Source organism: Megalops cyprinoides, chromosome 19, assembly GCF_013368585.1.
Source record: "Megalops cyprinoides isolate fMegCyp1 chromosome 19, fMegCyp1.pri, whole genome shotgun sequence".
Lineage (NCBI taxonomy): Eukaryota > Metazoa > Chordata > Actinopteri > Elopiformes > Megalopidae > Megalops > Megalops cyprinoides.
This window is the reverse complement of record NC_050601.1, coordinates 6,268,703-6,340,338: the sequence shown is the minus strand read 5'-3', so window position 1 is coordinate 6,340,338 and position 71,636 is coordinate 6,268,703. Positions and strand designations below refer to the sequence as shown.

The window sequence follows — 71,636 nt, the reverse complement described above, 5'->3', positions numbered from 1 at the left end:
ATTGTGTCTGAGAGGAGCAGCCCTCTCGGGGTGGTACAGTCAGTTTCCCCATGGTTACAGAGCATGCTTGTAATCTTGGAACAGGGCTGCTTAGTCTTTGAGTAAATGTGTGTTTCATGAGGAGAAAGAGCCATGCTGTTCCCCCTGATGTGGAATTTATGAGGTTGCACTTCGTCGGCCCAGTGATCTGCAGCATCTTCCAGTGAAGTATGATGACATGCTTGTGCAGAATGTGTGCCGGCTTCTGCAGAGGAAGATTGAGTAACTGTGTTTCAACTTTCCACATCGGTGAGCTGTGGTGGTGAAGGGACAGGTGTAGTGACGGAGCCTCGTGTATAATTCTCCCAAGGGAAAAAAGTCTCTCAAACTGAGAATTTTTACATATACTGTCAAACAAATAAATTAAAGGACTTCTGGTAGGTAAAGTAGTGTAATTTAGGTAAGGTGTTCAATTAGGGAGGGAGGGGGGCATGAGACTTTCCCCTCCTACGGCACTTGTTAAAGGAAGAGGTTTCTGGCATCCCTCTTTACACAAACTCGCCATGATTAATTTGAAAAGGTACTGATACTGACAAATGTTTCTCAGGACAGAGGAGGTGAAATTGGAGGATGCATGCTTACTGAAACACCCTTTGCTCTTCAGCTTTAGAAATGCTTACTGAACATGCATGTTTAACTAAGGCTTTGTCCTTTCCAGACTAAAATGACCTAAAAACTTAAATGTTGATGGATTAATCCCTAACTGATTTGCCATCAGGGGCGTTTCTAGCTATTGGAAAGATCAGGGGCTAAGTCAAGTTTGCCTGGGGCTTGTCTTTTTTTTTGAAGGGAGATCTGCATCAGTAGGTTGGGGAGGATATATCTACCTTTATGATAATTAAATATTATTAAACGCTGCAAGTCAAGTTTTGCTCTGTTACACTGTCTGTTGTTTTGCTATAAGCACCTCCTTTTTCGGGGCCAAAATATTTGGGGCTAGGCTTAAAATATTCTGGGCTAGTGCCCCGAATGATCAGACCAAATGACACTGCTGTTTGCCACAAACAGATCAGCACAGCGTTCTCAAAAGCCATCACTGGGCATCATTGGAGTGTTTAAGCTTGTTGCTGTTTTTTACTTTTTTTTGGCGCTTCTTGGAAGTTTCCTCTGTGTGTGTGTGTGTGTGTGTGTGTGTCTCTCCCGTGTGTACGTGGTTTGACCTCTCTGTGCATTGACTTTTATGGTTAATATATATATGTGGGCGGGAATGTCCTTCTCACATCTGTTCAGCAGTGATGGAGGGCGCTTCTAGAAGCTACAGCATGGCAAAGGGAGGTGTGTGTGCATGTAAGTGAATGTGGCTTGTGTGTGCTTGCATGTTCCATTAGCGTGTGTCTGCGTGTGCATCTGTTTGACCGAGCAGCAGGGGCAGGCACTGAAGCACAGGCTCTTCAGCCTGGGGCTGACTGTCCTCTTAAATTTCTTCGCTCAGAAAAGCCTGCGGCCCAGGTCCTTCTGCTCTGTGAGCGTGACCCAATTTTAACCGCACCTCCGAGGCGCTCTCCAGTGCAACCCGACAACAGGTGCGGCCAGTATCCCGAAACACGCTGACTTCTGCGGAGGTGATCCGAACAGGCCGAGGGTCCATCTCTGCCTCTTCAGGACGGCTTGTCTGGGGGGGGTTTCGGTGCTTCTCCGGGGGAAGCTGAAAGGGATCCAGGGCCTCATCGATGGGAGACCTTGCGGCTTTGTCTGCATCAGCATGATAGAGGCCGGAGGTGACAGGAAAGTCAATAATTAATACAGCAGGCAGGGTAATTGTACAGTATAATCACAAGGGGCCCGACAAGGCTGGAGCACACTACAGAACAGAAGTGCTGAAGTTTATCAGAACCAGTTGTACTCAGTACTTTCAGTGCACTTTGTACATTCTCATGTTAAGAAATATCTCTAAAGTTTAAAAACTTTTTTTATACTTAACTGATAAGTTGATGCTGAAACAGCATGCAGGCGATTGGTTTTGTGGTTCCATTTTGACTGACGTAAATGATATGACTAATGTTTAAGCAGCTAATTTATGCCTTTTGTCTGACCCGGAATATTTGCCCAAAACTCTTGAGTGTAAGAAGTTTATGTGAAGAGGTTGTTCGGCTGATTGATTGATGTTGATTTTAGTTTCAGAAACAAAGAGCTGTTCAGAGCAGAAAAACTTGCAGCTTTTACTAGACGGTAACACTGAGCAATAGCTAAAAAACTTTTAATTCTGAAAAGTCTGTTCACACGTATTTCTAAATTAGCTGTTGGACATATACTGGGCTGTGTTTTCCAGTGGGTCTTTATCAAAGATTGTCAGACAGCTCTGACCAAAGAGTGTGAGTGTGAGAGTGTGTGTGTGTGTGTGTGTGTGCGTGTGTGTGTGCGTGTGTGTGTGCGTGTGTGTGTGTGTGTCCAGCTTTAGATTGAACTGTGAAGATCAACTGAGAAACTGGTGAGTGAATTCCAGTATGGATGTGTTTTACTGTCTGTACACTGATGTTCTAGTACACTAGCCTAGGACTGTAGTCTAGTCTAGTGCATATTCTAGGCTGACCTTTGTTCATCGTGCACATTGATCTACAGCTGCTGATCTCCTACTGCAGGGATCGAGCGTTCTGAAGAGATCAGATGAAAAATCAACAGTTTAATCAATCAGCCGTGTACCCGTGGTACACCTTCCAGCGAGTTTCCCATGAGTCCACTGACATTATCGTTATCCTCATCCGTAAATACCGTAAATGGGACTGTTTTTGTGCTATCGTAGCATCCATCACCAGAATTAATGTCAAGTGACGCTACGCTGTTTTCTCGGGACAGTCATTTATTTCGGAGTCAGAGTCACCTTACTGTCCAAAGGCGTTCATGCAGGTGATGGCTGGGAGGACCTTGCTTGACTGCAGTGCCCTGGACACAGGTCTGTTTCACGCAGCCAGGGAGGGTCACTGTTGAATTATGTGATTTGCACTGGGCCCTCCCCCTTCCACAGAACACCAGCCCACCTGAGATGGCTCTCCTGTCCTGAGGCCAGATTTCAGTTTCCCAGCAGCCTGTGGGAGGGTCAGCTTGGGGAGCGCGCCGGCTGCTCCCTGCTCTGCCCTGGAGATCATTGCTGTTCCAGATGTCCACAGATGGTCTCGGCCAGCATCTGGTCCCCTCCCCTGCCCCCCACCCCCTCAGCCTCATCTGCAGCAGGACTTGGGCATGTTCTTTAAACTGGGGGGGGGTCATACTGACATTGCCTGACCTGATTCTGCTGGACTCACACTGGAGAGGGCGAGGTGACAGAGAATCCAAGTGAAAGCTCAAGGGGGCCTTCCAAAGCCCCCTCGTAGAACTGGGTCTGCTTTTTTGTCTTTAAACAGACTGTTGTGTCCCTAGAGGATCCTTGATTTGCTAAAGAGAAGTCCATTCAAAAAGCCCACATCGAGAAAAGAGTGTTGGCTGTGCCCCTGTATCACTCATTTCACATTTCTGCAGAACTTTTCATAATTCATGCAACCACAAATGAAAAACAAAATCCCCACGTAGTAATGAAAATGATAAACATGTCAGTTGTCAGTATTTGTCACATGCCACTTAATAACTTCTTTGTCTTTACCCATATTTGTTGCCATTGTGGTACAAACACAGAGAGAATTCCGTGAAGATATTTTTCACTGCGACAGAGGAGGGTCACCTTGCCCTTGAAGAAAAGCCATGCACTTGCAGAAAACCTGTCCTAATTTTCCCAGAGTTGCTTTATTTATTTCGGAGGGGCAGTTGCACGTCGGCCCAAATGAGGAGGAGGGTTACTTTATGAATCCAGTGTGGCGTTTTGTTGTCGGACAGCACAAACTAATGACTAACTCCTAAGGAAAATTACCTAATTGGGGCCCATTTTTTCACCAGCTCATTGAGAACTTGCTCTCGCCATCATTTTTTTGCTAATAATGAGGGAATGAAAAAAAAACTTGATTAGCAACATTCAAATTTCTCTCTGTTTACACTATTTATGACATACCCTATCATCAAAATTCTGCTGGTTTTGGTATTTTTCCTCACTTGGCAAGAAATAAATATGAAGGTATTATCAAGAGACCATATTGTGACCATTTGACACCGAAGTCTGTTTTTGTCTTGCAGAATCAACAAAACCTCAGAAAAGTTCCTGTAAGACTGTTTATGTTGTTTTTTTCCCCAAAAAATTCTAAATGACATATTATTGCATACCTATCCAATTGCATAATCAGGCAAAAATATATACCCTATATAATACCCTATGGATTTTCCGAAACATGCAGCTGTTAAACCATTTTTGGGGTGTTGAGAGAAAATACAATCTTTAATTGTGCTTGGTCTGATGCAAAAATGTACATGTAAAACTAAATAACAAATACAATGGTTGTGTAGTTAAGGTCAGATAGTGTAAAATTTAAAAAAAGCATACAATTTCCTCAAGAACTGAGTTTGACACCCCTGTCCTAGAGGGTATGGATGGAAATACTAAGCATTATTTCAGGAAAAAAGTAATATGTCTTTCTGCCCCATAGGGGGAGACATAAAGATCACAGTGTTCTCTTATGTAATGTACTGACATTTTGCATTACGTTTTACTCACATTACATTCCATTACATACACATGCTCCAGCAGCGCCACTCAGACTGAAACACGGTATGTTCCAACAGTACTTTGCATAATTTCCCTTATTTCCAAATGTGGCGGTAACGACCGCCAACTGAGGTCCTAATTACTCTCTTGAATCAGACTGAGACTTTGTCCTTAACCACCTTTCATGGGGAAACATTCCACCTGCTTGAAAGCACCGTCAGGCGAAATCAACCTACTTAACATGTATTAAACGCATAATTGCCTTGGTTCAGGAACATTAGAGTATATATATTTTTTTTATTTAAGAAAAAAATTATTCCATTATCTGGTTGAAGGAAAAGCGGTTGCATTCATTGAGATATTTGGGCAGTGCTGAATGCACGGTCTTAGCGTGTTTGACCTGGCCCTGACTCTGTGGAGCAGCTGTTGGCTGCGGGTCAGGAGCCAAGGTGCATGCTGGGTCCCTGCGGTGAGGGGATGGCTGGGCCTGGTGCATGGGGAGGAGGTTGGGTTTATCCCAGCCCAGAGGACTACAGGCTGAGACAAGGCCAGGGCCCAAGACTCTCACAAACAGGATTAGTGTGTGGATAGCCCGAAGTCAGGGGCTTCCCTCTCTCCTAGCTCTCTCCCTCTCCCACTAGGCCTATTTAGATTAGTGGGGAAGTGTAGAGGTCTCGATGTATTATGGCAACCACAAGCCCAGGCTGCGGACAGAGGACCCGCGTCCACAGTTCACGCGTTATACGCGGCCTATTAAAGCAGTGTGCTCCAGTCAGTACGCTCAAGGAAGCGAACTGTACATTATGGCAACAAATTAAATTAAAAACGTTGCCATGAAGTTCCAAATCTATGGGGGCTGAACACTTCTACCTCTTCCGTCATTGTTCCAGTCCAATTTGACTTGAGCATTTACAAAAAGTGGAACATTGGGTCCACTCTGCACAGGCTACAATAAAGAGCCATTAGCATCGGAGCTTTTTAGCAAAACTTATGACATCACTAGACTAATATTCCTGGGGATATTTGGGGAGAGGAGGCAGGGGAAGTGACATATGATACGAGACAGAGCCAGCTCCTCAAATACCCTGGTATAAGTCTGCACTGACATCTAAACACAAGCCAGCAGTGACCTCTGAGCGCCTTGCTTTGACCAAGAGAAACTAATTAATTAATCCTCCCACCTGCGATGGCAATCTCAATGCATGGAGATCACATGGCAGCCAATCCTCATTTTCATAAGATAAAATGTTAGGCAGCGTTTGATGTTAAAGCAGCAGCAATTCATCAGTGAGCTCATGTCTGATACAAAGCCCACCGGACTGCAGCTCCAGTGCACCGCGGTGCTTGGACATTAGTATTCTGCACCTGGTCTCATTGCCACGGTCCTCCTTAGCGCCACTGAGTCAGTCGGAGAGGCTCTCCATGTAGGTCTGAGTGCTGCCACCAGAGGGCGCTGGAGTGGTACATTTCTATGACACGTGCAAAGGAGACTGCTAGGACCTTGCTTTTCCCTCAGTCCCGGCAGCATTTCCTGCCTCTCCTCTGTGGCCGCTGTCTCTTCCACGGCCTCACTTTCTCCAGCTCAGATCTGATTGGTTTTCTGAGGTGAATCCTCACAGCCTGACCTGTTATAGCAGCACAGTGGTGCGGGTAGATGCAAAATGCATTGTTTCAGCATAAATCTGATTGGTCACTCTTCTGCTACTTTTTTTGCTTTGCTTTGCTTTTTCCTGGTTTGCAATAAGTGGCACCTTCATTCACAACACCCCTGTAGAGTACATACATAGGGTAATGTTTTGACGTCACTGCAGCCATACTTGGCTTGACTCTTGTGCCACCCTCATAGCTAGCGGCCCTTGCTGTGACCTCACATTCTGCTGAGCTCCACTTGCATAGGACTGTTAATACAGCACCCAGCTAATAAGCTTTGGCTTCTGACTTCTGGAAAAAATCTTTGGTTTAGTTTGTCTCCATGTAACTAAAACCATCCCTGCATATCCTCTCCCTTTGAAGCCTGCAAGGTTGCTGACTTGATTGAGAGGGGAATTCAAGAATTCTTCCCTTCAATGAATTTCCCATTTAAGGTATGGGGTACCCTCAATATGGCAGATCCACCCATGCCTGCACAAAAGTAACAGTTGAATGTTGTTGTCTGTTGTATTGTGGCACATTACTGTGATCTTGGAGTGTTAGCCAATTAACTGGAAGACTAGTCAGTGGCGGAACTGTGCTGACTTAGAAAAAACAAAATAAAAAAACCACACTGTTCAATGATGATTTTTTAAAAAATATTCCTATTAGTTTGCAACCAGATGCAACCTTCTGAATCCCTTGGAATGTGTTTGCAAAAATTCCAGTAAACTGAAACATACTTTGAAATAGAATGTACTTTGAAATTAATGTATAGTTGACAGTTTAGTGCAACTCCTATGTATGGCCATACAAACAGGACAATATGTTGTAAAGAACAGGTCTACACAAGTGATATACCTTTGTTCAACTGTATTTTGCATTGGATCAAAACAGCTATGGACATGTGAGGTGTAATTAGTACTCCTAACCAGAAGGGTGCAGCATCTTACTCTGGTCCCTATCCACTGCCCCCCTCCCCTGCATCCCGCCCCCTCCTTTTTAGTGATCACACAGCACTGCAGAGAGACACGCTAGGCTTTGATCACTACACCAGGAGAGAGAGAGCGAGGGAGAGAGGGAGAGAGAGGGAGAGGGAGAAAGAATGAGAAAGACAAAAACGGCACACGCAAGAGAGAAGGAAGCAAAAGAGTTTGAGAGAGAGAGACAGAGGGAGGATAACTCTCTACATCCAGACACACACTGAAGTGCAGGTATTGACACGCAGGTTGAGACACTGTCACCCATACCCTTCAACAGTGAAACACACACATGCACACACATGCCCACGCGCACACTCACTCCAGTTGCCCTGGGAATCCCTGGGGTGTGTGCTTGCCTCATCTTCACAGTAAAATCTAAAAAAAATAAATAATAAAATGAATAAATAAATGAAACAAAAAAAACCATTTCAGGACAAGCTTTTTTTTTCTTCTCATACAGGGAGAAGATGGAGAGTCCCTGTGACTGTGCTTTGTGTTTATGCACTGTGGCATGGGACCGTCTGAAGTCACTCCCTGCTGTCTTTTGTGTGACACAACCGTGAAATCCTCAACTTTGTTATGCTGCAGCAGAAAGCGCTCGTCTCTTCAAGGGCATCGCTGGTCACTTCTGACTTAATTCCCTCGGCGCGACGCGGAGCGGAGAGGAGCTGATCGCAGGACCTCCTCTCCCGCTCCCACGGCCCTCCCAGCCTGGTGATTTAGGGGAGTCCATAAAAGACCCCCCCCCCCCCCCCATGGCTGCTCTCTGCGGTCAGGGCTCTGACTGTCACGTTGTCGTGCTGTCAATCAAGCTGTGGTGGAGCCTGCCCCCTAACTCATCCTATCTCCTGCACACCCTGATCATGCTGCATGAGAGAGGGTAAGAGCGAGAGAGACAGAGGGAGAAAGGGGGGGGTAAAGAGAGGGAGGGTGGGAGGGTGCAGAGAGAGAGAGAGAGGGAGTGAGGGAATGAGGGAGCAAGGGGAAAAGAAAGAAGAGGGATGAGGGAGAGGGTGAGAGATAGAAGAAGAGGGAGCAACATTGGGAGACAGAGAGAGGGGGAGAGACAGGGCAAGAGAGAGAGAAAGACAGAGAGCGGGAGCTCAAAACAAGAATGAGAAAGAGATGGAGAGAGAAAGAGAAAGAGGGGAACACGCAAAGAGAGGATGGGAATGAGGGAGTAAGAGAAGGAGAGAGGATAAAGAGATGGGAGGAGGGATGTGATACTATGTGTGTGAGTCACAGGGGGGTAGAGAATGGAAGAGTGCGCAGGGAAGGCAAATTAAGGACAAACGTATCACTCAGCCAAGATGGAGGCAGTGAGAGACACACATGGAGAAGAGCGAGAGCCAGCTACAGAAATAGGCCAACAGCGATGACAGACAGATAGATGATGGGCAGATCATCAGGTTCCTGCACATTGTTACTGACATATTGATGCCGGTACACTTGATATTTACCATGTTCCGATGACTGCTTTGAGACATTTTGAAAAAAGAGCCAGTACTTCTGTCACAAAAGTAATTTTAATCTCTTCTTCAGTGCTTATTCCAGATTGAGAGATACCCCTGTGAATGTTTTTCAAGCAAGCCCCACATTCCTCTAAATCGGGTCATTAGTGTCCAGCTTGATCCTTCAAGCTCTCTTGTGGAAGATATTATGACAATGTCCTCTCTTTCTGCTGTGAGCTTCATCTCCTTAAATGTGATGAAACGCCATGAAATATACTATCCTATTGAAAAGTGTCCTGTGAGAAAAAGAAAAAATATCTTTGCCAAAAATAAATATGATTTAAAACACAGCCTTTTTCTCTCACAATGAGGACGTGGGAGACCAAAAATCGTGTCACAACATTAACGCAGCAGCGTTAGCAACCTTTGACTCATCCCTATCCTTCAGATTTTAGCTTTACTTCTCCCTTCAGCTACTGTGTGTGTTTACACACCACTACTGGCATTGGTAAACACGCATGCACGGCGTAGGACGGTTTTGTTTGTGTTGCGTTTGACAAGATTTGTGGTGACAAATATCAGTTGGCTCCTCTGAATTCTTTCAGTTTTTTTTTTTATGTCATCTTCTCTCCATTCATTGCCAGAGTCCGCATTAGTATTGCAGTAATAACTGCCTGCAACATGCACTCGTTCCATCAACCTGAAGTCATGGAACGACGTTCTATCACCATTGAGATGAGTTGCTGAAACAACTGGAAAATAAATTACATTTTTACAATGGCATTTAGCGGATGCTCTTATCCACAGCGAGTTACATCAGTTACAGGTTTTTAACAATGTCATCCATTTATACAGCTGGATATTTACTGAGGTAATTTTGGGTTAAGTACCTTGCCCAAGGGTACAGCAGTGGTGCCCCAGCAGGGAATCAAACCAGCAACTTTTTGATTATGAGTCCTGCACCTTAACCGCTATGCTAAACTGCCTGCCTTGCATAGATATAGCATTAGAACATAAAGAGCTCCTGGTCAAATTAGCCTTGCACCCACGCTGCAGTGCCCATTGAGGTGAGGTCACGAGAGCTGTTGGAAATATCACATTTCCGGCACGTTGACAGGCACTTGACACAGCGTTTGTAAGAATATACCCTAAGCAGCATTCAGCAGGAGGGCCAGCCGAGCAGCTGCAGTCTCTCTGACCTACTCATCGTCACCGCTGACCGGAAACTGAGCGCTCCCCGAAACAGCGCAATGGCCGTGTGTGCCAAGCCCCATGTTTCTGTGCTCAAAAATCTGCTCAGCATATCTGGCCACAAAGAGCAGGCTGTTCAATGGGGGCATTAAAGGAAAACGTGGCTGGAAGGGTGGGCTTTCAGGCGGCTTTGTGAAGACGCTGTCAGACAGAGCCTCCTGGCTCACTCGGACAGCACAGGGAGAAAAGCTGTCTGTCTCTCTGAGTACAATGCACTATCAAATCATGACATGTTCCTGGGCTTTCTGCTTCCTCCTCAGAGACAGGACAAAGGATTCAGCTATGCTTTCAATGAGGAATGCACTCATGCAAACACACACACACACACACACACACACACACACGTGCGCACACACACGCACATACACACATACACACACACGCACGCACATACACACACGTGTGCGCACACACACAGCCATACTCTCTGTGATAGTGCAAAGTGCCATGATCTATTTCCAGGCGACATCATTTCCTGCGTGCTACATGGCAGCATGTCAAGGTTCAGATGGTGCCCGTTCCCTGGTTCCCCGAAGCATGCTTTACAAACCAAAGTGAACAGCAGCCGTGGTGGAGTTTCGAGATGGTCTAATGATGCAGAAGGTGTTTCTCTAATGCTCCTTCATTTCAGTCATTGATTAATCACTGATTCATTGACGGCTTCATGCCCATTGTTTCACAAAGATAAACTGTTAAATTAAAAAAGAAAACTTTTTTGATAACCTGCGGAACGTCCTCCCTATACTGCTTAATGGTGTCTCTCCCCCTCTTGACACCACGATCAGATGGTCACGAGGTCAGACCAAAGTTACGGTGTTGGGTTTAGTCTAGGTATCGGACGTCTTTGTCTTTGTCTCGGCCTGTGAGAAAGTGATCTTGCCCTGACGATACTACTGACTGCAGAAGCAATGAAAAGTCCATGAAAGACTGAATAAGAGCAGGTGCGGATATGCAACAGGGTCAACAGTGAGGCAACAGGTTCAGGGAGAATAAGAAGAACACAAGTACTTCTACAGCTGCGTTTTTTGTTCCCTCTGGGGTTCTAACTTTATTCGTCATCGGGACGTGATGCATCCAAGTGTAGATCATTCGATTTTGGCACCTTTAAAGATTTTCTTTTTCATTTGAACAACACGTTGAAATTCAGAAATGAATGAACTAAGGCTGTGTGAAATTGAAAAATAAATTACATAAATACATATACAAAGAAAGAAATTAAAATGTTTTAAAAAAGGTGTTTTTGTTTGTTGCAGTTTTGTTGGTTCGGATTGTTGTCACCCAAAGCGTGAAATAAAAGTCAAAAAAAAAAAAAGAAAAAAAGCCCAACAACAAAATAAATACATAAATAAAAAGATCAAGAAAAAAAAAAAACAAAACAAAATTACACACACAACAGTAACATTTTAAACTTTTTGTGTCATTGATTTTTCCCTTATAATTATCTTTTAAAACTTAAGTTTCTCAAGAGCAGATTTGCTGTTATTTTTTAGCATGCATGTAAATTTCTTTATTTGTGAGTCACTTAGCTTCGTTTCATGTATTATCTCAAACCTCTCATTGTCTTTGCTCCTCCTCTTTTTGCAAGTTTTTTTATTTCATGTTTGGCGTCCTCTTCTTTTTCTCCCCTCTCCTCTTTCTTTTTATCCTTGGCGTCGTTTTGGAAGTCGAGCGAACCTTTCCCTCCGTTTACTCCCTGCGTTTTCGCCGCCCTGTCTCTGGAAAGGGGTTCAGTGCCGGGTTCAAACTCCTGTGACGACGGAAAAAGAGAGCGAACAGGGGGGTCTCGGAAAAAGATGAGAAGGTTCTTTTAAAAGAATAGAATTTGTCTAATATTTACGGCTTCTGTTTTTTTTTCTGTTTGACAACAGCTTTGTTGTGGAATACCTATGTTTATGTCCTCAAAGAGGTTTGTCAGCATGAGTCTTTTCTCACAGCAACAACAGCATTTCTGTTTACTTGTTTTTTTGCGTCAAGAAAGTCTCTCAGTTATTATTATTATATATATATATATATTTATAAAATTAATACATATATATTAACTTGTAAGATTTTGCAGGCTGGGTTGCTTTTTGAATCCCAAGCTGCAATGGTTCACAGTTTCAATGCGAAAATAAATGAATAAATATGCCAATAACTAAAAGGGAGTAGTGGGGGGGGGAGTGGGGGGGGAGGTGGGAGGGAGGGATAGCTTGCAGCCCCGTCTAGACCGAGGAGAGAAGTGTAAATAAAAAAAAATAAAAAAAAACAAATCAAATCAAACTGACAAGCTGACCTTCCCCACCTCCTCACTGGCCCCACCCTCACTGCCCAACTCCGTCCCCCAAAAATAAACCCCCACCCCCTCTCTAGACCTCCTTCCCCATTTTTTTCCCCAGAATCGACCATGTGTAGTTCCAGTTCATATCTTTACAAACATTTTTAAAACTCTTTTAAATAACGGTAGATGGGAAAATCATGCATTTCCTTTTTTTTAACATTTTTCTTTTTTTCGGCATGGAAACTCATTATATATCATCATATTTGAACGATGCGGGGCCCCTCGTTTCCTTTCCCTCAGTCCCCCCCTCATCCCCTCCCCCCTCTCCTCTAAAGGGGGGGGGGCTCATACAGGGGTGGTGCGCCGGTTGGCTGTGTTGGTGTGGGCCGAGTCTTTCAGGTCCTTCTGAATGCAGTTGTGGACCTGCAGGAAGTTGTGGTCCCTCTCGGAGTTGTAGGTGGCGGTTGGGGTGCTGGAGGATTTGAGGGGGTCCCGGGTGAGGGTGTACATGGAGATCTCGGTGGAGGGGAGGGTGTTGAAGCCCTTGAGGCCCACGGGGGAGGCGTCGCGGGAGTGCGAGGGCTCGGTGGAGCGGGAGCTGGAGCGCGAGCGCCGGCGGTAGCGGTAGCGGTAGCCGGGGATGCGCGTGATAGCGGAGCTCTGCAGGTAGTCGGTGGCCCGGGCGCCCGCCCGCAGCTCCTTGTGCCGGTCGATGAACATGTGCACCGCCAGCACCCCCACCATCTCGGCGATGATGAAGGAGAGCGCCCCGAAGTAGAAGCTCCAGCCGTACGAGTAGCTGTTCTTCTTGGAGTCGCTCTTGGACGGGTCCCCCGCGTTGGCTGATATGTATACGATGATCCCGATGATGTTGCTCAGGCCTGGGGGGGGGGGGGGATTAGCAATTAAGACATGAGTGGCCATCCCTGCTGCTTCTTTTTACCACAGAAAGGGTGCATTCAGTGCAACTGCTGTAGCACATCCATAATTTTAAATAATTTTTAAAAAATCAAACCAGTAAACAATTACAAATAATTTTATGTAACATATTTCTTTATTTTAAATCATCTTCAGAGTCTGGTGGTACCTTAACTGAACCAAAGATGTCTTCCAAGAATTTAAGAATAAGCAGTTGGACTGAATATAGTATTTAGACTGAACTCCCACCTTATTAAGTAAATATATTTAAGAAATAACAAAGCCCCTCTTAATGAGCAGCACAAGCTCATGCAGTTACACCTCATTCTCCTTTCTCTGATGAGAAGCAAGTCGACATTGAGGTAAGCCGTTACTCTTGGATGAGAAACATTGTCCATTGTAGAGATATTACCTCTTAAACGCTGAGCATCATGGGTACTACTTCTTAAGTCCTTCATGGGCACTGACTGTGATGTCAGTAAAGGCGCCGAGCTGAATGGTCACTTAACCCGTAAGTGTACAAAATGCAACTGTTTGGAGAAAAGATGCCATATCGTGCTCTTTGACTAACCTTCAATAGCATCTTAATCAATATGCACCTAAGACGAAGGCTGCAGAGTCTGATCCCCTCTGGGACTCGCTCTGCTGTTTAGGAACAGCACGCGTTTCTCCAAGAACTGATTTGCATACACCAGTGCCGCAGTAACAGGCAATGAACAAGATGACATTTGACTGCTTATGAGAAGAATTCTAATAAACTAGCAAATACAAGTGTTGCATGTTGGGTTCTGGAAGTTAGCTTTTATTGAACCTAAGAATAACAGTTATTTAAAGGATGGCAGTGTGGCATGAAGATTAAGGAACTGGGCTTCTAGCCAGAAGGTTGTAGGTTGCCTTTCCAGGTGAATCTCTACTGTTGTAACCTTGACAAAAGTACTTTGTTTGCCTCAGAAAATATCAATTGGTACAAAATGCACAGGGGGAATGACACGAATAAGTGAATCAGTCACCCAGCATAAGGGTGCACCGTTTGAAAATAAATAATGTATCGCTCTCCGAAGCATAAATCAGAGACTTGCTCATTAGGCTTCCATGCAACTAGTGACTGTGCATTCTGCTCAGCTTGAATTAAAAAGACCCCAATCTAAATTCCGCAATGCAAATGAAGGCTGAAGCGGAGAAAAGACATTTCTCACATCTTTTACTTTCAACCGCTAACTTTCTTCCTCCCTTTTGCATTTTGTCACCGTTTCAGCTGGCAACAGGGACAAAAAAATCACACGGAGTCCTGTAGATATCTCTCTCTTCTTTTATAATGTCATATATATATATACTTTTTTTTCAGTCACACACACGCACACACACAAAATCTGTGATGGGGAGAGGCCATGGTGATGGATCGCCGCGAAAGTATGTCAGGGACACCATATTTTTAGAGTTTAATCCCAATGGGTTGTTCTTAGCCTAGCAACAGGATCAGGCAAAGGACCAGAATGAAGGCGCCCGCTGGTGAAAGCTGGGCTGAAGGATCCCATTTGCTAGGCAGCGTTACATGTCCAGGGGCTATGAGCTACGAGTTCACTTCCCCTCCGTGAATTCGCTGGGATTCTTTCTCCTTCTGCCGTGCGTTTTGGCTCCGAGTGACGGGAAGCCGTTCTAAACCGTTTACCGTTTGATCCGTTTGGCCTCTCGGTTTACAGCTGGGGGGGGTTTTCTGAAACCGGCGCCCACAGGTCACAGAGGTCAGCGTGTGTAAATAGCTTGGGTTTGGTTTGCTTGTGTCCCCTCTCATTCATCCCCCTGCTGCTGTCCCCCACCCTTTCCCCCCTCCGTCTTCATCTCTCTCTTTCCTTCTCTGCCCTTGTTGCCCGTCTGCCCTCCTGTCGCCAGTCCTCTCTCCCTCCCTCTCCCCTGTTCCAGCTCAACCCATCTCTTTCTCCTCCCCCTCCCTCTGTTTTCCTCTGCCCTTTCTTCTCCTGTCTCCCCCTGTCCTTCTCTCTGTCCCTCCTCCTTTTTTCTTCTCTCTTCCCTCTCCTTCTCTCACTCCCTCCCCTCCTTCTCTCTCCTCCTGTCTCCCCCTCTCCCTCTCTCCCTCTCTCTGTCTCTCCTCCTTTTTCTTCTCTTTTTCCTCTCCTTCTCTCTGTCTCTACTTCTGCTCTCTGTCTCTCTTGTCCTTCTCTCCCCCCTTCTCTCTGTCTCTCCTCCCCCCATCCTTCTCTACCCCTCTCCTCCCTCTCTCTCCCTCTCTCTCTCTTCCTTTACTCCCCCTCTCCTCACTCTCTCTCCTCCTCTCTCTCTTCCTTCTCTCCATCTCTCCTCCCTCTCTCTCCTCCTCTCTCTCTTCCTCTCCTCCTCTCTCTCTTCCTTCTCTCCCCCTCTCCTCCCTCTCTCTCCTCCTCTCTCTCTTCCTCTCCTCCCTCTCTCTCCTCCCCTCTCCTCCCCCCTCTCCCCTGCCCTCCCTCTGTCACCCCTGCTCACCTGCAGACACAAAGAAGATGCCGGCGCTGAGGATGATGTTGTGGCGTGACTTGTAGAACTCGCTGGCTGCGATGCACAGGCCCCCCATGAAGAGAAGGATGACGCTCAGGATGGGGAAGATGCTGGAGGCTCGCACTGCGCCTGGGGACGGGGAGAGGGGAAGAGAGAGGGTCACCACCAAACGCTGAAATCTCTGCGTGCAACATTCCACTGCCGTTTGCCAACTGGCGCCCATACTGTTGAGCATGGCGCTTTAGCTACTCAATCCAGTCACAGCTTTTCTGTGATCAAAATGTTGCCCTCAAGAGTCGACCCTTCCCTACCGAGACCTCCCCGGAAAGAGAGCCACAGGGTGACCTGTAAACCAGATTATTTTTTGTCACCATGGGAACTGTGGCATACCAATGCACTTTGGCACAAGTCCATGTGTGTCATGAAATTTCCTTTAAAAAGGTGATTGAAAGGGTTTACTGTTATTGTCATATTAAAAAAACAACTACAAAAAACAGGTAACATTTATTGTGAAGTCAATGCACTTGAAAGTGTAGCACATAACCTTGACAAACATAGCATTTTCCTGAGGGAGAATACCTAGCCGCATCCTTTTTTTCTGAAAACACCAGGAGAATGTAAAAACAACGGAACGCTTTCCTGCAATGACTACATCTCTGTTTGGCTTTCTGAATGTGGTATAAATGACCTGGCTACAGCTTTGGCAGAGGGGGGTCGTGGTGGGTTTTGTACCATGTAAATGACATTCACCGCAACATTAATTACAGGACTGGTAAGGTGTGACTTGATCTTGACTTTGTGTGTCATGGTCAAGTACTCAAGTCTCATTGATGACCCTCTCAAATCCGGTGCTGGCCAGTCAGGTGTCCAAAGAAACACTGCCCTGTGTGTGTCAAACCAAAGTGGCTAAAACCCCCCAGCAACCTGGCCCCCATGACACAGTGGTTTCCCGGTCAGCCCTCCTCCATGCTGCTGGTGGACCTACTGTGTCTCTGTCTCTCTGTTTAGGATACATGCTTAAACTTTCATCAAGCTTGTTTAAAATTTCACCTCACTCCCACCAACCCCCCCCCAGCTGCCACGTCAGCACTTCTCCTCCCAAAGTGCTGGTGCCAAGTGCATGCAGAGTCAGGGACGCAGCGGGAGGGCGTCTTGGGCAGCTCTGATCTCGCTCACCTCCCAGGCCGACTGAGCCATCAAGGGCCTCTATCAACTCACATCACCCCATCTGTCTGTCTCCATCCAGGTCTGTCCCTGTGCTCTCACCCGACATTTCCACCCACAGGGCTAAACCTGCATTTTCATTCGAGACCTTTCTGCTCGTTGGACTGCCCCGACATTCCCACGAAAAATATTTACTTTTACTAGACTGCAGCTGACATTTTCATTCCACCCTCTCACCACAGGGGCAGTTTCAAAACATCGTTTTTCAGCCAGTAAAATGCATATTTTCAATGATTACATCTTACTTCTATTCAAAGGACTTTCCGCTACAGTTCCTGTTCATATGGCTTGTCCTTTTGAAGTGTACTTCATTTGTTCCATATTTTTTTCTCTTTTTTTGTGGATCATATATGTGTCTGCCTAATTCTCTGTCTTATCTTCTGTCTAACTTTCTTGTTCTTTCACTTGGCATCTGTTTGCCAGTCGCTCTATCCACACCCCTTTCATAATTTTCCAGGTCTTCCTCTGCCTAGCAGGCTGGATATGCTTGTGAGTGCTTATGCAGGCAGGATGTATGCCGGACGGTGCAGTTGTGACACTAAAACTTCCTTCGGGATTAAGAAAGTATTTCTTATTCTTATTCTTATTCTTAGTTAGCCATGCTAAGGGTCACCTGAGGTGAGTGGAAATTCTCTGAGGACTTCCATTCTCTGAGGGCTGCCATGTGGAAACAAAGCTACTGCTACATATATATATATTCTCCATCTGTTCCTCCTCCTTCATCTGTTCTTCCTTCTCCATCTCAACCCATGTCCCATGACTTCTTATGCAGAAAACAGGAAAACAGACTCATGTGAGAGAGCTTACTGAGAATAGGCTTACAGGCAGTGGTCTGTGTGAGAGGGAGCTTGTTGGGTATAGGCTTACAGGCAGTGGTCTGTGGGGAGGGTGAGTTTATTGGGTATAGGCTTACAGAGAGTAGCCTGTGTGAGGGAGAACTTTTCGTGTATAGGGTTATAGACAGTGGTCTGTGTGAGGAAGAGCTTATTGAGAATAAGCTTACAGGCAGTAGCCTGTGTGAGGGAGAACTTTTTGGGTATAAGCGTACAGGAAGTGCTGTGTGTAAGGGAGAGCTTATTGGGTATAAGTTTACAGGCAGCGCTGTGTGTGAGGGAGAGCTAATTGGGTATAAGGTTACAGACAGTGTCTGTGTGGGAGAGAACTTTTTGGATATAAGGTTATAGACAGTGGCCTGTATAAGGGAGAGGTTATTGGGTGTAGGGTTATAGACAGTGGACTGTGTGAGGGAAAATGTAGTGTGTATAGGGTTACAGACAGTGGTCTGTGTGAGGGAAAATGTATTGCCTATAGGGTTACAGATAGTGCTCTAATTAAATGTTAAGGTGTCCTGAGTGCTGGCAGTGCTCCTGCGTCTCCCTGCCCTTCTCACATTAACCCCACAGCCACTGACACCTCCAGTCAGAAAGCATTACCTGAGGAGGACAACCAGCCTGCTCTCATCAATCAAGTTCATTTGCTCAGACAAAACAAAGAAGAAGACAAAAAAAAAAAACACTGGCCAAACTGATTGACCTCTGATTGGTAAAGTTTTATGCTGCAGCAAGATGCCCTGAAAGTACGAATTGAGAAAGTTGTTGCCCATACCAGTCACCCTCCAGTGTCACCGCAAATGCACCACTGTGTCATGACACGAAGATTTTGATCAGTGCCATGACGCTAGCGGTCCACACAGTGCTCAGACACGAAAACTGAATGGCAACGTGGCCTGGAGTCTAACACTGCAGACTGTAGGGGGAATGAGGGTGTCTTTGTGATCCCTGTGCCTGAATCACTGGGCGCTGACAGTTTGACATGCACTCTGAGACAACCGTACAAACCTGTACTGTGTGCATGGCAGCTGTGATGTGCTGTATGATTCCTCTGCATGTGTGTGTGTGTACCTACTGAGATTTTGGTTCATTAATTTATTTTTTTTTTTCCTGCTGATCCAGAAATACCACCACGTGGGAGTGTGGCGGTTAAATTTCATATCTTTATAATTAGCGGTTCTTTGCCACTGAAACAAAACCAATGCATTATTCATTCAAGTTGTTATTTCCAAAGGCTAGACCCCATGACAATACTCTCTCAGCCTCTTTGTAATCAAACATGTTAGTCACTGATTGGACAGGTGCACTTTACTAGAAACTACATACTCTTACAATAAACATTAAGGAATGACCAGGTGTGTACTGCTGTTTACCTGGTGAAGCCACTATCTGTGGACAGTACTGTTGTCTGTGGGGTAACCTTATTATTCTTCTCATAAAAATCAGGATATATAGATTTTTATAGGTTATTACTGTGGGTATTACTGTTGTCAGTAGGGTTTTCTAGGGGGCAATCCTAAGGCAGTCTTTATAGACTGCAATATATTCTGACTCTGTAGCGCATATATGAAGTCATATGGATGCATGAAGCTTTATTATGAATTCCAGAAATAGCGATGTCTGTCCTAGGCCCCCAGATGCAGTACAGCATGTACAGTTCACCCTTGTTATAATGAACCGTCTGTTATATCAGACCTCTCGCTATCGGACATTTCCTGCTATGACGAATTCTGCAGCACAACTAACAAACTTTTTGTTACAAGCATCCAAACAAACAACCTTTGGCTAGACAGATTTACAATAGTGCCACTCTCAGAATACACAGCTCTATATACACATTTCTATCTTTAAAAAAAGTGGCTTTTGTGGCATTTGCAATGCATGCTTTCTACCTAAGGGCAAGACCTGAGGGAGAGTCACTAGTTCAAATCCTGGACTATGCCCCGCGGCACAATACAAGCCCGGGACCAATTTGGCACCTTCGGTGTAATATATCGCCATAACATTCACAGTGACAGCCTTTCCGTGAGCACAGCTATCAATTGCAGACAGGCCTGAATGGAAATGCATTAACACAACACTTTCAGGGCAGGAAGGTTAGCGCTCAACCCTCCTCAGACGCACCTCTCGCCCGAGCTCAAATCACCGAAGCAAAATGTTTAGTGCAAGTGACCTGTGCTGCAGCAATGGCTGCTGATATGATTATGATTTAATATACTGTCCCAATACTGTCCCAAGCTTTTGACAGACACATAGTCGGCAATGTAGCATAGTGTTAGGGAGCAGGACTTGTAACTGAAAGGTTACCCTTGAGCGAGGTACTTAACCCAGAGTTGCCTCTGTAAATATCCAGCTGTATAAATGGGTAGCATGTAAAAAATTATAACCTATGTAAGTTGCTCTGGATAAGAGGGTCTGCTAAATTCCGGTAATGCAATGTGATGTTTATGCGAGTGTAGGGTTTGGGGTGGCTTCGGCTAAGGCCAGGGCATGAGTATGCAGTGGTAGTCACTGGGAGTGGAGAATGGAGAATGGAAGCAAATCAACATACTTGGCCTGTTCCAACCCTGTAGTAGACCGTGTTCTCTCAGCCAGGTTTTCTTACAGTTGGGATTGTCCACTTCAGGGAGTGCTCTCAGTTGGACTGTGGTAAGCACAGCAACTGAGAGCCAAGGTAGACTAATGGACAGTCGCTGTGTCCGATCTGTTTAGCCACTCACAGGGGGAGAGGGGGAGGGGCGTGTACAGCCCTGCCAAATGTCCTGGCCGGAGACATGGACCCAGCTGGGGACGCTCTAATCACAGGACACACCCCCACATGAGCCCTCATGTGACGTCACGCCCTGATCTGACACGTTCTCTCACATTCTGCCAGTGCTTATGCACACTTCATGTGTTAGGACAAGAGAAAAAAAAAGTGGAAGTTCAAGTGTCAGTGACATCACATGCCGCACAACAGAAGTCAGGGTTTTGTGAGCTGAAATGCGTGCTGAGCAACGGAGCGTTCACTTTAATTAATCCTAAAGAACAATGCAGTCTTTTTGCCGTTAGGAAGGAGAGGCCTTGGCGTGTCGCAGTGAACCATGGCTGTCGGACAGAAGAGTCGGAAAAAAAAGGAAACCATGACCTGGGCCAAATTAAAACGCTGACCTCCCGCTAATGGCCGGTGACAAAGCTGACCTCGGAGTCATCTGTGTTTCAGAGGGCTTCTCCTTGCTCCGCACGGGAGCAGCGGGAATCGGGACGCGGGCTGGAATGCGCGATGAGCCGAGAGATCGGGGGTCTCGGTCTGGGTCTAGGTCACGACCGGGCTGCGCATCTGTGTCTCAGACGCCGCCCTGTTCGACGCAGAGGAACGAGCCGTGCTTTCTCAGACCGAGATGCGCGTCGAAACCCGGCGCAGTCCGCGCTAACACACACGAAGACGGCCATATTGTGCTCTGTCAAATGACATCTGCTTATCCATATCATGGAGATTATCAGGATCACCGTTAGGATTATTATTATTACTCTTTCATTAGACGCCTGTGGTCTCCCTTCCCATTTCATCACTCTCTAGTTATAGAGAGCTTGTGATCCTGCGCATCAGTCACAGAGCTGAGAGAGAGGGAGAGAGGGGGAAAAGAAGAAGGAGGGAGAGGAGGAAGTGGACAGGGAAGGAAAGAATGAGGGGGAGAAAGAGAGGGAATGCGAGAGGGAAAAGGAGAGGGGAAGGAGAGGGGTAAGAGAGAGGGAGAAGGAGTTATTGATCTGCATGACTGCAGTGTAGACTGGCGCCGCTTGTGTTTACTGGTTGACCCCCCCTGCTCCCAACCCCAAACACCCTATGCGTGCATACACAGACACACACACACATACACACACAGACACACAGACACACAGACACAGACACACACACACATATACACACACACTAAACTATATAAAAGTGTACCGTGTACCTGTGTATATAGATGCCTCAATGCAGGTGTCACTATGTCGACGCTCAACTATGAAAGTAGAAAGATCACAAAGACATAACAATCAAGCAACCTATGATCATGCACACACACACAATCTCACTCATTCCTGTATTGACAGAAACATCTCTGGATATCCTCTCTGTCACACACACAGCGGATCTGAAGGGGAATTAGTATTCAGTCTTAATCAGCCTCCCACAGCCCTGAATGTGCAGAGCTGCAGGACAGGGTCATGCTAATGAGGTGTTCCTGCTCTCAGAGGCAGATTGATTAAACACTACAAACGCTTATTAATCCAGCCCACCTCCCAACCCTCCCCCACTGCACATCCTCACACACTGACACTGCTCACTCACACACACACACATGCACGCACGCACACACACACACACACACACGCACACACACACACACGCACACACACACGCACACACGCGCACACACAAGCACAAGCACACGCACGCACGCACACACACGCACGCATGCACGCACACACACACACACACGCACACACGCACACACACACACACACACACGTGCACACACAAGCACACATGCACACACACACACACCACTACCACTACCACTATAAAATGATCACATGTTTAATGCACCTACCTTAATGATAAATACTTGGTTCCAACATATTAAATAAAGTACCTCCCTTTAGATAAATGTTACCCATGTTATTACCCGTGCACTGCGGTCCCTGTCACCCTATAAAACATATCATAAAACCTGTTTTGACAGAGACTAATAGTCTTAAATCACTTAGGACTGAGATGACACACCGCCTGAGAATCAGCATTTTTCGTAAGAATTACCATATACCACATGCTATGTACAGCCTTTGACTTGTTTAATGAAGTAACAACATTAAATGCATTTGTGTACTAATATCTATTGAGTTTAAATAAATACATATTGGGACAATTTTCCAAAATACATCAGTAGAAATAATGATGGAGCTGTTTGTCCATATAATTTTTGACTGTGAATTCAGATTAACAAGCAAGAATCACAATTTAGTGGAATTTTTAATTTCTTGTTTATTTGCAATTTTCAGTATTTTCAGTGTTAATTAGATGTATGTCCATGGACAAGAGTGTTGGCAAGAGCCTTTCTGTGAGGCAATGCGTCTATGTGATTCATTTGCTTTGCTGAATATGGTTTGTCAGGCTGGATGTAGAAGTCCATTTATTCGGCTCAGAGTCACATTTCTAGAACTCAGATCGCTACCCCACCATCAGTAACTCCACCCCTCAGAATAAGACAGAAAGAGGTAAGATGCAAATTACACACCTAAATACTGAAAGCCAGTCTCCATTGTCTGACAGGACAGTCCACTTTCCCCTCCATCGACCCAAAGGTGTCTGTGAGAACCAAACATCCAGTACTCCTAATAAGTCTCTATATAACTCGCTGATCCTAGATCAGTGCCCTCACTCCCTCTGGAAAAAAGGAGAGAGATGCAGCATTTCCAGAATGCTGATCTGAGAACAGTCCGGGTATAGTCTAAGTCCAAAGTGTGTCCCGCCCCAGCCATATTGATTTTAACGCTCTGGGCTGGGGGTGGGCGTGTGTGTGTGTGTGTGTGTCTGTAGCTGCCCGAGCTGGATTTCTGGTTAAAGCCAGTTTAGGGCAGAGTGCAGCTCTTCACTGGTGTTCAGATCACTGGGCGGTAACCACGGAGAAATGCGCAATCGCAATTCACAAGCCTGAGACCACTGCCCCTCGGACATTAAAACAAGCATCTGCTGTCAATGCCACTTCATAAAACACTCTTATACAGCACTCTGGTGTTGACATTTTGGTGTTCTGTATCAAAATTTGCAGCTAACGTTTATGTCTGTGATTTGAGGATGATAACTGGGAGCACACATCTATCTCTGCCAGCTACATTTCATAACGACTGCAAAGCCATTCCGCTCGGGTAACCAAGGATTTTTCTGCGGCTGCCCAATCGCCAGGCCGTGGTCTCCTCGTCTCTCTCTCGTTCACTCCCTCTGTCTCACTACCCTGATTACGGATAACCTTTGTTTGTCGGTTTCAGCTCCGTGTGCTTGCATGCTTGATGGTTAATTGTTTCTCTGTCTCCTCCTGCAGCTCCAACGCCCAGTAGACCAGTTTGGGATGGGAGCTCTGACACAACATGAACTAAAAACCCACTGGCGTTTCAGCTGAGTGCTTCATCCCCGTTATATAACAGTGTGTGGATGTGTGAACTGCCAGGCTATTGTGAGATCTGGGGACGCGTGATCGCTGCAACAGAGCGGGCCGTCAGATACGGCAAACGTGTGCGTGTGTGTATATGTCTGTATCTCTGTTTGTATACTACGTGTACTGTAGGTGTGCATGCATATGTATATGTATATGTGTGTATGCATGGTACATATGTATATATGTGTATTTGTGGTTGCTTCTGCATGTATGCATATGCGTTTTTGCTTGTGTGCGTGTACAAGTGTAGGTGCATGCGTGTGCATGTGCTGAGTGCAATCATGTGTGTAGGCATAAATATGTATAAGCATGCCCATTCAGCAGCTTCTCATTAGACCAGGCACCTTGAGTGGCCTCATCCAGGGTCACTCACGGTGCACCCACGCACTCCACACGCCCTACAGCTAAGCAACCATCTCCACAGTGTCACTATGATGTCACACTGAGGCCCTGCACCATTATGGGGCTGGAGCCTTCAGTGGGGAAAAAAAATCATAACGTTGACCATTAAGATCAAACTAATCTTAGAGATCAGTGCTTACTGTTCACTTCACACGTACATCTAATTTACCTAATCCATGGCGCAAGGCAAAGACAGGATGACACCCATTAATTCCTTGAGAAAGCCGGCTCAGAAAGAGTTCCGCGTCATTTGTTACTTGAAAAATGCATGTTTATAAAAGACGTGACATCACCTAGAGAGGGAACTCAGGAAGGCAGAGGCTTGAGCCCCTCGGTGTTGTCAACGTTAATGTTGTAATCAGGATATACTGAGCGCAAATGGATGCTCTTTTGCCCTTTCTTCAGTCATATAAAAGACACGGCATTCCGAAGGTACAGCGTGTGCAGACTGTCAGAGATATGTGTACTTGCATCCGCAGTTATTCTCCCTGAAACGGCCCCTGCTGAACGGACTTACAGGCGCGGCTGGATGTTAAATAAACAAAGGCATATTGCTTGGTTTCACAAGGGATCACGTTCATAGAATGCAATATTTAGTTAATGAAAGATTTTTGAGTGAGCGTCAGTGCTTCGGTTTGTGGCAATCCTCCAGTCGAAACGCTTGCTCATCTGAACGCAGTCATGGAAACAAACACTTGGCAACAGCTAGAGTCCTGTTAGCATTAATGACACTTTACGCCGGGACCAAACTGGTGACAGCACATTTTGAGTACAGCTGGTCTAACGTGAGCCGTTGGTGCTTCCCAAAAGCCCCCTGACTGAACCTGTCAGCGCCCGATTCAAGAAGGAGCTGACCTCAGAGGTCCTTTCCGAAATTCACGTTCGCGGCTATTTCATTCGACGATATACCTTCTCGCAGCACAACTCAGTCACTGCAACGTCACCAAAGTCCTGGTGCAACGTCACGTGATAACCAGGTCTTTTATTTTGGGCTGCGCCTCTACTGTGTCTCTCACCCACGTCACCTTCTCTACCTCTGTCACCTCCCTTCACCCACTCCGCAGTGACTCGCAGCTGTTTCAGAAAAAACGACGGCCCTCTGTACCATGTGACATACACAGCAGGGCTCACAGCACTGCCGGTGTCTGGCTGCTGCGAGCAGCCCTACCTGCTCTGCACACGGTCCTCGCTGCGCTCTTACATAACAACCCTACTCCCGCTCACACGCGATCCGCTGCCTCCATCCAGCCCGCGTGGTGCACCCTTCATTATGTAAATACTGACAGCGTCAGGCGAAATCACACATTAATTACCTGCGTGGAAAAACAACAACAACGACAACGACAACAGCAAACAACAGCGACAATTCGACTGGCACGGCACCACAGCGGTAATGAAAACATCCATTTTGTCCTGGATGTTAAGCTCAACATTTTTTTTTTTTTTTTTACAAAAGTCTTGGAGCATTTAATTTGATATTAAAAGAATAATTTTGCATAATGTCTGTTCAGCGTTTTCTTTTTAGTTTTTAGAAATGAATTCTTTTCCTTTTTGTGTGCGACTCCTCACCAGTGTAGAGTCCGTCTGAGTTTGTCGCACACGGGGACAATTCTTTTGGACATTCCCATATGCCACAGTGCTGTTCACTTCATTTTTACGTATTGAGCACTGCTGGGTTTTTTTTTTTTCATCCAAATAAATGTATGAGCTTCAAGCCTTTGGTGATATGGTGCGTGAGTTTAAAGCATTTTTCTCAGGGCCAGCGGTCGCGTCCGTAGGGTAGGCGAAATGGTCGGAGCCGAGCGGGACCTCACCCCGTGCCCCTCCCAAGTGCCACTCACTTCGCAACAAAGTGCAACTTCAACCCAAAAAGAAGGAGATGAAAGGGTGGTGGGAGAGAGAGAGAGAGAGAGGCCTGACCTATATAGGAGAGCCTGAAATATTTATGGAAGTGAGTGTCCTAATTGGCAACCCATGGGGGGCGGGGGGGAGCTGCAGTTCCTTGCACCCTCTCGCGAGCAGGAAGCGGTTAACGCTCCGATCCCGGAGGGCGAGGGGGGTCGCTGCCCCTTCACTCCCGTCGCTTTGAACGCCCGGCCGCATTCGCACCCTTCACCGCGGGCCTTCTGTGGTGATTAGGCCCGTTAGCAGAGCCGCTATCATAGCTGCATGTGGCGGAGGCCTAAGCTCTGAATGCACGCAAAATGCTGCATAATTGGCCGAATTTCATCTCTGGCTTACACGCTTTAAGCAGGCCTCAGTTATGCTCGCGCGAATATGTGCACTTTGATATGCGCAAGGCAACGTCAGAGGAATTTGACTGACACATGCAGGCTCATAAATCATAAATGCGTCTGCCCGTTAAAGCACAGGCGAGTCCAAAGGATTCGTCCCCTGCTCAGGGGCTCACATTCAATGTTATTATCCTCATAATTTTCTGATGCAGTACATGAACTCGCCCAGCGCTTGTTTTCCAGTGCTGCTTACGAGGAAGAAAGAGAGTAAAAATCAATGTGCCGTGTTTACAATGAAAACAGTTGAAGGCAATACTGTGCCTTACGCTCTGCAATAAAAATAGGAGAGGCGGTTGGCAGAGTTCAGCCGAGGAGCTCACTCAGAGCAAGATACAGATTTGGAAGCGCAATAATACGGAGCGTACAAGAAAATCTGGCACAGTCTTTTAAGGTGGGGAGAAGAAAAAAAGAGAAGACCTATTTCAAAGCAGACACCAGAAACACTGCGGCTGAAATACAGAGTATGTCGGTATGAATGATCGCAGCCCATCTGGGGTGAGGGCTACAGGAGTATTCCCTGTCTCTACCCCCTCTGATGGAGCATTAAACACCTTTAGAAACTCTCACAACTGAAAGGGCCGGAGCACTGCATTTGGCCTGTCGTTTCTCAGCCCTGTGGCCAAGCTGTACAGTAAGATGTTCTCTCTACCCATTTTTGTCAGTGTCCGACCGAATTCCAGGATGTGATAGGATGGACAATGTGTTCCGATAACGTGGGTCAAATGTTTCATTTGGTTGCAGCTGCACTGATTACTGGCTTTTGCATGGCCTTCCCACACCCTGGTATTCAGGAAGCTGGAGAGGATGTCATGAGGACTCGAGAAGGATGTGCTCATTAAACAGATGAGCTGACTGATGCAAAGCTTCAGGCTTCGGAGACAGAAAGGGCACTCACGTAAAAAGTACTCCGCGGTGTCCGCTTCGTAGTCTGTGTCTTCTGGAAAGTGATCTATCTGTTTACACAACCCCTTAAAGTTGCCTGCAAGAGATCCAAAAAAAACACAATTAGGAACCTGAAATTAAAACAAATCACACCAGCTCAGTACATACAAAACAGATGGGCGGTTACAGGATTGAGAGCTATACTTCAGTAGCTGCCAGCCAATTGGACTGCTGATCCGGTGGAGCAGGCACACCCATTTCCCAAGCCCGTGGGCATGTTCACAAAGGCCCCAGGAGTAGGGGATTCGCAGTAGCAGGTGGCCGCTTGTACGCTGGAGCAGCGCAGCTGGCAAAACCTGGACCGGCTCCAACCGCTGTGCACCAGGAATCATTTAGTCATCATTATTTCCCCAGCCCGGGCCTCTGTGCGAAGCGACTTAGCTGCTCGTTCACACTGCAGATGCACAGCTCGAGCGTGCCGAGGTTAGGGCAGAAGGATCCGCCACCCACAAGGATTACCGTAAACGCCTTTTGCTCGGGTCAGGAGACAGCTGGCACCGACAGCTCCTTTAGTTTTTTTTTGGTTCTCTGACCTGCCTCACTCCCCTTCCCATTTTCTTTCTGGTCATTCAAACAGGTGTTTCTGTAATAGTAGATGTGAACAGATGTTTTATTTTGTTGAGGATGTGGCGAAAACTTCTTGCAAAGAGAAAAAAAAAATCTCTTGGGAGGTGACGAGGTTTACACACCAGCGGAATCTCTCAGTATATATATATATATATAGTATATATAACAACCAAATATAACAACTCAGTATATATAAAAACCAAAACATGAGGTCTCAATGTAACCTACAGTCCTCGGGGAACTCTGTTTCAACCTTGTGAAGAGGGACTACAGTGTAGAATCAGTTATGTACAGCTTTGACAGTGATGGTTAAACCAGGGACAGTGTGAAGCTAATTGGAGAGATTTAGTCGTGGCTGGTGCCGTGGAGGACACAGAGGTTAAAAGTCTCCGCTTTAAATGTTCGGCAGGGGTTAACTGTGGGAATATTTCGCCTGCATTTGTAGTCGGGTGTTTGAAAGGTTGGTGCTAATCCTCCGCAGACAGACTCAAATCTGCTGAGTATGTGTGTGTCCGCTGCACCCTCTCACCCCGCTTAGCTCCGAAGCACAATCAAACGGCTCACATTGATTGCACCAGGAACCTCTGCGGCAATTAGAGCGCGCCACAGATACGGGGGAGAGCGGAGGGGAGAGAGACCCAAAGGAGAAAAAGAGCGATCTGCAGAGGAAAAGAGGCAGAAAGGCGGGAGAGAGATCTCACTCTTTTGCACAGGTAGGTACACTGTGTCAGAGTCCTCTGTCATGCTTTAACAGTGTGAGTACGCTGTACGAGTTATCTATCACCCTTTCACACAGGTGAGCATGCTGTACCAGTCATCCTTCACTCCTTCACACAGGTGAGTATGATGTATCAGTTATCTCTCACTCGTCCACACAAGTGAGTATGGCTGTGTCAGTTACCTCTTACTCTTTCACACAGGATGGAATAACATACAGTATTAGGACCTATACCACACATCCAACAAACATACATGCCTTTACATCCACAAATCATTGTTTTCCCCCAGACCTAAAGGACAATTTAAGAGTGAAGAGCTGGTGCTTGATTCTTCCATACAGACTAAGACATAGACCACATAGCACTGCAATGTGTCAATGTATTAAATTGTTAAAAAACTGAATAGCTTGATCAAAATTTCAAAATTAAACAGCAGAACATGAGCACCCCAGTGTAATGTACAGTGATACTACAGGTAGAGAAAACCTGTCCCATCCTCCGTTTTTGCAACGTAAAGCCTCAGATTAAAACAGATGTGCTACGAGCATAGCACCTGCAGATTACATTGTTCGTATTTACGGTCATAGTGCTTCAGCATAAATCTCTTCCTGATGACTTTACCTTATCATACATTCCCTCATCACTCTAGATAACTGTATAAAAATACCTCTACCACAATTTTAGCCATACATTCGGGCTGTGTGAGAACTGTAGTTATCTGTTTTCTTTTCACTCACTTAGGGACAAGAAGCATGGTTTCGAGCTCTGAAAGTCATAGGCCGTGTGCTGGATACATAGCAGTGTTCCATGTTTCTTATATTATACTGGTCATGGGGTAACCCGTGCGGGCTCAAGACAAATGAGTGAGGTCCTTGACTGACTGTTGGTGCAACACTCCCGAATCTAAACTTTTTAGAGCAGCTCTGTAGGTTCATACAGGCTCAGTTATCAAACAACATTTCAAAAATCTTAAATACAACAGCGTGATCAGCAGCTCAAAAGACTTATAAAGGAACAAACAGTCAGAGTTTACGAGGTGAACATAATCAACATTGAAAGAGAAACCCAAAATGAAGAAAGCAAATCAGCTGTTCAACCACCTATAGAGGCCAATTAAAACGTCTCCCTTTACCTGTAAAATGGATATGCACACCTTGGCATTCATAAATAGAGAACCAAAACTTGGGAGAGCTGGTTTAAGACAATGCTTAGTGATTAACCTCAAAAAAAGCAAATTTTCTTTTGAATGATTATTCCACAAATGTTGCGCTCTCTTGTATCTGCTGGTGCAGTATCCCTCCCTGTGCCTGTCTCCACCCCTCCTATCTTCTTAATCTGACAACGTGCGATCCATACCCCGGACTCCAAACCAGAGATAACGAAGACAATATCTAAAGCTGCATGTCACATCTACATAATTTGTGCACTATTCGATAATGGGGTTATAAAGGTTGTACCCTTGACTGGAAATTCATTTGATCTCGCCTGCATTAAAATTCCAGTCAGGATATAATGACACATCCAGAGATACCGTTTTTAGTTACAATTAGAATACACACTTCAGATCTCGGTTACAGCTTCCCAAACACCAAAGAAAAAAACAGTTGAGGTTACATGAGACACTCCAGCTCCTGATCACATCTTAAAAGCAGAACGAACTGCAGAACGAAACTTCCCCAGGTGAGCATAAACAACCCCGTAACATAATCAGGTTTATTACATTCATATTCACATGAATTTTACACACACCCATCCTGAGCATATACATTGAAATAAAGGTCATTTCCCGGTTATATTCTGTGATTTAAGATAAATTTTGAAAACTGTCAAAATCAACAGTGATGCCTGGCCACGCTTTAGACCTTTTTCAGCTCTGGCCTGGTCAGGTTCATTCTCTCATGTTGGCAAGTCACTGATGATCTCTTTGGCTAAACCACAGCACAAACAGGACGTGAGGTGTCCAATGGTGTCCCACTGTACAACAACATACTGTGCATGTACAGACTCACTTCAGTGACTTATGCCAGCTGATATGTAAAATCCAAGGAATATATTTTCACGTGTGCAATATATGAACATCCTATTGCACATCTGCCATTGGACTTGGGAAGATTACGCTATTAGAGTGTCGCTGTTGGAGGAAGATTATTTCCTCATTTCTGACATATTCAAATGATGCTGTTCAGCCAGAAACCGTTGATCGCTGCTAGCGTACAGCATGAACTTAAGGCATTTGATCCAAGTAACTAAAAATATATGTCATTTGTCCTTTAAATGAAATTTTTAATCAGCCTAAAAACTTCACTGTGGATATATCACTCATGCCACAGCCCTCCGTCCTGAACTGTTTTTATTTATTTATTTTTTTTGGACTAATAAAAAAGTGACTTAAATGTTTTAAAATTGCAGCTAGGGATGGATGACATGACACCCATGCCAACACCATGATACCAAGATATGGATACGCACAATGCTCTATACCACTGATTCTCAATCCTGCTCCTGGGGCCCCCCTGCTCCGCACGTTTTCCATCTTTCCCTGCTCTACCTACCTGACTGATCTCATCAGTGGCACTTTTGACTAGCTGAGCACACCTGATTTAATCACTAATTTCAATCAGGTGTGTTTGGAGTAAGGATAGATAGAAGATATGTAGGACAGGGGGGCTCCAGGAGTAGGATTGAGAAACACTGCTCTATACGAATCATGACATGACATTTAGCCCATATGCCCCGCCCGCTAACCGCTGCGTGTTCACATTGGTTTCCTGCTTTCCTGACACTGACTGACAGCAAGTCAGCAGAACGCATGAGGGCCCCTTCCCTGTGAGCCAGCCCTGCCGGAGCATTGGTCAGTGTGTCCTCAACAAAGCAAAAACAGGAACCGCAAAACAGACTCTCTTTCCCAAAAAGCACCTCTTCTGCATAAAACCCAAACCCCCCGTCCCCAGCGCAATAAAATTTTAACAGTGTAACACGTATGTAACGTTCCAGACTCTGTGTATCCTTTAACATACACACTCATAAATTATGAACTATTTTTCATTCACAGTCATTCAGTAGTGCATCTATAACTATGCAGTGTTTAACAGCAATGGTTAAAAAAAAAAAAAAAACTCCAAGGGAACTATTTAAAGTTGCCATCGGGGGGACCACTTCAATTAACATGCTGAAAGATTTATGTGACACTTAACCACTCCAAACTGTTCTCCTCTTGTAACAAGGCATGTAAACTCAGCAGGACTGTTAATGTTTTATAATGACGGTGTTGCGTCTGTTTGGCCTTCCTACAGTAAGGAGGAGGGAATGCATGACTGATGTGGCCGAACTTACAAGCAAAATTCAAGCCTTGCTTCTAGATAAGACGCATCGCTTAAGTACTACTTCAATTCGCCACATGACATTACGTATTTTCTTGGCACATTTTTCTTTACCCGGGGGGTGACATACAGTTACAGCTTACGGGAATGAAAACTGCATCCTTTGGGTTACGAGCATAGCCCCTTAGTCACTACACCGCATTGCTAATACTTCTGGTAACTGATCCAATTATTCATAGAACACGTGATACTTGCGGAAGAGCTGCATTACACGCATCATGGCAGGAACCTTTCACTCCCACAATGAGATCCCTGTCAGAGCAGTGACCAGCTCACCATGGCACAGTATCTGAGTTCCAGCGCTGGGGCCGATCACCTGAATTACTCAGCCCCTGACATGGATCAGTGCTGACCTCATCGCAGGCGGTTCGGTTGAGCGGGAAGGAGCAATATGATGCCTAAGTGACTGCACCCCGTCCCACTTGATCATAAAACACATAGACACCAGAGAGCCTTATGCAGGGAAATCGATGGGATGGGGGAGGGAGAGCTGGACGGGCAGCGGGGGCTGTGGGGATGTGTGCCAGTCAAAACCCGCTAGCCTTCCAGGTCCTCCCTTGGATCACATTTCCTCCCCCAGCGGCTCGATCCGCCCGGCGCTCCCTGTTGAGCGTGTTTATTTCAAGGCCGTTCGTCCGTAATTGACCCCTCTTAAGGAGACGATCATGTCATTGGTATCTGCTGTCCAAGAGACCTCGAAGATTCCAGATAAGCTGCAGTTGTACCGTATGTACAGGAGAGGCTGGTGAACGTGGGTTTTTCGCAGGATGCAGGAAAAGTTCTCAGCTGGGGCACACTGGATTGTTACACAGATTGATACACAGGCTGCTAATCTCCTCTGTAATTGGACTACCGGCTCCCCTTGCTGAAAGGGGCACGGTTGTAGCACTGCCGGTCTGGTTCAGGACGAGCTTCTGAAAGACCCATGAATCTAGAGCACAGTTGAGGAACAATCGGACAGATTGCAGGAAAAAAAAAAAAATTTCAAAAAATTATTTTATTGTTATCGTTGACTCCAACACATTTTCCAATTTCCATTCTCTGAGAAAGATTATCAAAGGATTAATACAGATCATTTGGAATGTTCAATTAACCCATCCCCCCTACAGTCCCCTCCTCCTCCTCCCCCAGCACAACCACCACCACCACCTTATTTTCTCAGATAATTTGAAGGCACCAATTAACATCCGGATTAAGGCACCGCCAAGCAGCTTGCTTGAGCCTGGTGTCTTAGCGAAAGTGTGTGGAAGCTGTCACACAGTGTGAAGGCCAGCTATGGCAGGGAGTGGGTGCAGATGATACTGCCGCCAGGATAAACACCCTCCTTTGCTGAAGCTGTGGCCCAGACACCATTTCCCCTGCAGCATCTGACCACCTGTAGGGCGGAGGAGGAGACTCCGGATTCCCTCTGGCCAGAGACAGACTGGTCCTGGGGAGCGTGTCTGCCCATGACAACCTCGGAAAGAAAGATGTCACCCTCAAGCCTGGGAAAAGCAATCTGATAAAAACCCACGCAGCAGAAGACAGGCCCTCAAGAGGTCAGTGACTACTATCGTGACAGTGTCTGTGTGCTGTGTTGTGCTGGGGGGGTGGTTACAGAGGGTGGGTGCAAGTGTGTTAAAAAAATAAGAAAACAACATGGCCTGTGAACCCGTATTTGACTGAAGTCTGTGATCCAGCCAAGGTGGGTGGAATTCTTAAAAAGTTTACGGGTAGCCGTCAAGTGCGTCAGAGAGCGCCCACATTCCCGTGGCACCCGTTGCCATGAGGACGCGAGATCCCAGTCCGAAGGAGGTGTGGGCTTCTCCCCTGATATGGAGTTGTGGGGGCCTGCCAGGAGATGAGTTGATTTCATTGGGGAAGCTCTGTGACGGACAGCAGCTCATCGACCCTGCAGACCCGTGTGGACTCTGTGATTCAGCCTGCACTCTCCGGGCCCGCCCTCCCACACAGCTGTCTTCCTCTTCGTTCTGTGATGCCGCTCTCCCTCGCACACCACCACAGCTCAATGGAAATTCACTCGCACATTATTCTGACCCCCATACATTTGTCTAGTATGGGCCCGCAGAAGTCCAGCCTACAAAAGCCCTGGATCCCACAGATCTCCCTGCTCTCCACAAAACATTGATATATATATTATATATATTATATTTTATATTTTTTATATATTTTATATATTATATAAAATTATATATATATATATATATATATATATATATATATATATATATATATATATATTTTTTTTTTTTTTATATATATATATTTTTTTTTTTTGGCAAGATCATGACACTGACCCAAGAAACCAGGTCACATTGTTCACCATTAAATGACTGATTTTGGATGATATTCTAAATATTTTGTATCCTTACACGTGTATTTCCAGTAACTATGAAACTGCGGAGGACAAAATGGAATTTTCAATCTCTACATTTAGAGTATTGGCCTTTCCTTGGAAGGACACTCTTAAATACAGTCTGTACGCAGATTAGTCCCGTGTGATAAAAACCAGACCCAGTGTCGACGCACCTCTCTTCCCTCTCCATTTAGGCTGGGATTGCTTGCAATACAACATAATCCTCTGCCTGTGTATCTCACCAATATAGCTCCCTTTTGTATGTGTGTCATTACCAAAAGTATGTCTGATGAAACCTAGCAAGTATGTTAAACTACATATTCACTGTATAGACATATACCTCTTATAATGTCCATATCTTTGGATGCATTGACCTGTACTACATTACAGGCACTTAGCAGATTCTTTTATCCAGAGTGACTTACATAGGTTGTAATTTTTACATGTTATCCATTTATATAGCTGGATATGTTACTGAGGGATTTCTGGGTTAAGTACCTTACCCAAGCAGCAGTAGTGCCCACACCTGTACCTTACTACTATGCTGTGTCCAGAAGCAAGCTGATGTTTGAGCCTAGACAAAAACATAGTCCATAAAGTCTCACTCTAATACCCTCTGAAACTTAATATCCTTGAATCTGTGTGCCCACGAATGGGAACTGTAACAGGGTTAATCTATCCTACTAGCATCACTGTAGTTAGCAACAGTGACAGCAAAAATGTTTGGCCGGTCTCCACCACCTGAGCCTATGCGTGTGGAAAGATGTGTGCAAAAAAAAAACAAAACCACGTAGGTTATTGCCATTGCACCCACTCAGCATGCTGCTACCCACAATGCCCTGCTGCATGGTGCTGGAACCTGTGATGGATAGGGGGCAGGTCAATGGATTTGCTCAACTTACATGACAGGACAGAAGTGGCATATGATATACCACATCCTGTGACCTTTCTCTTTTTCATTCTTTCCCTCCCTTGCACTACCACTCTACCTTTCCCCTGTCAATTCAATTTTCCACTTTTTTGTTTTCAGAAGTTTTATTGGCATGGCATACTTGTACTGTACACAATGCCAAAGCTTAATAGTTAATACCAACAAGCAATGATCAACAGTGCAATGTAAGAGCAGATAGATAAAGTGATCTGATGTGAATGAAACTGATCCAGATTGACAGAAAAGGAAATAACAATAACAATAATGTCAACAGCAACCACGTTAAAGTAATAACAATAACAATAACAACACATTATATATTTACAACAGTCACTGCCCCTCAGGCTTCGACAGTTGGCTATGTATCGTGCCGCCAAACACACGAACCTCCTCTCCTCTCCTCTCCTCTCCCACGAGGATTTTCATTTTTAGAATTTCGAGCATGGTTGAGAAAATTGGAAGTATGTTCTTTTTTTTAATTTTGCGGAGTAAAAGTTTCTCTATTTTATATTTGAGCTAATTTATATTTGAACTCTGGTTGCAAAGTGCAGGTCTGTCTTGCAGTCTCTTGCAGGTTGCAGCGTGAGCCCTCTCTGCCCATCCATACCTGTGTGTGACAGCCTGCCTCTTTTGCATGGATTCTACTAACATGCGTCCGTGTGGCCACACTCAAAATGCCATTTCTACTCAAAGCCAGCTGTAGGTAAGGTGTGGCTAAATGTTGTTCACTTCAGGTACAGTTGGATACCTGTTATCTTACACGACCAGGTCGTGGTTAGACTGCATTCAGCAGAAGCAGGCATGTTTTAGGAACTTGCAGTGCAGGCAGCAGGCTGGAGACATTTCTCACTGCATGGGGAGAGAACTATATCTTAGTTAGCAAACTAAATGGAATGAAAATGGCAAAACACCGCAAAACAGAACTGCTCATTTTCTCAAGCTACACACTAAATGATGCAGACAGATATTAAAATCTGGTACATTCTAGGTACATAGAAACAAGCTGCTAGTTTTTAAATCGCTAGCCAGCAGATGCTCTGCTGGTCTACCGTAAGAGAGAAGCGAACATCTGATGTCCTTAATTGAACCTCAGGGTAAGGAAATGCTGTTTATTTTTCACACTGACCGGTGTCCGCTGGGGCTGTCGACCCGCAAGTCAATGTGGCTAATAGAAATGACCCATATGGCCAAGCTGTGCTTGCAAGTTCTGTACGTTGTCTATATATTTCTCATTTAAATTTTTTTTTGATCAGGTAGTTTGCCACAATGCATTTTCTTTTTATGGTCATAAGGCACACCGTGTTTCTATGAACTTTTCTTTGCGCTTCCCAATAAGTGTAATGTAGAAGTAACATAGTTTTGTTTGTGTTGTACTGTACTGTGTTTAATTCTAATTGTTTCTAGCTGGTAGAGAGTGTGAGTGCAGCAAGCCCCAGCACCAGCTGGATGAGCAGCTTCTTCTCCAGGTTCGGCTCATAGCATTGCAGGGCTTTGTAGTAATAAGAGTGTGAGTTGCTATTTTTGATTAATCCAGAACTTTATCAACCTTTTAAGAAGCCATACTGGCCTAATTATGCGCTGCGTGAATTGTTCGGTGTTTTCCTTTAAGCCTGACCTCAAATATTTTTTGATGCATGCAGAAAATCTCCCTCCCCCCGAGTGTCCCATTTTTCATATTCTTGTTCTGTAAATGAACCCCTTTCTTGCCTAAGAGCACAAAATTATAGGGGTCACTTTGTAACCCCTGTAACTTTGTTTTTAAAATAATCCTTCATCCTTCAATCCTTCATGACTGAATACTGGTATTTGTATTATTACAAAATCATTTACCCAGATTACTGTTGTATTCCATGCTTCCTTCTCTACAGATGACTCTATCCTGATTGTATAATTTGTTACGTTTTTTTGTTTTTCAACCAGGTATTTTTCATTTTGAACACAGAATTCTTCATCCTCGGATTTATACAGTAGCTTCCACTTATCCCAAACGTCTGAGTTGATTAAGTCCTTGATTTCTGTCAGCTGTGTTTGTGTATGTATGTCTTCTCTCTCTCTCACACATACACACAATCTCTCTTGCTCCTTTCCTCTCCCTCTCCTTCTTACCCCCCCCCCACCCCTTCCTGCCATCTCTTTCTCTGGAGCTCTCTGTCTCTCTGACCTCTGCTCTCCTGTTGAGGTGATAATCATATTAAATGGCGGAATTAGCTCTGACACACCAAACACAAGCTTCCAAGGCACTCACACCGCACACACAAGGAGTTCCCCCCCTTTGCAGTCCGTCCCGCAGAGTCCCCCCCCCCCATTATCCTCACAGGAACTTCTTTAGGACAACCCTCATGAAATCTGTTACTTAAAAGCATTGTCTTACACATATATTGCAGATGTCTCAACATGACACATAGTCTGTAACAGCAAATACAACACACCAGGACTGTGTTTTCAGACTCCTCTGTGTGTCTTTCTCCATTTTCCTGCAGAGAACTGGTCCTCTAAGGCGGGATCAAAAAGGTGACTGTCTGAACCACATGACACAGAGTTTCTGCATACCCTGCCAAGAAAACCCTAGGCCTGCCGCACAGGAGACAGAAGAATTCTCGTCACCAACTCCAGGGGGGTGACGTAACCTTCTATGACAGACTCATGTGTCCCCGAAACAAGCCCTGTTAGGGAGTTAAGAGATTGCCTCCAGGCCGTGGGCGATCCGGTTCAGCCGTCACACACAGCAGTGCAGTGTTCCCGGCGTGAAACGCAGTAATCACAAAACGCATCTAAATGCATATTGACGTTTTATGCAGCTGCGTAAAAATGTTGCCTGGCAGAATATCCTATAAGACGGTTGTGATGTGAAACAGTGAATGGAACTCAGAACACGAGTCTTCTACTCAACTCAAATCATACAAGTCAGAACCAGGATAGAAAAGAAACTCCTAGTGCACATCCTTTGGAGTTTCCATCTCAATGCAATGGGCACTCTGGAAGTGACGTGAGGCCAACCATCTGCATGCTTTGACCGCTATATGACACTGGGGGATGATGGGTAATGACACTACAAGAGACGTAGCCTCACAGCACTGGCGTATGAGCAGAACTGTGTCAGAGATAGGTAATCCCATTCATTTACCTGGGAAATTACCCGCACTGCCATCCAAAAGACACAGGCTCATTCCCAGAGCAAGAAACAGAGTCCCAAGTCTCCTTCTGAACCTGAACCAAATATGCAAGTCGAGGTCATTTCAGTCAAGAATGACCGCAAAATCAAGGTCACGTCAATCAAGACTGACTGCGAGCAGCCTTCTCCCCTTGGATGGAGACTGATACACATTTAATAAAATCTGTGTCATACTAAATCATATTTTAAAAGACAACCTGAATTATGAATTGTATACATAATCATTCAGAGTTGATATAGCACATATGTCTTGTTCTATATGGCCATCCACAATCATTCATTTCAGGTCAAATCAAATGTAAGATGACCAGCATCAAGAAGGTACTAATGTGTGTAATAAAGAGGGAAAGCTCCTTCTCTTGTATATTAAAATGCTACTATAATGAGTTGAATTCCACATTTTGAGATACCCTAACATGAAAATGTATTTTATGTGCCCTTTACTGATGTTTGTCTGCATCTGACTGCAACTTTCTCTGACCCTTATGTCCTGTGCCCAGAGTATTATATTTTTCATTATTCTAAAACAACATATGTGTTTGTTTTATTTTGGTGAACGCTGAACATGTGGTGATGTATGAGCACAGAAAAAAAAGAATATAAATAAAACATAACACTTTCATTAATGACATTTAAAGCACCATGGTGATCAGATCATATTGGGGGCCCTAGTTTGGAAGGAAACTTTTTAGGCCATCCCGGATTCATTTCTTCCCTCCAAACACAACGAGAGCTCCGGGACTGGGAGAGTTCTAGCCCCACGCCCCCCCACCCTTTCCTCACAAGCAGGGTGAGCTGGGAGCGGGGGCATTCTAAAAAGGGCTAGTGAGGGATCTCTGTGTCCTGTTCCCAAATATCTGTGTCAAGTAGTGGGAGAGGGCACAGGGGAGAGTGGCCTGATGCTGATTTATGACATGCGATCCCTTCCTGCATGGCTTTCATCTGTGGGCAAACCTCCCTGCCGGACACCCCTGCCTCAAACTGGATCACTAAGCCCGACCCAACTCCAGCAGAACCAGCTACACACACTACGGTACTGAGTCCGACCCAGCTCCAACAGAACCAGTTACACACACTGCATTACTGAGTCCAGCACCAACAGAACCAGTTACAGATGCTGCATTACTGAGTCGAGTGCTAGCAGAACCAATCACAAATGAGGACCACAGAGGAAGAATGCACAAATATGTTCTCATGTGGAGAAACTAACACACTCATGCAGACAGCCCCTTATAAGCACTGACCTGTTCACCCTGACATTTTAACTTACAATTTATCTGCCTGGCAGGTGCCCACATCCTGTGCAATTTAAATCCCTTGCATTGCTCATCTTATTCTGAAACCTTGTTTAAAGATACAGCGCGCACAGCAAGAGGACATTGATTGGCTCTGGTTATGTTGTTGTTTTGATCATATTTACATAGTTCATCGCACCCTCCAGGTGAAGCACACACTCACGTTCACAGCTGGTTATTTTGAATGGAATTATAAAGCACAAGACCCTATAATGCACAAGCAAGACATGAGTCCCATACAGTTTGCAAAATACGTGAGGCACTGTGAACCTGGAACCTTTTGGCAAACCCAGTTCCCTTTCCACCTCTTTAAACTGCCACCCTAATGATAAGCTGTGAACCAACTGCGTACTGTAATACAATACAATCGACAAACAGAGTCAGGTAAGTGATTATCCTGGACTACTGTGAGTCCTTGCCAGCGTGACCTATAGTTGGACACTGCTTTACAATCTTTTGACAGACTGGTTGCTGGAATCCTCTGATTACCCTCAAAGTGAGGTGTTTCACATGGATCCGAATACACCAGACCTGCATATGCCCAAACACATCTTAAAACATCCAAACAGTGATGACACTGTATATTGCATACGGTACACAGTACACTGAACACACAGTGAACATGCGTTGAAAATACTGTGTACATACACACACACGCTCACAGACACAATGAACACAAGCAATAAACACAACACATTGAGCACATACAACACAGTGATCAAAATGAGCGCGCCGAACATGTGCCGAGCACTCCGAGCGCGCGCTAATCCCGATGATTCCACTGAACGTGGTGGAACACAATGTTCGCTGAGCACGGTAAAGCCGGGTGCCAGCACACGCGGACCCGTACCGGATTTGGGCTTTACCACACTGTGGTCTGCAGGGGCGCGATGGCGGAATGTCGCCGTGGCAATGCCTCGGCTGCTCATTTGTAAAGCAGGCAGGTGACCGGAGCTGGCTTACTCTAATTAAGCAGCCGGCAGCCTTGCCAAGCTCCACACACCATGCAAGCGCTAATTTGATTTGTGTTTGTAGAGACGCTTCCATCCCAACTGCATGGCAGCTTCGCCCGTCATGGGAGGCCGCTGTCTGTCAGACACCTGCATACACACACACGCACACACACACACACATACACACTAGCGCGCACACACACACACACACACACACTTGCATATAAATAGCAAGACGTATGATGGGTTTTGTTGTATTTGCATTTTAACAGTACTCTTACTAAACAATTCAGAAATACAATAAACACACAATAAATTTCTTTATCAGATACGTGAGACTTGGATATGTTTACGTCATATATGTTACATTAAATGTGCAAACATTCTGTATTATTGATGTAATTGATTGTGAAAATAATGCATAAAGCATATTTTAATTGTATTTAGTAAGCAAATGTCTAAATGAATTTAAACATTCACTTATTCTCAGAAATATATGCTATATATATAGGGACCATTGAGCACTACTTTATCGTTTCACTGTATTTGATCTTATACTACTAAAAAGAAAAAAACTGAATCTGTCATATCGTAAGCTAATTTACTTCATTAATACAGGACGCATAAAAAATTTGTTGCAGCAAGGTTCATGTGTTGATTGGATATTAAAGCATGATCATACATATCAATTGCATGCAAACATTGCTATAGGTAAACCTGCATAGTTAAGTGGATGTGAATTTCCATGCAATAATAGCATGAACATTGCGTCTGATGTAGGTATGGCAGTACTTATACTTGACATGTCTGATGAAGGAATTGCACCTTGCCACAGACCCTCCATTTGGACATCATAAACAGGGAAAAGACATGGGGGGAGATGGACTCAGGAGGGGACGCTATGAACAGCTGACTTGAAAAGGAAGCAGTTTGTCTAGGTCTGGCTAATTGAAGAGTGAAAATTCTTCTCCTGAATTTTATTTAGGTATTTCTTTAGGAATTATGCATGAGGAGGGGATGCCACATACAGGAACAGCATTTGGTTGTTGGAGATAGTTGATTGGCCCCCCCGCACACACACACACACACACACGACTGATGTACGAGATGTAATAGAGAGATGCAGGTAACAGCTGACATGTGAGTGCAGGTGTGCGGGACATTTATACCTTCACAAACCGCTGCAGCAACGTTTGGGGTAATTGCGAAGAGATCGCATGGAAACCTCTCCCCTGAACCATCGTTTTAAAACTCCAATTATAGAATTATTCTTTCGTGGCCATTGTGTAAATGGGAGGAAAATTAGCACCTGCTATCAACCAGAAATCTGTGTCATTAATGCAGACAGTTTCTGCGCTTAGTAAATTCTCCCCAGAAGCAGCGAGCATTAATCTATGACTGTGCAGTCATCTTGTAGGAATCAGCTGGATATTAATCGCCATTTAAGTGAACAGTGAAAACAGGGAACAGGCATTGGGGGGGGGGGGGGGGTTGGGGGTGGCACTTCTGCATAGACCTAGAAGGTTCAATCAATATTGACCTATAAAGGATCACACATCAAAGGTGAGCCATGAATTTGTTGCGTAACATTACAGAGATTATGGTGTTTAGCTTAAGGGAAATACGGACGTGGTGGGGGGGGGGGGGGGGGGGGCTGAGAGAGAGAGAGGAAGAAGGAGGTAGAGAGGGAGAGAGAAAGGGAAAGAAAGAAAAAAGAGAGAAACAGGGACACAGAGTCAGGGAGTAGACCTCAGTAGCAGGAACACTGTGTCCTCCACTTCCATTCCTGCTCTTTGTGCACAGAGGATCCTGGGAGTTCAGCAATGATATCAATTTAACCCTGTCAATACACACACCCACGCACCTCCCCCCCCCCCCCCCCCCCCCAACCCCACCTCCACCACCACCACCACCACCACACATATACACACACCCACATTGCGTGTAGTAGTATAGGTTTAACTGATTTTGCTAAATTGTTACAATGACTACATTTACATCGGACTGGACCACACTTGCATGTGAACTGAAATGACTCTCAGGCGCAATTTGGGCCGGGCAGGCAATGACAAAGCACCGTTCAATGCACATAGTCGTGGCGTGTGAGGACAGGTGGGTTCGGCCTGTGACGGGCAGGTGTCCCTCACACTGTGCCAATGGAGGAGACTCAGCCAGCCCCACCCTCCTGTCTACACTGCCACCACTGACTCTCATCTCTGCCAAGATGAGCGGTAGGAGGCGATGGGAAACCCAGTGCTAGGGGTCGATGCACCAAGAGGCTGCATCATACGCTGCATGTGGCGGTGTGAGACTGTCGTAGCTGCTGTACGTAGTGGGATAAGCCCGTTTTAGCAGTTGTATTAACCCTGTATTGCTCAGTTTAAATCATTTGTTAGAAAAGTAATAAAAAAGTAATCAAATGTAATCAAAAAGTAACCAAATGTAATAAGTTACATTACTTTGATGAAGTAATTAATATAGTTACATTACTTATTATATTTTTAACAGGGTAACTAGTAATCTGTAACCTATTACATTTCAAAAGTAACCTTCCCAACACTGCTTCTGTGTGAGCTTGTGTTAGTTGCTGTATATAGGTATGTGAGCTGCTGTATGTGACTATGTAAGCCTGTGTTAGCTGCTGTGTGTGTGGCTGTATGAATCTGTGTTAGCTACAGTATGTGGCTGTATGTTCTTGTGTGAGTAGCTGTGTGTTTCTGTGAGCTGCTGTGTGAGTAACAGCTGTATCAGCCTATCTTAGTGGCTGTATGAGCCTGTGTTAGCTGCTGTATGAGCCTGCGTTAGCTGCTGCGTGAGCCTGTGTTAACGGCTATGTGTGGTTGTATGCTGGTATGTAGCAGCCACCTTGGTGTGAACAGTATCCATTTTGTGCCAGAAAACTTGCTATACATCAGCCAACATGGAATGGAGGGATTTATTTATTTATTTATTAGCCAATTAAAAAAAGAGATGGCCAGATTGAAAGAGACAGACTGGGAACTTTGCCAGGACACTGGGGAAGCCCCCTACTCCTTGCGATAAGTGGCATGGAAACTGTAATAACCACATACAGTCAGGACCTGTGTTTAAAGTCTCATCTGTGTGAGACAATGTGGGAGTGATGCCGTGTTAGTCTGTAAGAAACAGTGTGAGGTTGCGTGAGGCTGCGCTTGGCTGTGTGCTGCTCTGTACGGCTGTGTTAGCCTGTGTGAGGATGTGTGTGGCTGTGTGTGGCTATGTGGGGCACTGTAGGGTTGTGTAACCCTGTGTGAGGTTGTGTGAGGATGGCGCCTCCATTGAGTCAATGCTCGGATGGGAGCAGCATTATGATTCATTGCACTGCAGGGGGTCTGTGGGCTCTGATTGCTCTGCCTGCCTCTCACAGCACAGCACAGCACAGGATACTACAGAACAGCACAGCACAGGATACCACAGAACAGGACAGCACAGCACAGCACAGCATGCACGCGCACACACACACACACACACACATACACACAAACACACACATATACACATACACACACACACACACACGCACACACACACACACACACACACACACAAGCACGCGCATGTGCACGGCTCTCAGTCCCATTGCGGTTATTCTGAGAATTCCTTTTTCAAAAACAAATATTTCAAAGTCATGGGGACTCCTTACTCAATTAGGATAATTGGAAGCAATTCGATATACAATGACTCACCAACCTGAATATACAGCACATCAATACACTGTAGTGTCTCCTATATAGAATCCCGATTTGCCACACCAGTGATCACCTTATAAATAATAACCCCAACAACATGAACATTAATCCTGAGGAGACATATACTATTCCATATTATAACAGTTATGTTTTTACTGGACACAGCTTGAAAGTTTACCTTTCAGTGTGTAATATGAACATAATGAAATGACTAAGCCACATCAAACTCACCAACCAAAAACCTCTGGCTTTTCACCTTAAAGCCTTCTGGGCCTCCCTGATCCGTGGCAGTGCACCAACCCTCTCACCCCCCGCCCCGCCCCCAACGCAAACTCTGATGATCTGACAGTCTCAAAGCTGTCCGCTGAGTGGCCTCCTTTTTTGTTCAGCGGGTCGTGACAGCCAATCAGAAACCAAGCAGAAACCATAACAATGACGGGGGAATTCTGTGCTGCACATGCACGGTCTGAATGCGCATTAGGGCAGGCGGCCAGGATAGGGAGGAGTTTGACAGGCCACAGGCGAAGCGTCCACACGCTCCCAATCCCAGCACCCCACAGTTACAGACAACCCGTCTCTGTACCATCATCCCTCAGGTAAGCCCCTGTGGGCAGAGGCGGGACCTGGGAATTACAACTGGATTCCTGGTAAGGTACTGCTGTTGTACCCACCTACAAGGTACTTAACTTACTTAACTTGCTTCAGGAGATATCTGTATGTACATGTGGACAGTTCCTAAAAAAATGGCTGCATGGAGTTTAGCCATGGTGCACTGGCTATAAGCTGTTTAGTCATAATTCAATACACTTAGACTCAGCCTAATTTGTCTAACTGAACACAAAATTGTGGTCGCAGTGAAGAACCTTTCCATCCAAAATTAACCTGCATAAAATCAAAGTTAACAGTGCTATCATTAATCAGACTACATAAAATAAAATTTCATTGAAAAAGATCAGTCAAAGGAAATGAACGGCGTTGTTTCTGCAAAAGAAAAACCACAAAAAATTTCATTTGAATCATCGTGGTTCATTAAATCCGTGTCAGTATTAGCCTTTGCATATAGATTTATGATTCCAATCAAGGAATCCATCATACAGATGAATAATTGTACCCTGTGTCTCTTGAACCAGTAGGAAAGGCAATCTAACGCACACCCAAACCATCAGTGGATGAACATACCCCAGTTGTAGAAGAATTTGAAATAAATGGAGATCACACATTGGAGAACTCCAAGACTGGAAACACACTCAGAACAGTTCAGACTTAGGCCATCCACCTGGAAGATTACGCACACTGTTGCCTTCCTTGTTTGGCTACAAATCCTATTGGCATTAAACTTGTTGAAGAGTAATGGAATGGCAATGTTACAGTTCTGGTGATGGAATGTTTTATGTCCATAGCAACAGAGACAGAATTTTCAGTGTAGATTCCGACATCACCTTATGAGATAATTGCTTTGCTCAGCAGTTAAACCAGGCTAAACTCCTATGTCTTGGTAGAAAACATACACACCTGTTGACCCATTTATGGATGCCACGGTGACATGCACAAAGAGCAATGCAGCTTCCGTGCAACCACGTGCTGAACAACGAAAAAAATCACACAATTTAATGATCAAAACCGGGAAAAATATTCAAATCCCAGGAAAATATAAGGGAAAAGGGATTTCTCTTAGTTTGTCAGCATAGGGGGGGTCACTGATTTCAGCATGTACGTGTGGCTTAGGAGCTTCCAGCTGACGCTTATATTGTTGTTGGTGTGCTGTTGTTGTTGTTGTACGTAGCTCTTGTTGGAAAGCCCATGGGCAGACTAAGTTTCACTAGTGTAGAGCTTTGCAGAGCAATGAAAACTCCCACAGTGAAGGTCAGGAGCTGTGATCCTGCAATTATTTTACACTTATTTTGTGAATTGCATTTGACTTTAAAAACAAAGCCTTAACATTCTTCTTAACATTCAAGTAAAGGGTGCAGGTGAAGCCACATAAAATTTTAGAACATTTCTTGTTCGCAGTCCTCATTAGTGTATCAGTCATAATGTCACATTTTCATAAATTTATTCATCTTTTTTTCCATCTGCCCTGTGATCAGATAGTTACTCGAGAGGAGTATGTGTTCTCAATAAAGCTGTGTGGTTAAATAAAGCTTGAATTGGTAAATAAACCACGTCTGCGGTGGAATGATGGACATAATCGAGTACGGCTATAATTATCATCCTGGACCTGAAATGCCTGAGTCCCAACAGCTGAAAAACCACACACGTGCTTTAGCCAACGGAGAAGAGCTCCAGTCAGACAAATATTATACCACAGCTAGACTAACATGTGGATGAAACAGACATCTATCTACAACAGGGTATGACAGGTAAACTGAGCGTGAACATGAACTGTACCCGCACTAACCAGATGAATATATTGCCGTTGGGATATTTTGGAATCTTGCATGGAAACCCTGAAATCTTTGATGTTTTTGATACAGGGGGCTAAACATAAAGGGACTACAGCTTTGACTGACCACCCCCTTTCAGAGGACCTTAATAGAGCTGGAGTGCTCTTTTTCCTCTCCCTTTCTCTTCCTCTCCTCTCTTGATTCAGATATGTCTGGTTGCTTCCACCAACGCGCAGAAAAAGAAGACATGTGTCTCCCTAGTAAGAAGCGGCGCTTGTCATTTCGAGTGGAGCATAGTCTCTGGCACACAGAGAACACTGCCTTTTTCTATACTGATAATATCCTCATTGCAGCAATCGCCAGCACCACGCAGATTCACGGGTATGTCTTATAAGACGAACATGCTAGGATCTCATTTTGTAAGGTTCAGGCCTTTTCTTCATGGATATATTAATTGTACTGTGTGCATTAAAAGAGAGACATCTGGTCCATTAATAAAAGAAGATGTTTGGATTAAGGGACCTTGTGGCTGAATCTTTCACCAGTTAGTCACTAACACATTAGCTTTGGCTGTGTATCCACTTCCTTGTTACTTGTGCTGTGTAATTAATAATTGCAAAGACATCAAAACAATGATTTAACACATATGGAATTATGCAGTGACCAGAAAAGGATTATTAAAATATTATATTTATTATATAATACTAAAATATTATATTTTAGATTCTTCAATGTAGCCAAAAATATATATTTTTTAAAATTATTAATTTTTTTGGAAAGAAATTCATACATAGGCATCAACTTCACTATATTTGTCTAAGAAACAAATTTGAAGCCCTTATGCCTAAGTCTTTAAATCAAAATGTCTTTGAATGCATTATCTCAATCAGGTGTGTCCAAACATTTGACTGGTACTGTAGAAACAGGCAGTGTTGTTTCTAGTTTTATGTAAGCCTGGCAGAAGAACTGTCACACAAGCTCTTTCCCTGCCCCATTGCTTTGGACCAAAGGCCATCTCAATCCACTCTCTGTCCAATGAATGGGAGTGTGTGTCCCTTCCCAGAATGCCTATCTTCCCACTGACTAATTGAATACTGATGGTTTTCCGCCCTCTTCAACCCTTAACTCCAGCACGAGAACCCCTGGAGCAGATTCAGTCTAACCGCAGTGCGCTTTGACCTTAAATCTCAGTAATGCGTTTAGGGCAAATGTTAGGCCTGTTTCATACTTCCGCAGTATCATGCATTTGGGGGTCACTGAAATGAATGAAAAGTGTTGTGTAAGAACGGGACGGAATATAGGAGAAGCCATAGAAACAGTAGATGATTCATTTCATGTAGGAATGTTATTCATTTCACATATAAGGGGTAAGGGTGCATTCTGCTTTTCATCCTCTTTTTGACATTTAATGGCATTTGACATTAATAACTGCTGTTTTTGCCTTAGCTGCCAATATGCTGCATTGTAAATTTATTTCAAAGGCCACACAGCTGCTCATATCTTATGCAGACTCATACACAACAATAACATCTACATTACATGAAAACGCATAAATGTGTTTTAGAGAAATTCTTTTTTATGGTTTGAAATGTCAACTGATCTGTCAATCATAAATGGCAAGGCCGGGATGAACAGCTGTGTGAATTAGAATAGGACCAGTCAATTGAAACATCCACTTCCTCTACCTCTCTCTCTTTTCTGGTCTCTCTCTCTCTCTCTCTCTCTCTCTCTGCACCCGTCTGTCATCTAATCTAGAGCAGCTGTTGACAGAGGAGCCATTTACTGGAAAGCTTAAATAATGCAAATTTCATTAGCATATTTTATTTGTGGAAATGTTCAGAATATTGCTTTAAGTTGTATTTAAATGCACTGCCCATATCTGAGGGGGATTAGTGTGTCTACTAGAGTGTATGTGTGTGTGTGTACACAAGTTACCAATATACTTATTATGAAATAGGTCAAACCTAACAATAGAAATATGGGCAAACTGGTTCCTCCCAATGTTTAAGTCCATGCATCCTCCAAATTGTCTGTACTGGAGATTATGTGGTGTGGTGGGTTTGAAAATATTGGAACAGCCCATGCGTGCTGTACTTTCATTTTGCTTTCATTCACTTCACCCTGCTTTTTATTGTAGCTCATAGGCCTTACTTCAACCCCTACATCATGGTCATGTGACTCCATGAAACAGCCACTCCCCCTACATCCTTATCCTTGGAGCATGCTCATAACCCAACCCTCTGCTCATACACCTGAAAGCAATCACTTTCTTATTTTCCATGCCAGTCCCTGCCAGGGTTGCCAGTTCACATGACAAGAAGACGGAAGACACTTTCTACAGATCAAAAACAAAAAAAGTCTGCCTTCTTGAATCTTACAGAGGTGAGTCTCATGAGAGAGGTGCAGCTGTGAAACTGGGCATTCCATCTTATACACTGGCTCTAATTTGAAAAGACCGCTTGAGCATCTTAAAGATCGAGGAAAATGTCTGTCATTCGTGAACCGGTAAGGTGCCTTTGTAGCCTACAGCATCAATTGTGACAGAGACACTCAAAAATAATTAGCGTGAGTGAAATTATTAGTTTATGTTTAAATTTAGTTAAGGGCATTGACTACTACTGGCCACCTGCAAACGAATGCAATAAGCACTACACCTTGTCAGGGTAACTTTGTACTCAAAGTCAAAGAGAATATTGAGTATGGAATTATTGCTATGTCCATCCACGAGAACTGAATTTGAACAGAATTGGTTTGAATCTGTACTGCTTACATAAATGTTTGAATCTGAACCACTCCCAACATATCCTCATTAAAGCCGAAAGCAAAATGATGGGGTTATTGTTCCTCTCCTGCCAGTCATAATATTAACACTCATTGATACATAGACAATGATGCAGACTGGGCATGTCCTCTTAGCTTCCCTTTTTGAACACAGACCTGCCCAAGCAATGAAGGCTGGATCTATATATAAAGGTATATGCATGTTTTATGCAATGTGCTATCTGAATACTGTAAAAAAAAAGGAAAATACCCACTCTGACAAAATTAAAATGATATACAAACATTAAGAAACAGGTGATTATGATAATGAAATAATCATAATGCAAGGAGTGCATAGATCCAGCTGTCTATAGAAATTCCCTGCAGATTCTAAATGACAAGAAATGATGATTTACATGCTTGTCTCTCTTTCTCTCAACACCCCCCCCCCCACTTCCCCTCCCCCCCTCTCCTAAACTGCCTTGGGCAGAATGATTAATTTGTGTCTATTGATTTCTCCTCCTAAGCTGAAAGAACGAGAGAGTGGGGGGGGGGGGGGGGGGGCAGGGGCGAGAGAGAGAGAGAGAGAGAGAGGGGGGGGGAGCGAGAGAGAGAGAGGGAGAGGGAGAGGGAGAGAGGGAGGGAGAGAGAGAGAGAGAGGGAGAGAGGGAGAGGGAGAGGGAGAGAGGGAGAGGGAGAGGGAGAGGGAGAGAGAAATGCATCCAGTATTCAGTGTGGTGCCTCTCTGCAGTTCTTTTTTCTGATCCTTAATGTAGAAAAAAAGCCAATGGTTGCAGTCTGGATGCGTCAAACCACCACCCTCTCTCTCTCTCTCTCTCTCTCTCTCTCTGTCTGTCTTTCCTCTCTCTCTCTTGCTCTCTCTCTCTCTTTTTCTCTCTGTCTTTCTCTCGCTCTCTCTCTCTTACCCTCTCCTCCGACTGGCAGCCCACGGAGGGTCCACATGTCATTTCTTGCCCTGCTGCAACGCAAGCGAGCGAGCAAGAGAGAGAGAGAGAGAGAGAGAGAGAGAGAGAGAGAGAGAGAGAGAGAGAGAGAGAGAGAGAGAGAGAGAGGGGGGGAGGGAGAGAGAGAGGGAGAGAGAGAGAGAGAGAGAGAGAGAGAGAGAGAGAGAGAGAGGGGGTGAGAGAGAGAGAGAGAGAGAGAGAGAGACAGAGAGAGAGAGAGAGAGAGAGAGAGGGGAGGGCAGGTTGGCAGGGTGGGCGGGAGGAAGTGTTTTCCCAGCCCCCCGCTAGTATCATGTCTACGTTAATATCTATGGATTTGAATGCACTCCAGAGAGAGAGAGCCAGCCCACCACACCTACAGTTACTGTATATATACAGTATATGTGTTCCCCTTATCCCTGTAAGTAAATCAGGGACTTCAACACAAGCTCAACTGTTGTAGCATTTCTCTCTGTTTCTCAGTTTATGCCTTCTACCACAGCTATTCAGAGAATCTTTTACCTGCTGCATGTTTTCCACATATTCACACCCTCTCCCTGGCTCCTCTTCCTCCTCCTCCTCCTCCTCCTCCTCAACCCCTCTCTCACCCCCTCTCCAATGTGCAACTGGTGGTGTTTTAGGAGTGGCCTTCTAAAAATCCTTGTTGCTGACACAGACAAAAGGCTGAATAGCACTCTGGTAAACAAAAGCACCCCATCAGCTTCAACTTAAAGAATAATATGAAGTGAAGCCGGTTGCCCTGATTAATGTGTGTGGTTCAAAAGAACTACAGTTGCTAAAATGGAACAAAGTCACATTGGCACGGCATGATCCAAGATGGCTGCCGGTTCGAAAAAGACAGTCTGTTACACTCAGCCTCTAATTCCGACGGAACACCTGAGTGTCTGTTCAATTTGGATTTAATTAAAAAGCAGGTGGCCGCAAACACATTTGATTTTCCCTGCCAGAGCAGGTCTCGTTAAGCAGGGGGGAAAAAAAAGAGACGCATGTCAAAGCGTTCATTGCAGCCTGGAGCCGACAGCGAGACCGGGCAGAGATTGCCGATCCGCCCGCAGGTCAGACGTGATTGCATGTTATTTGTAATTGATACTGTTGATTCATTACTTGGATTACACATGTGTCATACGGGGAACTTGATGTTCTGTGAGGACGGTGACCTGTTTCGAGGGCCATTTTGAGTTCCCAGTACAGTCCCTGGGGTACCAGTGCTTTGACACGCTTAGCTGCTCTCCTTATATTCTTCAATGCGAAGCTGCAACTGCATAAAAATACAAATGGCATTACCTATGCTTATACATACTTATTTGTATAATTGTAATACATTTTATGTACAGTTGTATGTCTACTTCTATTGTATCTACTTGTATTGTTTACATTACATTATTGGCATTTAGCAGATGCTGTTATCGAGAGGTGCTTACATGGGTTACAGTATTTACATGTTATCCATTTATACAGCTGGATATTTACTGAGGCAATTCTGGGTTAAGTACCTTGCCCAAGGGTACATTAGCAGTGCCCCAGGGGGGAATCGAACTCGAAACCTTTCAGTTACGAGTACTGCTCCTTACCACTATGCTACACTGCCGCCCTGTAAGTAGATGCTTCTGCATGATTGTATATACAGTTGTAATATATGTATGTGTATAGTTATATGAAGAGTTGTCATACGTCAGAGGAGCCAAGATGATTTGCCTTCTAATGGCTACAGAGATACCACTTCAGTATCATGCTCACAGATCACTAATACACTAGGCACAGCACAGGAGACACACAGTGGCATACCACTGTAGCACCCCCCCTACTGAAACAACATCACTCACTGATGACAATGGGACTCTCTAGACACACCTTTCTATCAATGGGTCATTACCCACAATCCATTTCAGTTATCCCAACCAAGAACAAAAAACATGAAAGATAGGTTTGCCCTTTTTTAATCTTTAACAAGTTTGGTGATTACTGAAATTAACCAAGAGGTTGCAGGCTCGATTCCCTACTGGGGCACTGCTGCTGTACCTTTGGGCAAGGTACTTAACCCACAATCACCTCAGTAAATATCCATCTTATAAATGGATAACATGTAAAAACTGTAAAATCTGTAAGTTGCTCTGGATAAGAGTTTCTGCTAAATGCCAATAATGTAATGTAACATAAGCAGCAGTAAGGATCTGTACAGACGCTGACATCAGGTAAGCCTGCTGACTGGTGAGAGGCAGTTTTTTTTTTTTTTTCTCTCCGGTGGTGGTAAAGCTTTACGTAGGTGTGCAGATCGCTGCGGTAAGCTCAGGGCTTAATTGAGGAGGGCTCGTGCGGGGAAGGGCGTGCCGCTGCTTCTGTCTGTCGCTGCTTTTTGGCCCCGGCTGAGTTCTAACGGCCCCCTCCCGCCTGCGCCGAGACGGCTGACACGCTGCCTCTGCTTGAGCCCGCCGCGGTCACCGTGAGCGGTTCAGAGCCGCTCAAGACAAACGCCGACACACTGCAGGACAACCGGGCAGCGGGTGCTGGGCTTTTGCTGAGAGGTTGCAGGCGCAAATCCCTGTTGGGACACTGCTTTTGTCCGCTTCGGCAATGCAATGTACATCACCTGATAGGCTTCAGTCAGGAATCCAGCTGTATGTATTTTGGAAAATACGTGCTCCCCTGGATATAAGTGTCTGCTCTGCTCTGTAGCTCCCCTGGATATACGTCTGGTCTATAAAAAATGTATTATTATTATTATTATTATTATTATTATTATGGAGCTATGGTTAGGGCATTATGGTAGGGGAAACGTGAAAATTGCTGAAAATGCAACTGTATTATTGCATGAGTTAAGCTAACACATATGAACTTGTTAAAAGTGCTCTCCCATACAGCAGCAGAGAGAAATGAAGTCACCTGTAATAAATGCCTGCAAATACTTAGCGAATATTCAGTGCTTCTGTCGGAGGCAAATGGTGGACAAACATCCCTTACATCTATGACTGCACAGGCATCACATGGCAGAGCAGCCTTAGATCCAGAGATGGCTGCACAGAGAAAACGCCCTCCGGAAACTCAGAGCCGACATTTCCATGGTCTACGGATGATTATAATGATTCATAATGCCATGCATGGTATCAAATATACATGCACACAAGCAGGGGCAGTAATGTGATATTCTGGTAATGAGCAAAGCTTGTAACCCAAAAATTCCCAGTTTAATTCCCCTTTGAGATGCTGCTGTTGTACAAGGTACTTTACCTGAATTGCATCAGTGAAATATTCTGCTATATAAATGTAGGACTATAGCATTTAAAATGTATTAGTCAGTCCAGACAAGAACATCTGCTAAGCAAATTTTGCTGCAGAAACTCAGAGCTTTTACGAGTTTATACTGAAAAAAGAAACACCTGCATAAATTTATAAATCAAAATTAAAAATAAGAGCTATTAAGAATAAATGCTGATTGAATCTGTTGGTCTTCATTATTGGCATTATTGCCAATAATGGCCTTTGATGAAAAAACAGACAGGACACAAACTTTTACACACCATTAATGGTGCAGATCACAGGAATATTCAGGTTGCGCATTAAAGAGGAAACCCGCTGGATAGTTCTACAGTGTCACCTCTCCACTGATGTAAACAGTGGAGAAACTGATGAGTTTAATCCACTATTTTAATCATGAGTCATGATATTAATCACAATCATGAAGACCACAACAAAATTTGAAAGACTCCTGGAAAAACAACAACGACAATCTCCCACAAACGATTTTCCTTCTTGGGTTAGTGCATTGCATGGGTAAGTGCAAAGTCTGATGTGACGATGCAGAGATTGCATTTAACCCATTATTTGCCAGCTACTGTGGTGTCTTGGAGACAGCGATGTATGACCTGGGCACCGGGACAGATTGGCCTTCTCAGTGTGTCTCTCAAGTCTGTATGGTATCTAACGGGCCATAATTCACCTACAGCAATGCATTTCACCTGTGTTCATTCATTAATCTCTCTGACTCCAGAGCTCCAGAGCTAGGGATTGCATGTAGACCTGGGTTCGAGGCAGACACGTTCATGTCTGAAAATAGATGGCACTGCATCAGTGGTTCCCCAAGAAATATCAGTTGCCATGGAAACACTAATTTGAAAATGAAGTGTGTTTCTGCGCATGTATCTGTGAGCGCTTGCATGTGTCAGTAATAAGAGTTAGCGTGTGCTTGTAATTGTGTGTCAACATGTACGTGTGCGTCTGAGCATGAATGTGTATGTCGGCATATGTGTACAAATTAGTCAGCATATATCTGCCTGAGTGTGTATCTGTGCATGCTAACCTGTCTGTCCTTGTGTGTGTGCAAGCTGCAAGTGTGTAGGAGTGTTGGAGTATGTCAATGTGTTTGATGAATGTGTGTGTGTGCATCCCTATATGAGTCTGTGTGTGTGTGTTTGTGTGTGTACATGTGTCCCTGAACACATACGCGTATGTGTGTGCATGTGTGCATATGCATGCATGTGTACGAGTGTGCATGCATTTTCATGTGTGCATTTGTGTGTGCATATGCGTGCATGTACATATACGCATGTGTGTCTCTGTGTGTGTGAGTCTGCATGTGCTTGTGCATGTGTCAGAGTGTGTGTGAATATGCTTGTGCATATGTGCGTGTGTGTGCATGTATGTGTGTGTGTGTGCGTGCATCTGTGTGTGTGTGTGTACGTGCGTGCGTGCGTGTGTGTGCGTGTGTGTGGCATGTGTGTATGCATGTGTGTGTGTACGCGTGCGTGTGTGTGTGTGTGTGTGTGTGTGTGTGTATGCATGCATGTGCGTGCATGTGTGCATGTGTGTGTATGTGTGTATGTGTGTATGTGTGTTTGTGTGTGTGTATGTGTGTGTGTGCGCGTGTGTGTGTGTGTGTGTGTGTGTGTGTGTGTGTATGTGTGTGTGTGTGTGTGTGTGTGTGTGTGTGTGCGTGTGTGCGTGTGTGTGTGTGTGTGTGTGTGTGTGTGTGTGTGCGTGTATGTGTGTGTGTATGCGTGTGTGTGTGCGTGTGTGTGCCAGTAGAAGCCAATGCAGACACAGGGCAGGGACACGCTGTGGTGATGACTCTCTCTGTCTTGGAAAGCGATCTGACAGAGCGAGAAGGGAAGGGAAGCCACGCTGCTCCCCATTAAATATTCATATTATTTCTTACTTTATTCTGAGCGAAGAGGAATCTGGCACTCACACTTACTGTGTCAGAATTCCAACACAGGAAGGAAGTGGGGTGAGCACCTAACTGCTGCAGGGGCCGAGATACACTGCATCAAGGTGTCGGAATCGCAGGCTTATCCAGAACCGCATCCTCAATATCTGAAAATAACAATCACATCACCTTCATCTCCACAAACCCACTGAATCATTCCGACCTGGGAACAACAATTACATCATCTTTTATCTTTGGAAATCAATTGTATCATCAGCATTTGGCTAACAGTATAGCATCACAATCTGGACGAATCAAGTATATTATCTCTCTCCTGACAGCAGCAATGCAGAATCTACCTACCTTGGGCATGAGGGTTTGCATCATGTCCCGGACAGCCTAATTACATCAGTTAAATTGCCTTAACCTTGGGTCTATTCAATCCCACCGATAAAGCTAAAGTTAGAAGTTAAAATCTATAACTAATTCATGACATTATTCCTTTTGATACCTTGCACAAGCTTAAAAGAAACAGGTTGTGTAAGTAACGATTTACTTCTGTAAATTTATTCTCGATTTCAGCTCATTGCCACAAAGCAGCTGTAAACCACTGAGCCCTATTGGTGTGCACAGCTTTAATTTACAGAATGATATTGCTTTTCTTAAGCCCAGTTTTTTTTTCTCAGGCAAATCTTTGCATCCAATTACAGTGGCTAAAATGTATATATAATTAAATATTTGGCCTCAAAGCAGAAATACAGACAGTTATGTTCTGGGTGGTCATTTGTAAAGGATGCCTAGATTAACACTTAATTTGGACAAGTCTTTTCACTGAATAATGACATTGTCCTCGCTGGTACAAAAGCTGCAACAATATGTGAATGGCCCAACACCTTCCGATTCTGGACACCTTAAACTCACTGGACAAGTTTATCGTGTACTCTCTGAATATGGGAATGGTCTGCACCCTAATCTAAGCCACTCCTCTGTCAGGGCCACGCCCCTGACAGCTTCCAAAGGGGCAAACACAAAAATGTGAAACCAACACAGCTCCATCCCTGCAGAGAGGAGCGACGAGCAACTCTCTCCTTCACTTGGCTGATACAGTACGGTTTTTCAGTTAAGATCGGTGGTCGACGGGGCGAGTTCAGCGGAGAGACTTTGCCGGTATCAGTTGATGGTGTCGTCGCAATGCAACTGTTTGTTTTGTCAACAGCACCATTTGCTGTGGCGGTGAGGTCTGCCAGCCCTGCCTGGGAGATCAGTAAACACGGCCATCTGAGCAATCAACCGCCATGGCCGAGGAATCGGGGAGGAACCCGCGGCTCGACACTTCTTGGCCCCTCTGGGCACCCGTAGATGGGACTTGAAGTGAGATGGGAAATGCGCCTCAGAGCTACCCGCACTTAAATCCAGAAGCAACATGTTGCAGCGAAAAAATATTTTAATCTTGCGTAAATCCCAGCAAGAGGAGTGCTACGCCACACATCCTTTGTGCATTCCCTCAGTCTGAAAACACATCACAACATGTTGTGGTGTGTGAATCTACTTACCCATCAAAGATATTTTAATAATACAATAAATAATCTTTTACCAGCCTTCAAATGTAGAATATAAGGGGAAAAATCACATCTAGTCGTGTGGCATCCTGTGGCATGTTGACCCTCCAGTCACTCAGAAAGGGACCCAGTCCAGGTCAGTCTCTCTATCCATCAGCACATAACGTCATTACAGCCCAGTCTGTGATGACATCATCCTACATCATCACCACACTGCTGCCCTGCATGAAGTGAGCTCACAATCGGAAATTCGTTATTATCTGTTTAGAGGAGACAGTTGTGACTGTTGTTTTACAGCTGGCTGTGCACAAATCCCCCCCCAGCTACCCGGGCTGTCCTGAACCCCAGGAGCATCATACATGTTCACCCACTTGTGTCAGCTGTTTGCAGCATCCCACAATGAAATATGCACATATATGCATTTGCAGCAATCATCAATAAACTTCATTAGTCTGGAGTCGGTTTTTATTCGTGGAGTTGTGTGCACTGAGGTAACAGGGAGCACTTTCTGCCATTTATGCAGAAATGTTTACTGTTTCCCAAGATGGCGAGAGATCAAAGGCGTCGGCTGCTTTTCCAGTGTATCTGACAGTAGACCTGCAGGCTGTGTGTCTGTGTGCTTTCCTGGGTGATCTTTGCTATCTTATGGGGCATGGTGTTGTGACATCACAGCTCCCGCTTCCACTCCCTGCTAGATCCCAAAGGAATACATCTCATTTTAACCTTACATTCTCGGGAATTATCCATGTCTCTGCTCTTCTCTGGGTGTGCCCCATACTCCTCTATGCTCTCTGAGCACGTCCTTCATCCCTCTGAGCATGCCCTGTGGTCCTCTGTACTCTATGTTACATTACATTACATTACATTACAGTCATTTAGCAGACACTCTTATCCAGTGTGACTTACACAGGTTACAATTTTTTTTTTTTTTACATGTTATCCATTTATACAGCTGGATTTTTTACTGAGGCAATTCTAGGTTAAGTACCTTGCCCAAGGGTACAGCAGCAGTGCCCCAGCAGGGAATCGAACAGGCAACCTTTCAGTTACGAGCCCTGCTCTTTACCACTATGCCACACTGCTGCCCCACTTTGTGCTTCCTGCATTACTCTGCATACTTCCTGTATTCTTCTGTGTGCTCCCAGCATCCCTCCGAGTCTGCCCTGAACTCCTTCTATACTCTCCCTGTGCACTTAATTCATTCCGCCGAGCGCTCCCTTCCTCCTCCTCCCCAGCGCAGCTAGGAGCTCTGGGACAGCCACTCCGCGCCCTCTTGGCTCCAGCTGCCTCCTGGATTAGGAAACAGGCTGTCAGCACCTTTCCCACAAGGTGCTAAGTGGGATCTGCAGAGGTGGGAACGTCTCCGTCCTCCCCGCGTCCCCCACAATCCCCCCCTCCCCCGCCCAGTGCCCTGCCTGTCTCCTTCTGGGCTAGGAGGCGGGAGCACTGCCCAGCCAGATGGACACAATGCCCAGCCTGACTGCCCATCTGGAGCTGGGAATATTTACTAGACTGGGTAACACAACAAACTTCGCAGCCTCCTTGATGATGGATGATGTCTAGCTTTTATTCTGAGACAAAACATGTCAGCTGTAATGTATGCTAAATTACATAAATTATCTATACTGAAGCCCCCCCTAATTAATTTCGAATAGGTGTATTCACTATTATAAAGTCCATACTGCACACCTTAGTAGATATATTTAGAGCTGAGGATTGTTTGTAGGTGTTGATAGGTGTATTTTAGGAATTTGTGAACAGTGGGAGAAAGTTTACTATGGTTCAAAACTTTGCAGTGTGTTTGAAGTTTGATTCATAGAGCAGCCACAGAGTCTTGGTTTTCACATTTATGTTAATTATTTCATATTGTGACTACAATTGGTTTCACATAATTGCTACTGGTAAATGCATAACAGTTTTATTACATTTTAAGCCTCAACAGAATACTGTGTTGAAAGAGAAATTTTAAGTTACAAAAGGCCTCATTTGTTGTTTAAGAACAGCACAAAGTGTACTGGAGGCCTATTAGGAAAAAACAAAAAAAAAAACAAAAACAAAAACATCAATCAAATCCACTATCAAATCTCCACAGCATCCAGTCACATTCAGCCCAACAAATCTGCCCCTGCCTCCATCCCCAATGGAACAGCCATGTTACAGTAGTCTGACCGTAACAGGTGGTGCCAAACAGACTGCAGTTCAATGGGAGACCATTACAACAGGCCGCTGCCATGACCTCTAGCCTCTACCGCTGTTGTAGCTAATGCTATAGAGGACTCTCCCAGAGGCCACCGTGTGGGCTGTATTGATTCCCCCCCCCCCCCCCCCCCGTGTGAGGGATAAAGATAGATCACAACAGATACTAAATATAAAGCATAAGCAAATCACCAGCCACTGTCATATTCTAATAAAGAACATTAATTGAAAGACCTCTGGGCGCTCCTTTTGCGGTGACAGCGTTGACACGGCCCCTTTTGATACTTGTCCTTCTAATTTATTGCAGTTATTATCGCTCTGTCAGGGTGCACCGGTAATAAAGTGTTTATGGGAGGAGCGCAATCCAAGTTTACCGCTAATCAGGCATTGATCAAAGCCATCAATGGTGATAATCATACAACAGGCCAATTAACATGGTGTTTACCCTTCGCCGTCGCGGCACTCCCGGCGCGGAAGGAGAATGCAAATCGCCCGGGTGGGGCCGGCGAATCTGAACGCCCCGTGTCGGTATCGGAGCGGGGCCCACGGGCAGGTGGAGCCACCGTGGGAGAGAAGCCCTCAGCAGAGGGACGTGCATATCCTCCCAGGCGCCAGGTGAACACTAAAAACATCGCTTTTCGAAGGAGAATAGCTACATCTCAGTCAAACGGGGTAGCCTCCTCAGACTACAGAGTGGAGTGTGCGCAGAGCCACGAGGAAGCTTCTGTAGATTACATCGACCGGACCGTAGTTTCAAGGAGCAGGATGTAGTGGGGCGAGCACCGCAGAGGTCTGCAGCTTGGGTGTAATGAAACTGAGGGAGAAGAAGATGAGGGGGTGGCAATATCAGCACAGTAGAGCATAATGACTGGGCCATAATATTGCTACAGGGGGACAAAGTGAGTGGGAGGGCTATTTCTGAACAATAAAACGTAATGACCAGTTTGTAATACCCAGGGACTAGAATACAGTGACTCGAGGTTGTGTGTAATGAGCAACATCTATCGCCACCGTGGAAAAGTGACAGGGCGCTGCGGTAGACAGAGTGACTTTACCGAGTTTCAATATCGGTTTGGCAGAGTGTTACGCCGGGACAATTTGATTAGCGAGCCCTCTGTATAGACTGAGTGAGTGCAGAGACCGTGGGTGTTTGAGCACGGTTACATGCAAGTGTCAACATTGCGGAATGCCTTGGCTCTCTTCCGACTGCCGGGGTAAAACTTCACACGATGCCGTCTGGAGTCTCAAAACAATTATCCGTGTGGGATCCCATGTTCCCCGTATCTTTTTTTATCAGGATAACGCGCCCTTGTAATCTCATCCTTGCAGCTTGGCGCACAGCACTGCAGTGTCATAATACAGTGTAATGCCAGCTAAGGCCCAGGTCATTAGCTAGACTGGCCCATGCCAGCTGGATTATCCTTATCTGATAGGTCTATGATACTAAATCCCGCTTCAGAACACTAACACAGCCCTGAATCACTGCTGTGCATACACACACACATAAACAGATGCACGCACGCACGCACACATGCACGCACGCACACACACACGCATGCACGCACGCACGCACGCACGCGCACGCACGCACGCACACAAACAAACTAAAAACACACACACATATGTATACCCACACCCTGGGCCTCTGTGAGTCTCACACGGCATATATACATACAAAACCCCTTCTCCAGCTGCTTACAGGCTGGTATTCAACAAAGAAGAAAAAAATCAGTGACTGAAAGTGTTTAAGTTTTTTATAGAAAGCTGTACAAACTAGAGGTCCCGTCAGTATCCAAAGCTAGCTGTGGAAGAGTGAGGCTTCATAAACTCCCAGAATAGGTGAAGCTCACCATGCGCTGTCAATCACCAACTTGCCTGAACCAATCTTTGCCCTACTGTAACCGGGCTGGCTGATACAGTGTATTCGTGGGGACAGGTGAGAGTTTATCCTTCATACCTTTGCAGCAAAACACCATGATTGGTTCAAATCTGTGAGCCTTTTACAGTACATGACAGCTCCACCAAATCAGGGATTGATGATGTCTCACTCTCTCATCACCAATCAAAGGCCAGACCCACATTTCAGGAACATACAGAAGCCGTGAGCTCAACTGAAATACTATGAAGCACATGCAGTATGTGCAAAGAATAGAAGAATGTGCAGAGTGATTATGATGAATAAATGCAAAAAAAGCTGAGATGCATGGCTATTTACCCCATAACCGCTATGCATCTATGCATCCTATGTCAGAATAGTAATAACAATAATGTGTTGTTATTATTATTATTGTTATTATTATTAAGGAATAAACTTCTTTAAGCAGTCCTCACTGGGAAAATGTGCCAGGTAAAACCACTCACTGAACTGAACTTAAAAACTGGCAAATGGCATTGTCAAGCTGTGGAGACTCATTTAACCAAACTGAGGGTGCAATTTAGCATTTCTTTTTGTAATCAAGCGAAGCAGTTAAGCACTTCCATAAAATGAACAAAGACTTCTTTTCAGTCACGAGTGTGCATGCTAATTCACTCTGTGATAAAAATGCATGGCAGACAGGATTTTCACACAGGACGAGAGTTAAAAAAAATCAGATCAGGTTTAACAAGGCGTTGGATTCCTCCTCACAAACGCCATGCATACAGCAAACAAAAGCACATGTAGTCTATCTATTATTAATACTTTTCTGTGTCCCCTGTCTGAAGATGCACTTAAAGCGAAGCTGCAAATATAAAATATCACAGCGAATTATCTATATTTGCAGGTATCATATGTTGTGTGAGCATTAAAAAAAGACACCTCTGTCACAATTGTGCCTCATCCCCTATTGCTTCCCCTCCTATTGCTGCTGTTAGCCTAAGAGCTCTTCGGTAATGAAGATTAATCACACAGATTAGGTGCAATTCTGCCACACTGCACCTGGCTGTGTGGAACCAGGAACGTTCCTCACGCCCGACCCAGCACGGTCTCTGCCCCCAGGGCCCGATCCATCATGATAAAACATGTTTACAGTGTGCCGTGCACCATACCTCAACAGACGTAACCCGCACTGCCATGGCAAGCCCACTCCGCCAGCAGGTGCATGTGTGTATGTGTATGTGTGGTGTTTGTCTATATGTGTGTGTGTATATGAATGTGTGCACATGTGTGGTGTTTGTCAGTGTGTATGTGTGTGCATGCATGTGTGTGTGTGTGTTTGTCTGTGTGTGTGTGCGTGCATGCATGTGTGTGTGTATGAACGTGTGTGCATGTGTGGTGTTTGTCTTTGTGTGTGTGTGTGCGTGCATGCATGTGTGTGTGTATGAACGTGTGTGCATGTGAGGTGTTTGTCTGTCTGTGTGTGTGTGCGTGCATGCATGTGTGTGTATGAATGTGTGTGCATGTGTGGTGTTCATCTGTGTGTGTTCGTCTGTGTGTGTTTGTCTGTGTGTGTGTGTATATGAACGTGTGTGCACGTGAGGTGTTTGTCTGTCTGTGTGTGTGCGTGCATGCATGTGTGTGTATAAACGTGTGTGAATGTGTGGTGTTTGTCTGTGTGTGTGTGTGTTTGTCTGTGTGTGCGTGCGTGCATACATGTGCATGCCTACCCTCATGGGGAAGAATACCCCCTAAAATCTCCCCAAACTCCCCTGCAGAGCGCAGTGAGCGAGGCGTCAGCAGAGAGTGTAAGATGGTGTACAGGGCGCAGAGGGATCGTGACGTCTCATAAGGGCATTTGCCGGGACATGCTGACACGAGCCCCCCCCCCCGTTTCTGCTGACGAACACTCCCACGGTGGCCTCGAGTGACAGGGCGTATGTCAGGGACTCACAGTGGCCACCGGCGCACCTATTCCCGGAACGAGAGGCAATGATCGGAGCACCGGCCGTGACCCGGTGTCTCACCCGGTATCTGTCCAACGGCACCTTGATCTGCGTGTTTCATTCACACAAGAAGGCCCTTTCTGCCTCTGTGAAATTAAGATTCCTGCCTCATTCCTGTTCAAGTGGATGAAGCCAGAAAACTATGCTGTGGTGTTATGGTGTGCAATGATGTTAGGAGTAGGAATAAAAACACGATTAAGAAACACCTGCATTCCAAACCGTTCACATTATTAACATCATTGAAAACATAGGCAACTCGATCTCTGTTACATTTTGTGATACTGAGAGTAAGAACAAGAATAATTTTATTCCTAACTGTTAGCATTACCGGCAAAAAATGGGAATTTAAAACATGAACAGCGTTCGAATGAGAAGCCAGGAAGCACCTTTCCCTCAAGCTGCCTTCGATTCTGCTCTGGTGGTCCTCCTCATCTCGGACTCCAAAGGCTGATCTCTAGTATTTGACCGTGTGCTCTGATTAGAAGTCAGTGCCCGCCGCTTGTTGGCAGGTGTCCGTGTGAATGACAGATAGCAGCTCATCACTGTCATAATGCTAGAATCTGCTACAGTCAGGCCGGCTACACGTTCGCTTCCATCTACAGCAGCGGTTTGCCAAAACAATACAGCCCCTTAAAGCCAGCATCAACACAAATAAGCTCCTAAAACAAAGTGAGCTGTTAGAGATTGGACCAGAACTAGGATGTCAGCGTGTGCTTTCTGCTAAATGATAGGTTCAGTATTACTTAAATATAGCACATTACGAAATTTTGTGATTACGAAAATAATAGTAATGGCAAAAAACAAGTACAATAACTAAAAAACAATCATAAATATACATAATCAATATACAGCTCATATTTTGGAGCTGTGTCCAGACTATTCAAAATTGACTGTATCAATGGCTGGGAGAGACACAGCGGGCAGCTCTCCTGAATTTTGATAACAACACCCAACGTAATTCGGAAACAGTAAGCTCACACACACACTGGTCTCATTCAGAACGCCTTTGCTCCGTTGGTTGCGTACAATGAGAGTATCTGTTTACACTGACTGGCGCACTCCAGGTAGATGCGTGGATTGTAAACACTTCAGAAAAAGGGTATTCCCTCTCTCGTTAGGGGGTCCGCGCAAGGAACTGATTACACAAACACTTTCACCCACCTGCTCACGCTTAAATTAATTACACAAACTGAGTGGATGAGTGGGTTCTAATTGGGGTACAACCAATCAGCAGCTGGACTGTCATTTGTAATTTAGATCAGGTCTTTCAAAGGCAAGGTCCATGGCGTCGTTCCAGTGCGTGGAGTTTGGGAGGGTTATGCAGATGATCTGGTGTCAGTTTAGCCACTGCTACACCTAACCCCACAGACTTTGTGTGAGAGGTGGATGTTGATCCAGGATCAGTGCTTCAGGGAAAAAAAATATATATATGCCAAATACGCGTGCCCTCTCTTACCAGTGCAAGAGTCATGAGGGTGCAATTTCACAGTGAAGCCCATTTTTATTCTCTTGAAGTTTCATACATTTCCCTTGAGTGACACTACATTTCTATGAAGGGAACAAAGCTTCTTTGTACCTGCACTGGTTACCTCCATGGAACTTTCCATGGCACTAATGGCACAAACAAAACAAGATGAATGCCAAAACCTAGCTGAACTACGCTGTTTTTAAAATTCTCCTTTGTGAATGCCACAAAAAGGTCCAAATGAGAACACTGTTCATGGAGAGAGAAGGAAAGTGGCCTTTATATGAAGAAATAAATAACATAAAAGGCCAAGGGACTACTACATGGCTCAGATATCACTTGCTAGTTACAGAAATTCTGAGCAGCTCGCAAATATCTCTTTCTCGTCAGACCTTCAGAGAGAGTGAGACGTGGCTGAGACAGAGAGATCAGAAGGTTGGAGTCAGAGAGGATCAAGAGCAAGGGGGACTTCACTCAGAGGATTGCAGGCTCGAGGATAGCACTAAGAGGAGCTCTGTCTTGTCCCGATGTGGTGGAGAGACAGGGAGCCGAGGGACAGCTCCACCAGTGCACCTCTCTCGCCTTTAACTCACACATATCACTTAAAGGAAATGCTCAGGCTTCCCACCAGCACGGTCAAACTGTGTGTCAGAATCATTCCAAGTCTCCCCTTGTCATACTGAGAATGTCACAGTATATTACGTCCATTCACTAGTGAAACATGTGCGAACTACTCAAGGCAATGGTAAAGTGCTTGCTGATTTTTTCGTTTGAGGTCCAAGATTATGCAACATGACTTGAACCTTAAGAACTACAGCACCACCTGTAGTAAAATAAAACCAACTGTAAATATCGCATCCTCAAGCAGAAAATAAAATTTCAATTACAAGGGGACAACATTCAAATCTTAAACCTTGGAGGCTCTTTCGTTTTTAAAATAATTAATAGCCTTGAGATAATAACCGTGGCCCACACCGATCAATGCTTCTAGATATCTGCATCACAGCACCATTCTTTCAACTTGCTTTCACTGTCAGCATGTAACAGTGACTTATCTTTAAGCACCTTGCTGTACCTTACAGTAGTTAAAATGTAACTATCTTGTAGTTGTAAAATCTTCCATCTGTTATCATAATTTCAAAGACTGCAGAGTGCTACATGGAGCAGTTCCCCTACAGTTAGTTAAATGCTGGCTTCATAACAGTGGGGGTGACGCGTGGTGAAATCCTGAGGACGCTGGGATATGGTGTAACCTTTGAGAGGAGCAGTCAGTTAGCGGTTTGCCATTCAGTCAGCCCTGCGTGGTGCCGTGCCGAATCATGCCTGACCATACCCTATATTTAACAACCTCAACACTCACACGCGCACACACACACACACACAGCGGATACATCAATCAATACACCACCATCCGCCGTTTCTGTACCATTGTGGGGGGGGGAGGACATGGACAGGAAGTGCCGTCCTGTGGAAGCAGAGGCCTGTAACTGGATTGCAGTGCACACATGGACGCCCGGGTGAGACTCAGCCAATCCATTAGATTGAATCATGAAAGCCAATGAAAGGCAGCTGCATCTGCAGCGTGAATTGTAGATTTTTTTTTGTTGTATAAATAGTGCTAATTAACAACAAGCAAACAGAGCACTTCTGCATTTTAAGCAACTTATTTCCATAGCAGGGAGTCATTTTAATTGACATCCAAATTAATTCGACCCTGAGAGTGTACGCAGGATGAAGAGTCTGTGGGTCTGGGGTTATTAAAAACCTGAACACGTTCATGCATGGTGTATCGCGTGCCAGAACATTAGGATTAAATATACAATGCATACACACTCCCTGACGGAATCTGTCTGAGGCCTGAAAATTTTGCTCATGTATATACAACGGCTTACCACTTGTTCAAACCTAAAGCCAGTCCACACAATGCATTGGCAATTAACCCTTTCGCATGTAAGTTATAAAGTATTTCCAACTGCCCTCCCCCCAGTGTGACTTATTTCAGCTTGTGCACACCTACTGTTCTAAAATTTGGTTTCAGTTTCAGTATTTTAATAACTCCCACGTTATCAAGCTTCTCATAGTTTTCATCATCGCATTTGCTGTATTTTCACAACGTTAAATCACTGTTTCCTCAAAGTTAATGTCAGCTAGAATTTTTCAAAACTGTGTTCTGCTGCTTATGTTGCAACTTACGTGAATCTGCATTGAAAAATAAATAATAATACTGCATTTGTAGAACATTTTTATGTGAAAAAGCAGTGGGTTTAAAACGAATGTTGTGTCACTTGTAAATAGTCTTTCTAATCTAGTGTTCTAATCACATGCGAAAGGGTTAACAGTCCACTTGGGGGGAAAAGATTCAACTAATGTCCCAACACAGCTCAGTGAAGACCAGGAACAATGTGTAGTGTCATGAGTCATGGTACTGTAGCCGGCAAAACACTCAGAAAAAGAAATGGAGGCTGTTATTTTGGACATTTTTGGGGGTTGGGGGGGGGGGGGGGGGGGGGTAAGGAGCCTTTTAACAATGCACAATCCATGAATTTGCCCCCGCCAAGTCAAAGCTCAGGTCTGTAACGGTGCAGGACAGGAACTTAGATGTCAGTGTGTGGCTGCAGTCCGTTACAGACAGCCATCCTGTGCGTGTTGAGAGGTCAGCGTGGAGAACATACTCGCTGATGCTGGCGAAACCGACTTGCACAAGAAGGAGCCAGATCGGACGGGCTCTTACTGACATCGCACACACACAACAGCCCTACGGAGAAACGCTCTTTTCATGACAACTTCCCGCAGCTTGGCTTGCTCTCACTCCATATTACACAGGTCGAAGAGAATCCAGGTGATCATTAAGATTCACTCCTTTTTTTTAAACCACGCATTAGAGCCACCTCTAATGAGCTTGCACATATGTCACCAGTGTGCCACACTGCCAGTCACAAAGGGGAGGAACTAAAGCTGTAACTGTTTCAAAGGCTGTGCTCTAGACTACAGCAGGAAAAGCGGTTTTGTGCCTTGGTCCTGACACGGTGACGCCAAGCAGTGCTATGCTCACTTTGTCTGATGGCATCACACATGTATCACATGCGCATCACACCAGGTTACATTACATTACATTACTGGCATTTAGCAGACGCTCTTATCCAGAGGGACTCACATCCATTTATACAGCTGGATATTTACTGAGGCAATTCTGGGTTAAGTACCTTGCCCAAGCGTACAGCAGCAGTGCCCCAATGGGGAAGCGAACCAGCAACCTTACAGTTACGAGTCCTGCTCCTTAACTGCTATGCTACACTGCTGCCACTGAGCACATACATGCCAAACCCACCACGGCTTTTCCTGTCAGACATGTGTTTTTGCACCTGCATTGGTATTGCGCTCCTTGATTTTTTCTTTTTATTATTTGATAAGATTTGTCTTCATAGATGTGAGCATGCAGAACAAGGTAAAGCTGCCAAACTTCAGTGGAAAGCATGTCTCAACACATACACACTAAAACACACCATGTGACAACAAAACCAAATCTCAGGCCACTGCCACTTCGGCTCTTCTGTGCAGAAACAGCTCAAATTTATGTGTGACCTCTCTCACCAGTGTCACATGGCCAGCTCAGTTCTACTCAGTTATAACCTACGGGATCTTGACGGGACTCCCTACTTTTTTTTGTTAAATCCAACACCATATCACCTCCAATCAGGTACTGTAGTATTTGGCTGCAAAATGGAGAATGAGATTGCGAATCTCCTTGAGGGACACATTTACGTGAGAGTTACAGTCTGTAGTTTTGCAGTTGTACAGGATAAATGGGTCAGTAAGAACCCCGAGTTCTGTAACCGCAGATACAAAGACATGTACAAGATCCCTCCAAGCCTACCCAGAATGTCCTGTTCCCAATAACGTCCTTTACCCAAGTGTCCTTAAAATAGTGTCCTACACACCCATGTTCGAAAACCAGCAGTGAATTGAACGATATTACCAGTATTGGTAGTTACCAGCTAAATGTGTAATAATTTACAGTTTGAGAGCCATGTGTTACAACCGGCAGTCTCAAACCTCTTCAGAGAAAGATGACCAGGTTTCATGGAAACGACTAAAAACTACGGATCATGGGCTAGTTCTGCATTGAGGGCAGCTGTACCTCATGACACCTCAACAGGCCTACAGAAATACAGCTGTATAACGGGGCCCAACCAGCCAGGCCATTTGAATTACAGGTGTACAATGCTTGTTGTGTTGTGCTGTAATGTAAACACGATCTGAAACTGGATGAACGTATTCCACAGGCAACACGTCGAGCATCAATCACTAAGCCTGATTAGACAGAAGACAAACAAACAAACACCTCGCAATTACCTTCCAAGCAACACGTCCTCCACAGCCCCGAGTGGGTCATGACCTCCTCGTTCTTCTTGCTGGTCTCGTTTTCGCTGACCGATTTGATCTTGCATACGCCGCGCGAATACAGCCAGTAGTCCGTGCCCACCGCTATGGTCATGAGACTGAAGGCGGCGAATGCGCCGACAGTGGTCAATAACATCTGAACTCCGCGGTCAAACAGACCCATGTTCCCGCATTCCATGAAAGGGGGACCCCCTTTCCTCTTGACGTATAGGAAGTAAATATTTGAAAATTGACGGGACCAAACCAAACTGAAAAAATGGGATATTTTTGATTGAAAGGAGGGGGGAGGGGGAGAAGGTGAAAGGAACCGTATGGTTGCGTTTGGGTGATGACAAAAAGGAGAGAATTGGACAGTGTGATACACCCGGGTGCGTTAAGACGGAGAGAGGGCTGTAGCGGGTGTTTGTTTGCCTGGTTGATTTATTAAATGCTATTCCAAACGATACTTGTGCTGGCTACTTTGGTAGCCGCTAAACTACGCTATCTCTACCAGTGTTTTTCTACAACTACAACTACAACTACAAAAAGCTTCTCCAATATATTCACTATTAATATATAACCACTGAAGGAAAGTGAAATTCAAATGAAAACAGAAACCTTGGTGGATCTCAGCCCAAATGCACTATTAATGGTCGAATGGTTTGTAAAAGGCAAATTCCTGAAATAAAGCATCAGTTTGTCTGTTCCGTCTCAGAATGAACAATTTAACACATGTGCATTACGAGTAGCCTCTACGTTGATGTGTAAATATACGAAGATAAGTACAGCTCTGAATATAGCATTGAATTCACATTAAATGGTCGCGAGAAGGGGGTGGGGGTGAGGTTAGAGTAATGGCAGGCTCGTATGGACTACAATTTTACCCAGCACGTCAATATATTTTAAGAAAACGAAAAACGAATTATAATACCTGTTTGTCTGCCTATACGTCTACATTTCTGTGTACGAATATTTTAACCTGACAGATTTTCCTATATATTTGTATGTCTTTAAATGTGTCAATCTATACTACTAATTAAGAGGGGATTCAGGGAGAGAAACAGGGACGGGAAAAAGAAGGGTAGGGATAAACCTATTGAAATAAAGAAACGAAAATATACAAATGAACAGAAACAAGTTCAGTAAAACGAACATAAATGATTATATCAATTCATAATACATGAATAAATAAAATATTATGAGGCTAAAATCAATTTAATTAAAGCAACGCAGGAATGAAGAAATCAACCCCAGTAAATAAATAAACAAACAGACGGATAAATGAAGCCGAAAAAATAAAACAAATAAAAAACAACCGCTAGTTTTCCTTTTTTCTAAAATTCTGATCTCCAGTTTCCATATGTAGCCTCTAGCTCGTGGAAGGTTTCCGCCGAAAATGGGGATCTGCTGTCGAAAGAGGTGCTGTCGACGATCCGTGGAGAGCGGGGTGCATCCAACAAGGCAAGCCGACCATTACTCGACATAGAGCCGGGGAGATGAGGAGGAGGTGGTGGGGGCGCCGCCGGAACCGCTCCCCGCCTGTGGTAGTGCTGTTGCTGCTGCTTGGATATCCAAATCCACAGCGGTCGTATCACACCCAGAACCGACGCGCTTGCATAGCCCCTGCGCCATGTAAAACAAAACAAAAAAATTGCTAAACGAAATAAAAAAATAAAAATAAAGAAAGAAAAAGAACAGCAGAATTCAGCAATCCTCGTTTTTTATGCTTCCGTTTCCCCTTGGTCCGCTCACAGAGAAGTAGAGAGATGGGGAGGGGGTAGAAGGTGGGAGGCTGAGGAGGAGAAAATTATACAACAAGAAGAAAAGATCCACGGTACGCCACACCAAACCGACACCACGCAGCCCGAGAGCGGTCGAGGGGGGCAGCAGATTGGAAGTATATTGTGGCCGTCAGAGTCAGCGCTGCATCTTTGATTTTGTCTTCTCTTTCTCGGACGACGTTCTCCTCTCACTGTATCGCTGCAAATTGCCCCCGTCCTGTGTTTTATTTTTTTTTTTCTCACACGGACTGCGCGCCGCTGTTCGATTGTAGACCCCCTCCGCCGAGCGCTTGTTGCTGGAAAGATATTAAAGATTTTAATTCCATTTTCTGGAGGGGCGGGTGAGGTGGGGGTGGGGGTGGTGTAGTGGTTGGGGGGGGGGGAGGGGGGGTTGTGTGTGAAAAGGGGGGGGGGGGGTAGTGTTGAGCTGGTTGAACGATAAGAGGGGGAATTTAATGTATTTGTATAAAATATTTGTATTATAAGTGGTGACGATGGTGGCTACATTATTGTCTTTCACTCACTTTTTGACAACACCATGGTTTACTCGCTCTTCTCCAGTTTGGTCCTCAGAAAAAAAGCCCCCAAATGGATATGTGGGGCTATCGC

General features: G+C 45.0%; 1 protein-coding gene across 1 annotated transcript; it reads right to left on the bottom strand.

The window, feature by feature from the left end:
• Positions 1 to 12,078: 12,078 nt before the first annotated feature.
• Positions 12,079 to 70,320, bottom strand: LOC118794434 (voltage-dependent calcium channel gamma-2 subunit). The gene is made up of 4 exons (XM_036552685.1): positions 69,220 to 70,320; positions 27,410 to 27,493; positions 15,571 to 15,711; positions 12,079 to 13,055 (listed from the first exon to the last, which is right to left on the bottom strand). Exons 1-4 carry the CDS (start codon positions 69,443 to 69,445, stop codon positions 12,520 to 12,522), a joined length of 987 nt encoding a protein of 328 aa, XP_036408578.1. The 5' UTR covers positions 69,446 to 70,320; the 3' UTR covers positions 12,079 to 12,519.
• Positions 70,321 to 71,636: the final 1,316 nt, after the last annotated feature.

What these genes read in the sequence shown, in the direction of transcription:
- LOC118794434 (XM_036552685.1), bottom strand. Translation starts at nt 69,445, where the DNA reads ATGGAATGCGGGAACATGGGTCTGTTTGACCGCGGAGTTCAGATGTTA. An exon ending in CACCGCGGAGTACTTTTTAC is followed by an intron (nt 15,712 to 27,409) that starts GTGAGTGCCCTT and finishes CCCCGTCCCCAG; the next exon opens with GCGCAGTGCGAGCCTCCAGC. An exon ending in CATCTTCTTTGTGTCTGCAG is followed by an intron (nt 13,056 to 15,570) that starts GTGAGCAGGGGT and finishes CCCCCCCCCCAG; the next exon opens with GCCTGAGCAACATCATCGGG.